Consider the following 72,089-nt stretch of genomic DNA (forward strand, 5'->3'; position numbering starts at 1 on the left):
GGGAGAGAGAGAGCTCAGGACAAGACCCAGTCCCCTTCATTAATAAGGAGTGAATACCCAGGCCAACAGGCTGCTGTGGCCGTGCTCGCTCTCTCACCAAGCACTTTGCCAACCACATGGTTCCACTCACAGTACACTCTCTCAGGACTAGATTTACAGTCAAGTACATAACTGATGCACAATGCCTTAACTGCATCACCCTGCTGCCATCTTATAACTCAGCCAACTCAGAGAAATAATATACATTTGGTGGTCTGTAAATTCCAACATGATGGACTGACTATATCTGTGGTGAAGCAACAGCCACTAACAGACAGGTAAATAGTGTTCTCGTGAGGTAGACTGGACAGATTGGAAGCCAGGGAATCTTTAACTGAGTTTGCACTGAGACCTACTCCACTGGGAAACACATAAATTATAGGGACCGCAGCTCAGGGCCTGACGCTGCACAGGGGCTGTGTGTGTGCGTGTGTGTGACATATAGCAGGTCCACTGTGGCCCATAGTGAGTAATGGAAGTAATGAAAGTCAGTAAATCAGTGACAGGTTCTGAAGCAGTAAGTGTTTAGGACTGTTATAGAGCCTTACTAAAGTAACTGGTTCATGCACCCACATAAGACTGTTCTGCAGCGCTTGCTTGCCAACACCACACACTTATGCAGGACTTTTATTTTGTGAGGTGATGAAGAAACTAAGCAGCAGACCAACATTTTAGAAAAGTCTGTATAATAATAGTCAAACTGAAATTCCAAGGTGAACAGGGACCAACACCCTGACGAACCAGCAAAGTTTAAATTCAATTTTTTATTCAACATACTGACTAACAGGGCTCTTTACAGAGGAGAGATCAGAAATGTGTCAGTGTGATATTCTCCTCACCAAACAGAACCATTCTGGACTCGTTAAAAACTTCCAGCTTTAGTCCATAACAAACAAACAAACAAACAGGTTTATAGAAAACATATGACATAAATTAATGTATTTCATAACTATATGACAGAGAAATCAAACACTGTTTCCCATAGTTTATTGCTTTTAAAAGCTTCCTAGTGAAATCATCTTTACCTCAGAATGCATGAGACAAACACTATAGCCTCTCCCAACATGATGCTCATTTCATAGCAGATGGTAAACATCTTCAAAACAATGTACACTATATAGGTTGAGATCATATAAAAACATATTACAAAACTTGACAAAAATAAAGAATCACCACCACAATAAGGTTATACATGTGAGTGTGTGTTATTTCAGATTGAGTAGTATAGAGCTAAGGTTCAAGGACAAGAAGGTGAGTGTAGGGTCACTTGTTCTGTGCATCTCCTGCAGCAGCAGATGAAGAGAGCAGCGCTCAAACAGCTGCCTGTTCTTCCTGTGAAAACCAGAAAACAGAGGGTATGTTACACTGGGTCTATGAATGATAGTATACCTAGCACCACACGTGTTACAAATGCACCGGATCTTGTAATAATCGGTCCTATATTACTAGATATTCTTTGGTCCTATATTACTAGGTCCTATATTACTAGATATTCTTTGGTCCTATATTACTAGGTCCTATATTACTAGACATTCTTTGGTCCTATATTACTAGGTCCTATATTACTAGATATTCTTCGGTCCTATATTACTAGGTCCTATATTACTAGATATTCTTTGGTCCTATATTACTAGGTCCTATATTACTAGATATTCTTTGGTCCTATATTACTAGGTCCTATATTACTAGATATTCTTTGGTCCTATATTACTAGATATTCTTTGGTCCTATATTACTTGGTCCTATATTACTAGATATTCTTTGGTCCTATATTACTAGGTCCTATATTACTAGACATTCTTTGGTCCTATATTACTAGGTCCTATATTACTAGATATTCTTTGGTCCTATATTACTACATATTCTTTGGTCCTATATTACTACATATTCTTTGGTCCTATATTACTAGGTCCTATATTACTAGATATTCTTTGGTCCTATATTATTAGATATTCTTTGGTCCTATATTACTAGGTCCTATATTACTAGATATTCTTTGGTCCTATATTATTAGATATTCTTTGGTCCTATATTACTAGATATTCTTTGGTCCTATATTACTAGGTCTTATATTAATAGATATTCTTTGGTCCTATATTACTAGGTCCTATATTACTAGATATTCTTTGGTCCTATATTATTAGATATTCTTTGGTCCTATATTACTAGATATTCTTTGGTCCTATATTACTAGGTCCTATATTACTAGATATTCTTTGGTCCTATATTATTAGATATTCTTTGGTCCTATATTACTAGATATTCTTTGGTCCTATATTACTAGGTCCTATATTACTAGATAGTCTTTGGTCCTATATTACTAGTTATTCTTTGGTCCTATATTACTAGGTCCTATATTACTAGATATTCTTTGGTCCTATATTACTAGATATTCTTTGGTCCTATATTACTAGGTCCTATATTACTAGATATTATTTGGTCCTATACAGGGATAAATAGAGGGTTCTGCTGGAAGGTGCTGTGGGTCACCTCTCATCTACAGCCTGACAATATTCATCACAACCGATCAGTTTGTCTCACCTGATCTTGGAGAGTTTCTGTAGGATGATGGAGAGTTTCTCCAGAAGAGGAAGTTCTAGTCTGGGGTTCTTCACAAGGAGAGCTGCTGTACGGAAGAACTCTTCAGTGCTGCAAGCAGACAGGAACTCAGACAGATACCCTGCAGAGAGGGAAACACTTAGATAGGTATACAGATGGACGGACAGACAGTTGCTCTGAAGAACCTTACGGTAACTGTTAACTGAAGATGATGTGGGTGATGAAACAACGGAAGCCATTTATTTTATATGGAGGGAGTGACGTAGGCGGGGGACCGGTGGGCGATGCGAGCATGGGCGAGAGAGGGTGAACAGGGCAGGACCTAAGTTGGGGAAAGCTGAACTTTATGCAAATACTCTGATATCGCGGCACGATTGACCAATCGAAGCTCACTATAGCTTCCAGCCTCTACTGGATTGGCTATTGATGCATAGCACTATCTAGCATGCTTGCTAGCACCCACAAGAGGGTGAAGCTAGCGTGGCTATTCAAATGATTGATGATAGTTAACAGGCACTGTTACACACAGGCAGACAGACAGTTCCACTGAAGAACCCTACACAGTCCTGTGTACACCTGTTAACCTGCTCAGTCATCCCATCATCGGGCCTATGATGGGTCATCCCTGATCATCGGGTATAACCAGCCTCTGCTGCGAGCAGAATGGATCAGGAACCCAGCTGAAGTGTTCCAGTCGTAAGAAACAGAAGCTAATCAATTCCACCCAGCCAACGAGAGTAAATCTACATGATTTCAGATCAAGCAGAGTCCATATTGTCAGTGTTAACTCTGTCTTACAGGGAGGCATAGATCTCAGCATGTGTCTCTCAGATAAGTCAAATCAGAGCCAGTCTGGCAGTATGGTAAAAGTCTGGACAGACTACAATCACAACATTAAGTGTACAGTCGTGGCCAAAAGTTTTGAGAATGACACAAATATTAATTTCCACAAAGTTTGCTGCTTCAGTGTCTTCAGATATTTTTGTCAGATGTTACTATGGAATACTGAAGTATAATTACAAGCATTTCATAAGTGTCAGAGGCTTTTATTGACAATTACATGAAGTTGATGCAAAGAGTCAATATTTGCAGTGTTGACCCTTCTTTTTCAAGACCTCTGCAATCTGCCCTGGCATGCTGTCAATTAACTTCTGGGCCACATCCTGACTGATGGCAGCCCATTCTTGCATAATCAATGCTTGGAGTTTGTCAGAATTTGTGGGTTTTTGTTTGTCCACCCGCCTCTTGAGGATTGACCACAAGTTCTCAATGGGATTAAGGTCTGGGGAGTTTCCTGGCCATGGACCCAAAATATCTATGTTTTGTTCCCCGAGCCACATAGTTATCACTTTTGCCTTATGGCAAGGTTCTCCATCATGCTGGAAAAGGCATTATTCGTCACCAAACTGTTCCTGGATGGTTGGGAGAAGTTGCTCTCGGAGGATGTGTTGGTACCATTCTTTATTCATGGCTGTGTTCTTAGGCAAAATTGTGAGTGAGCCCACTCCCTTGGCTGAGAAGCAACCCCACACATGAATGGTCTCAGGATGTTGTACTGTTGGCATGACACAGGACTGATGGTAGCGCTCACCTTGTCTTCTTCGGACAAGCTTTATTCCGGATGCCACAAACAATCGGAAACGGGATTCATCAGAGAAAATGACTTTACCTCAGTCCTCAGCAGTCCAATCCCTGTACCTTTTGCAGAATATCAGTCTCTCCCTGACGTTTTTCCTGGAGAGAAGTGGCTTCTTTGCTGCCCTTCTTGACACCAGGCTATCCTCCAAAAGTCTTCGCCTCACTGTGCGTGCAGATGCACTCACACCTGCCTGCTGCCATTCCTGAGCAAGCTCTGTACTGGTGGTGCCCCGATCCCGCAGCTGAATCAATTTTAGGAGACGTCCTGGTGCTTGCTGGACTTTCTTGGGCGCCCTGAAGCCTTCACAACAATTGAACCGCTCTCCTTGAAGTTCTTGATGATCCAATAAATGGTTGATTTAGGTGCAATCTTACTGGCAGCAATATCCTTGCCTGTGAAGCCCTTTTGGTGCAAAGCAATGATGACGGCACGTGTTTCCGTGCAGGTAACCATGGTTGACAGAGGAAGAACAACGATTCCAAGCAACACCCTCCTTTTGAAGCTTCCAGTCTGTTATTCGAACTCAATCAGCATGACAGAGTGATCTCCAGCCTTGTCCTCGTCAACACTCACACCTGTGTTAACGAGAGAATCACTGACATGTTTTTGGAAATGTTTTTTGGGGATTCAGTTCATTTGCATGGCAAATAGGGATTTTGCAATTCATCTGATCACTCTTAATAACATTCTGGAGTATATGCAAATAGCCATCATACAAACTGAGGCAGCAGACTTTGTGAAAATGTATATTTGTGTCATTCTCAAAACTTTTGGCCATGACTGTAGAATGTGACAGTCATTGATCCAACATGACACAGTACTTCTCATAACCATCAGAGAACTGCCCCAAAATTCCTACACATTTCTATTTTTACAATCAACACATTTTCAATTTTACTAGTTCAGTTGACTCAGAACACATACTCGCGCAAAAAAACACGTACAAAAATGACCTGGGGGATTCAATTCAAACATTTATTTTCCCTGTGATAGGTTCAATAGGGAATAAAAGAGTAGAGTAATTTGGGGGGTAATTGTGCGTGAAAAAGCAATCTGCTTTAGAGACAGCCTCATGGTGTTACTGTAGCTACTGTACTTTAGCAGACTTGCAGAGACCCAGGAAGTCCATCCCTGTTACAGTAGCAGAGAGCTAGACACCTCCATCTGCTTTAGAGACAGCCTCATGGTGTTACTGTAGCTACTGTACTTTAGCAGCCTTGCAGAGACCCAGGAAGTCCATCCCTGTTACAGTAGCAGAGAGCTAGACACCTCCATCTAGTCCCACGCCTCTCCTCTCTTCTGGCTCTTTCAGCCTTACTGTATGGTGGACGGGGAGAGAAACTTCAAACACTATGGGTCAGTGGTAGAATAGTCCGTGTCCTGGCTGATTTAGGGGGGAGGGGGTTCTCTTTATGGTCCCCCCTGGTTCTCCCCCTGTCTCTATAGGACACATGGACTGGATTACTGTAATATAGCCTGAGAGAGTTATATGGGGGCTTTGCCTTGGGCACAGACACTAGGACAGGACACACTGGGGAGAGGGTGACCTGCAGGTGTGAACCAGACCTCTGTGTGTGTGTGTGTGTGTGTGTGTGTGTGTGTGTGTGTGTGTGTGTGTGTGTGACAGACACTATGCAGGCGTACTGTATTAAGGCGTCCGCATGCTTCCCATCCAAAACAGTTTGAGCACATACGACATTTTGTGACGTTTTTGTTAGTTTTGTCTTCGACTGTTTGTGTCACAAAATGTTTTCTTGAGGCAACTGTAGGGGTTCTTCAATGAAGTGTTTGTTGTCATTCAACGAGAGACAACTTGTTTTCATGCAAACATTTTTACTTACCACTTTTTTCGGATTATTTAAGCGAAAGTCTTAAGGGAGTATGCGAGGCACAGACGTTCACTTTGCCTAGCCAAGTTCTGCTAGGACCAACCCGAACCTAGTATGCAGGCGCCTTAACAGGGCAGCTACAGAGGGGAAATTGAGTTGACCTTCTGGTGTGAACTGCATGAAGGAACCCAGCCATACCGTACTGTACAGGGGTCGAGGAGGCTGCATTACAGGCAGACATTGAGCAAGCCTGCAGTAGTACAAGACAGGGGAGGTGTGTGTCAGGCGGTGACCCAGGCGGTTCAGTGGTGACCTTCAGGTGTGAACCCCAAATCTCCGTCATGGCCTCACTCACACTCACCTCATTACTCCCCTGTAAACCACTCTAATCACCTGCTCTCCCTCTCTCCCATAAATCATAGTGGGCTGCTGAGATCTCCACCTGCCACACTAGACTTTAGAGGACCAAGGGCTTAGCTCTGCTCAGGGTCTCTCTCACACACACACACACACACACACACACACACACACACACACACACACACACACACACACACACACACACACACACACACACACACACACACACACACACACACACACACACACACACACACACACACACTTTGTTCACTATCAGCCAATGACACAAATTAGTCAAACATAAAGCACATAGTAGGAGCATACTGTACTGTTATGGAGAGAGTATATTGTGGTGGGAAGTCTCCATACTCATGGGTCTTTGAGCTGCACTGGCTGAGGGTGGCAGGTATCTTAGTGGTTAGAGCGTTGGGTCAGTAACCAAAGGGTTGTTAGCTCGAATCCCCGAGCAGAGCAGGTGAAATCTCTCGATCTGCCCTTGAGCAAGGCACTTAACCAGGGTCGGCGTCAATGGCTGTGACCCCACTCTCCGAGGGTGTCTCAGGGGGAGTGGGATATGCATTTCACACCACACACAGGTTACCTTTGATTAATAGTGAGAGAAGTAGTGTATCTATACTTACGTGACTCTGCGCTGAGCTGCAGTAGGATGTCTACGGGAGTCTGCAGCCCCCCCTTCCCTCCTCGGAGCAGGGCTAGGAGGACAGACACTCCCCCATACTGAAGAAACAGCCCCCGGACATCCACACACACCAGGTCACTGTGGAGGGAGTCCAACACCTGGGCTAGGATGTCAGCTGGAGGGAAAAGAGGAGTTAGGTCACACAGACAACCTGGACACTGCTACCAACAGTTATCCCATCCCAGCTGGAGGCTCACCTAGACATGGGAGATCAGTGAACAGGTCTGTCTAAAGCCCCAGGGATAAATCACACTGACAAACTGCTGTTCTGCCCTGCATGTCTGCTTGCTCCTCTCTCCCCTAGTCAGAGCCGTACAGACAGGAGTAGTGGATAATGAACAACCCAGTATAAGCAGACAAAGTGAGAGTGGCTAGGAGAGACATCCTGGTTACTGAGAAGACATCTTTATGGGGCCTGTGTCACTGATGATCTCCAGATACACAGCACTGTAGTCTGTAACTGGCCTAGCCAGGGGGCTGGAGGGGTACACCAGAACCCCCCTGACCCAAAGCCTGCCTGCCTCCCTCTCTCTCTGGTCCAAACCCATTAAGGCGCTGAGTTTCCAGAAAGCTTTGTTTTCTTTACACGACCCAGACCCACAGCATGAACAGCTAAGTGTCTCATTCTAACACCGTCTGTCTGTCTGTCTGTCTGCAGACAGGTTTTTATTAGTTCAGATGTTTTTCTGTAGACGGTTGAAAGCTTTTTGGAGCCTGATACCTCAGTCTGACATGGTACCTATTAAAGAAATATTCTTCCTATATGAACAAACCAGTTTCATGTCCATCCAGAGACAGAGCTGAGCCAACCTGGCAGAAAGCTTGACCTTTGGGGGTTTAGGCCTGGGTTGCTGTTAAGAACTTGCTTACAAATGTATTTGTGAAAAGCACAAAACAAATAACATTTGATTGGTTGGATGATTGACTGATAGCTGCATGTCTCTCTATAGAGCACAGTACTACTGTATGAGTTACACACTCACTAGAAAGAGACAATTATAAACCTGTATTCATACCCAATGGAAAACCACACTGCCCTCTGCAGGGGACTTCACATAACTACACCAAAAAATAAATGGCAGACATATCAAAGAATTTCCCTTGGATTTAGGAAGAATATAGAATTATTGGATAAGTGTTCACATTAGACATTGTGTGTTTATGTAGTGTAGCAGTGTTTTACCCTGGGTGACGGTCCTGAGGATGATGAGGGAGGAGAGGAGACGAGTGTGGGGACAGAGACTCCTGTACAGAGAGGGAGGTAGAGGAGGGCCCCTGGTCTTCAGAGGGCCGTTGGGGTCCTGCTGCTGGGCCGGAACCCGGGACACCTCCTCCCCCAGACGCCGCAAAGTGGACGACAGAGCCACCGGCTACACACAGACACACACACGTACTCAGTTAGTCAGTGGGAGTCCAGCGTTGTGATAATGTTTCTGACCTTGTGGTTCACCTTCAACATGTTGCTGTAATACTACAGCATGAGATTCCAGTTTAAACATCAAACAGTTGCCCTGACACTGCCAGACAAACAAACACACTCCCCGCGGTTCACTTCTGAGACGCGTTGGATCCGGGATGGCATCTATGCTTGTTGGTGACTCGCTGGGCTGGGAGTTTTCATTGAGAACCAGACAGAGATTCTATCCAGTTGGGTCTGAGCCTCTCTCTGTCAGTGCGATGTCTGTTCTCCAGACACACACACAGCATGTTCTACATACGACTAATAAAACCTGATAATAAAACCTGATAACTTCTAATGTACCCCACACTAATTAACCACATACTGGCCAGGCCAGCACAGGACACAGTCTGACACAAGGGATTCAATAACATAATGTTTGCAGCATGAAAACAAAATTCTACTTTCTTCTCACAGCTGGGAAGAGAATGCATTCTCAGTTTGTGTTGTGTAGTGTTGTTGTGTGGTGTTGTGTATTACCTGTGTGCTGTTGTCTATCTCACACAGGCTCCAATATATAAACTTGATCAGGGTCAGGGTACCAGAGGGGTCTGGTGATGCAGAGGACTGCTGCAGCTGCTCAACCAACAGAGGCAAAACCTAGAGACAGGAGGTCAACAACAACACAATATAAACAACACAATATAAAATACAAAACACAGGATCAACACAAAGCCTGGGACATCATAACAAGATAAACACATAGCGTAATAAGCCAAAACAACCCCCTGGACGAGTCCAGTCCTCCCACCTTAGAGCACCTGTTGTGGAGAGAGACCACTGGTGACAGTTGCTGCTGACCTTGGGCTGTTCTGCTGTCTCCTGCTACTGGAGGAAACATCTGTCCGTCTAGAATCCAGTCCAATAGCAAAGCCAGCAGCCTGAGAGGGGCGGGACTTACACTACCCTGCAGAATGAGACAACCAGTAACCAGTATGGTTAGAATCTGGCCATACTAAATGGTGGGTTTTCCAAACAACCTCATTGACAAGAAATTGGAAGCAACCACCACCACTGTTGATTGGAATAATTACGGTACCATTCTATGAGTCTTCATCAGGGAGTATGTGTGGGGTTAGGGCTGCATTAGTTATAACCACAGTTAACACAGTAAAAACACTAGTAGTCAGTACCCACCGTTCCCAGCAGAAATTACATATACCATACACACCTTGGCTAGCTTGGAGGTGGCTTTTTTCTCGGGTTTAGAAGGTTTGGACTCAATAGCCTTCTGACAAACGTTCTCTCTCCCTTTCTGTGCCATGGAGAATTCATACTTCCTCTAGAGAGAGAAAATCACATGAATAATAACAGACAGTATGAATAGGAGTTGAGGGTCTGAATAACACAGGTCTATTTTGCTTGTTGTGTGTCTTCCTACCTGAAGGTTCTCTAGCCGAGCCTGGACCTTCCTGAACTGGTTCTCCAGACGCTTGTTCTGCTCACTCAGCTCATTCAGCTGAACACAATACAATCATACAACACAAACAGTTAGTAAACACTTTTATTCAGAGCAACTCACTACACAACGTTGTAACTAAGTGATCAATCAGAACCAGCGCCCTCCTGTGGTCAGTTGAGAGTCATACAGTGCCTTCAGAAAGTATTCACAACATCTTGAGTCAATAAGTATTCAACCTCTTTGTTATGGCAAGTCTAAATGAGTCCAGTAGTAAATATTTGCTTAACAAGCCACATAAGTGGCATGGACTCACTCTGTGTGCAATAAGTGTTTTTTTTATTTATTTAACTAGGCAAGTCAGTTAAGAACAAATTCTTATTGACAATGTCAGCCTATGCCGGCCAAAAAAGGACAATGCTAGGCCAATTGTGCGCCAAATCACGACCGGTTGTGACACGGTCCAGGATCGAACCAGGGTCTGTAGCGACGCCTCTAGCACTGAGATGCAGCGCCTTAGACCGCTGCGCCACTCGGGAGCAACATGATTGTTGAATCACTACCTCATCTCTGTACCCCACACATACAATTATATGTAAGGTCCCTCAGTTCGAGCAGTGAACTTCAAACACAGATTCAACCACAAAGACCAGGGAGGTTTTCCAATGCCTCGCAAAGAAGGGCACCTATTGGTAGATGGGTAAAAAAAGCATGGTGAAGTTATTAATTACACTTTGGATGGTGTATCAATACACCTAGTCGAAGATGCAGGCATCCTTCCTAACTCACTTGGCGAAGAGGAAGGAAACCGCTCAGGGATTTCACCATGAGGCCAATGGTGACTTTTAAAACAGTTAAATAGTTTAATGGCTGTGATAGAAAAGAACTGAGGATGGATTAACAACATTGTAGTTACTCCACAATACTAACCTAAATGACAGAGTGAAAAAAAGGAAGCCTGTACAGAATAAAAAAATTCCAAAACATGCATCCTGTTTGCAACAAGGCACTAAATTATTACTGAAAAAAGTGCGGCACAGCAATTAACTTCTGTCCTGAATACAAAGGGTTATGTTTGGGGCAAATCCAATACAACACATTACGGAGTATCACTCTCCATATTTTCAAGCATAGCGGTGGCTGCATCATGTTATGGGTATGCTTGTAATCGTTAAGGACTGTGGAGTTTTTCAGGATAAAAAAAATGTACTGAATGGAACTAAGCACAGGCAAAATCCTAGCAGAAAACCTGGTTCAGTCTGCTTTCTACCAGACACTGGGAGACGAATTCACCTTTCAGCAGGACAATAACCAAAGGCCACATCTATACTGGAGTATATATATATATATATATATATAAATAAGTTTACATACACTTAGGTTGGAGTCATTAAAATTTGTTTTTCAACCACTCCACAAATTTCTTCTTAACAAACTATAGTTTTGGCAAGTGGGTTAGGACATCTACTTTCTGCATGATACAAGTAATGTTTACAACAATTGTTTACAGACAGATTATTTCACTTATAATTCACTGTATCACAATTCCAGTGGGTCAGAAGTTTACATACACTAAGTTGACTGTGCCTTTAAACAGCTTGGAAAATTCCAGAAAATTATGTCATGGCTTTAGAAGCTTCTGATAGGCTAATTGACATAATTTGAGTCAATTGGAGGTGTACCTGTGGATGTATTTCAAGGCCTACCTTCAAACTCAGTGCCTCTTTGCTTGACATCATGGGAAAATCAACAGAAATCAGCCAAGACCTCAGAAAATAAATTGTAGACCTCCACGAGTCTGGTTCATCCTTGGGAGCAATTTCCAAATTCCTGAAGATACCACATTCATCTGTACAAACAACAGTACGCAAGTATAAACACCATGGGACCACGCAGCCGTCATACCGCTCAGGAAGGAGACGCATTCTGTCTCCTAGAGATGAACGTGAATGTACTTTGGTGCGAAAAGTGCAAATCAATCCCAGAACAACAGCAAAGGACCTTGTGAAGATGCTGGAGGAAACCGGTACAAAAGTATCTATAGCCACAGTAAAACGAGTCCTATATTGACATAACCTGAAAGCCCGTTCAGCAAGGAAGAAGCCACTGCTCCAAAGCAGCCATAAAAAAGCCAGACTACGGTTTGCAACTGCACATGGGGACAAAGATCGTACTTTTTGGAGAAATGTCCTCTGGTCTGATGAAACACAATTAGAACTGTTTGGCCATAATGACCATCATTATGTTTGGAGGAAAAAGGGGGAGGCTTGCATGCCGAAGAACACCATCCCAACCGTGAAGCACGGGGGTAGCAGCATCATGTTGTGGGGGTGCTTTGCAGCAGGAGGGACTGGTGCACTTCACAAAATAGATGGCATCATGAGGGAGGAAAGTTATGTGGATTTATATAAATATACATACATATACAGTGCCTTCGGAAAGTATTCAGACCCCTTGACTTTTTCCACATTTTGTTACGTTACAGCCTGTTTATTTTCCTCATCAATCTACACACAATACCCCATAATGACAAAGCAAAAAAAGGTTTTTAGAAAAATACATAAAAATTACATTTACATTAGTATTCAGACCCTTTACTCAGTACTTTCTAGAAGCACCTTTGGCAGTGATTACATCATTGAGTCTTCTTGGGTATGACGCTACAAGCTTGGCACACCTGTATTTGGGGAGTTTCTCCCATTCTTCTCTGTCAGGTTGGATGGGAACCATCGCTGCACCGCTATTTTCAGGTTTCTCCAGAGATGTTCGATCGTGTTCAATGCAGGAGTGGCTTCGGGACAAGTCTCTGAATGTCCTTGAGAGGCCCAGCCAGAGCACAGACTTGAACCTAATTTTTTTATACATTTGCAAAAATTTCTAAAATCCTGTTTTTGCTTTGTTATTATGGGGTATTGTGTGTAGATTGATGAGGGGGAAAAAACTATTTAATCAATAAGAATAAGGCTGCAATGTAACAAAATGTGGTAAGAGTCAAGGGGTCTGAAAACTTTCCGAATGACACATGATCTTAGGTAAAAAGCAGCCAGCTGAAGCAGATGCTTGCCTGTTTCTTCATGTTGTCGTTGAGTTCCTTGATGGAGTTGAAGCTGGACTTTAACCTCTTGTTCTCCCTGGTTCTCTCGCTCAGCTGCTCCTGTAGCTGACTCACCTCCTCACTGTGGCTCTGACGGAATACACACATTTTCAGAACCGCTCACACAATGCACTTTAAAAAAACCTGTGAAGAAGAGATCATATTCATCCTTGAGGGATTGCTGAAGATGTGTGTTTACCTCCTCTTGCTGTAGCAGTCTGTTCTCTCTGTCCTGGAGCTGGGCCGACCACTGCTGCTGGCTCAAACGTTCTGCCTGTAGTTGTTGGTAGATGTGCAGCATCTCCTGGTAGACCTGTCCCATCACTGAGGGGCAGGAGGGGGAGAGGACAGGGGAGGACTGCTGCTGCCTCACCCCTCTCCCCCCTTTCTCCCCCCTCATCTCCTCTTCTCTGGCCAGGTCTACGGTGGACTCAGTCTCTCGGGAGCCCAGGGTACGGGCCAGGCTGGAGGGCAGGGTCACATCTGAAACAGAAAAACTCACACTGTTTTTTTTGTCAAGTGTTTTCAGTTTGAAGAAAGCAGTATTGGTATGATTATTAATATGAATATAATACCTTTATTCTCAACATAAAAACAATGCATTATCTAGCTACATCTGTTGAGACATGCTGAATATAAGAAGACCCCAAACACACCTGTCTCTGTGTAGTGGATCTGTGTGTCCAGGAGAGGGCTGAAAGTATAGTTCTCACTCAGGTCCTCCTCACTGTCACCCCGACTACAGTCACTGTACAACCTGGGTAAGCAGACAGTTACACATCAGTGGCATATGGTAGCTTGGCCCCATCAATTATAACACAAGGTGTTGGTCTGAAAGAAATGCCTGGAGAAAGACTGACCTGTCTGGAGGGTTGGTGACAGCCTGGAACAGCTCCTGTAAAGCTCTGTTGTAACCTCTCATCTCTCTGGTGGTGGTGCGTCTAGACCTGGGGGACTTCACAACTCTCTGCTGCCCACCATGGTAGTGTCTTCCACTCAGCGCAGGTGCTTTCTGCTCTGTAGAGACCTGTCAAAAGGCAATAGTGAGCTATAGCATGTTCAGTCACTGCAACGTACGTGCACAACCTAGTACTAGTAATAACAAGCCAACTAACGTTAGCTAACTATTTAGCTAGCTAACTAAGTCGATAACGTTAACTAGCTAGAGTTAGCTGGTTTGCTTGGTCTCTTGGTAACGACTCCGAGTGATCCAGCTAGCTAGAAAACAAAGTTAGAGATCTGGAACACTCGGGGTCGTTACCAAGGGAACAATCAAACGTGCTAGCTAAGGTTATCTACCTGGCTAACTAGTTACTGTAAGCTAGCTAAATATTTAGCTAGTTTGCTTGTTAGCTATATACACGTTACTAACCCGTTTTCTTTCCAGATATTTCATTTTCAGCCTCTCAACCGTAACGTCCAACTCGCTCTCTGACGATTCGTTGTTCATCTTGAGGTTTCACACAGATCTATTGTTTTTCAACAAACTCCAAAAGCACAGTCAACTTGTTGTCAGTTTGAATTACGTGCATTTTTCATAAACCGGAAATGAAAAACCTGCAAATCTGCCGTCATCCTGAGGGCGGCGCCATTACACAATACATACATATACACATACCTCCTCTGACATTGTCCTGCTTACAGTGTGAGGGACCGTCACTGCTGTTGTAGCCTTCTGTGCTCAGTGCTGGGATGAATCTATCAACCTGTTCAAGAACCTGTTCCACATTCTGTAAAATAATACACTCACATGCATACATTATTAAGATACTGTTAAGACCAGCTATTCCTGAGAATGATGTAAAATTGTATTAGTTCCTCACCCAGATGGTATTTAAATGCATGTAGGTTCAAGGTGAGATATGATTCATACTGTATGAATCATAACATAACTCATCTTTAGACTGATATAGATACGTAAATACCATCTGGGTGTGGAGGGAATCATAGTCTGAGGTAACAGAACCATCAGAGTGGAGGCACGTTCTGTTGGGGAGGCATCATCTGATGGAACTCTTCCATAACACCATGACTCCCCTCTTTCTGGCATTGTATTCTTTTCATGAGAACACACTGTATCAAATTAACATTTTGAAACCTTGTCATTGTGTTGTTTATTTCAAAAACAAATCTCCTTACATTTGCCTCACAAACATTGCCCTCTGTACTTACAGTAAGAAAAGCATACATACACTATTCGAAGTTTATGAGTGGGAGTAAAAAAATCTGTATTCTAGCACCTCCTGTCTTAATGACACACTCATTAGCCTGCTGTGCCTCTGGATCAGAGATCTGTGCTATGGGTGGAGGACAATGGTGGAGCAACTTTCTCAGTTCTCTTTAATCAGCTATAGAGATCTCTGTATTAAGACACAGAATATAAAGTACCCATATGGCATATAAGACAAAAGTTGCACTGTAGAAGTGGAATATATAGCTTATTAACAACACTGATTGAGTATCATAATAACTTTAATCACTACTTTTGTAGCATCAACAAAAACAATGATCACAACAAATATTGTTTGGAGAATAAGTCAAAACTTGATATGTTATATTTCAGATATGTCTACAAGCTTGGGGAGGTTGATAGTTAAAGAACAGACAGAAACACCATGATCAGCTATTCTAAGACCTTGCAATGGCCGAGGCTGATGGTTTAAGTCCAGAGTTTCATCCTACAGTTTAACCAGCTTCAATGTCATTAAACACCATTCCGACTATGACAGTAACCCAATCAAACATCAAGGAGATGATGACCTCATGGCTCTTATGGATCTGAGGTCCTCTTAACTTTCCTCCAAAGCTCAGCAATGTGCCAGTCCCATTAGACTGACCTGGCTGGAGTGTCCATTAGTCTTGGCAGAGTATTACAGGTCATTTCCTCCAGGTAAAGTCTCTCGTGTTTATTCTGTTGATAGTCTCTGATCTCAGGCAGTCAGATGCTATCCGGGTCCAACATAACTCTGAACTGAATGGCGTGCACATGCGTGTGTGTGTGTGTGTGCGTGCGTGCATGTAACATTACAACAACCTAACATCGTTATTAACCTATAGAAGTACGAGATAGCCATCCCTGTGACCGGGTATGGTAACTCTTGAAATTCCTTCTGTCACTAAAGATTTACAGTGCTTTCAGAAAGTATTCACACCCCTTGACTTTTTCCACATTTTGTTGTATTACAAAGTGGGATTAAAATGGATTTCATTGTAATTTTTTGTCAACGATTTACCCGAAATACTCTGTAATGTCAGTGGATAAAAAAAAAATACATTTGTAAAAACTTTATAAAAAATAAAACACTAATATATCTTGATTAGATAAGTATTCAAACCCCTTAGTTAATACATGTTAGAATCACCTTTGGCAATGATTACAGCTGGGAGTCTTTCTGGGTCTCTTAAGAGCTTTCCACTCCTGGATTGTACAATATTTGCATGTTATTCTTTTTTCAATTCTTCATGCTCTCTCAAGTTGCATGTTAGTCATTGCTAGACAGCCATTTTTAAGTCTTGCCATAGATTTTCAAGCAGATTTAAGTCAAAACTGTAACTAGGCCACTCAGGAACATTTAATGTTGTCTTGGTAAGCAACTTCAGGACATCCAGTGCCTTCAGAAAGTATTCACACACCCTGACTTTATCCACATTTTGTTGTGTTACAGCCTGAATTTAGAATTGATTAATATTAGATTTTGTGTGCGTGGCCTGTACACAATACTGTCAAAGTTGAATTATGTTTTTCGAAATGTTTACAATTTAATAACATTTTTAAAGCTAAACTGTTGAGTCAAAAAGTATATAACCTCTTAATTATGGCAAGCCAAAATAAGTTCAGGAGAAAAAATATACTTAACAAGTCCCATAATAAGTTGCACTCTGTGTACAATAAAGCATTTATTGTGATTTTTGAATGACTACCTCATCTCTGTACTCCACACATACAATTATCTATAATGTCCCTCAGTTGAGCAGTGAATTTCAAACACAGATTCAACCACAAAGAACAGGGTAGTTTTCCAATGCCTTGCAAAGAAGATTACCTATTGGTAGATGTGTAAAAAAAAGCAGACATCGAATATCCCTTTGAGAATTACTAATTACACTTTGGATGGTGTATCTGTCACAGATCCCTCCGGAACTTTCATTACGCACACCTGTCCCCTATTCCCCAGATACAGGCATCCTCCAAACTCCAATGCCAGAGAGGAAGGAAACTGCTCAGGGAGTTCACCATGAGGCCAATGGTTACTTTAAAAAAGTTTGAGTTTATTGGTTTTATTGGAGAAAACTGAGGAAGGATCAACAACATTGTAGTTACTCCACAATACTAACCTAATTTTCAGAGTGAGGCACTAAAGGAAAACGGCAAAAAATGTGAAAACAAAGAGTTATGTTTGGGGAAAATCCAATACATCATTGAGTACCACTCCTTATATTTTCAAGCATGGTGGTGGCTGCATCTTGTAATGGGTATGCTTGTCATCAGCAAGACTAGGGAGTTTTTTTTAGGATGAAAAGAAAAAGAAATAGAGCCAAGTACAGGCAAAATCCTAGAGGAAAACCTGGTTGACTCTGCTTTCCAAGAGACACTAGGAGACAAATTCAGCTTTCAGCAGGACAATAACCTAAAACACAAGGCCAAATATACACTGGAGTTGCTTACCAAGACGCCATTGAATGTTCCTGAGTGGCCTAGTTATAGTTTTGACTTAAATCGACTTGAAAATATATGACTAGACTTGAAAATGACTGTCTAGCAATGATCAACAACCAACTTGACAGAGCTTGAATACTTTTTTTAAGAACGTGCAAATATTGTACAATCCAGGTGTGCAAAGCTCTCTGAGACTTACCCAGAAAGAGTCACTGATGTAATTGCTGCCAAAGTTGATTCTAACATGTATTGACTCAGGGGGTTGATACTTAGTTTGTCATTATGGTTTTGCACATAGAAATGTGAGTTATAGACTGTCATTCTCATTGAACGCAAATGTAAGAAGCGGTAGATCTGTTCTGTGTTCTATTTCTATGCTTCCCGTTCTTAAGTATCGTTTTTGCGTCTTTTACTTTTTATGTACACCAGCTTCAAACAGTTGAAAATACAATATTTTGGTTATTGTAAAGATTTTTCACAGCGGTTTAGATGGTGCAATGATTCTCTACGCTATAAATTGCTTGTTTTGTCACAAACTAAAATTAGGCGAAGTATTAGAATTTTAGCAACCAGGAAATGGCGGAGTGATTTCTGAATATTTCACCTTTAAACTCTGTAACTGTTTAAAAGTCAGCATTGACCTTGTGGTGAAATCGCGGTTTCCTTCCTCTCCGGCAACTGAGTTATGAAGGACGCCTGTATCTTTGTAGTGACTGGGTGTATTGATACACCCTCCAAACTGTAATTAATAACTTCACCATGCTCAAATGGATATTCAATGTCATTTTCTACCAATAGGTGCCCTTCTTTGCGAGACATTGGAAAACCTCCCTGGTCTTTGTGGTTGAATCTGTGTTTGATATTCACTGTTCGACTTAGGGACCCTACAGATAATTGTATGTTTGAGGTACCTTTGTCTAAATGGGACTCCCCCCTGCCTAAATAAAGGTTAAATAAAATACAAATGTGTGTCCTCTCTGCCTGTGTCAGAGGCGAAGCCTACACCTGACCAGTCTCTGGAAGGCCTTCTTAAAGTCTTCGTTGAAGATAGTGTAGATGAGAGGGTTGATAAGGGAGTTGAGGTACCCCAGCCAGGTGAGGAAGTCAGCCAGCTCCATGGAGGTGCTGCAGGAGCCACACGTGTTGACGATCACCTCCTTCAGGAAGAAAGGCATCCAGCAGACCACGAAGGCCCCCAGTATCAGTCCTAACGTAGACGCAGCACGTCGCTCCCTGGTCCCTGAGATACGCTGCCGTCTCAACGAACACTCACGCTCCCGCCTCGACTCGCTCTGGGGACTTTTTACGGCAATGCGCACGCGGTCGCCCTCCGTGGAGGGGTCTGAGTAGGACTTTTCCGGGGGGTTCTGGGGGTCTCCGTCAGTGGGGCAGGAGGGGAGGGTGGTTCCGTTGACCATGGAGGAGTGTTGGCTGGCTCTGCTGGCCCCCCTGCGGAGGTACAGAGTCTGAGCTGCTCTGTATATCTTATAGTAGAGGATGAGGATGAGGAGCAGGGGAATATAGAAGGCTCCCAAAGTGGAGTAGAGGGTAAAGGCGATATGGTGGTGCGTTATCAGACACTGGTCCTCCTCTGGCCCCCCACCATGGTTCCTCCACAGCAGAGGGGGAAGGGATATGAGGACGGACAGGAACCAGACTACGGCGACAGTGATGCCAGCTCGGATGCCGGTGCGTTTGCGTGAGTACTCCACTGCGTCAGTGATGGCCCAGTAGCGGTCCAGAGCGATGGCTGCCAGGTGGAGGATGGAACAAGTGCAGCAGGTGATGTCAACACTCAGCCAAACATTACACACAGCCTCTCCCATCACCCAGCTTTCCCTGAGGATTCAGACAGAATATTGATAGTGATTATGCTTGTGACTTCACTTTATTATTATTTTGATCACAAACTGTATACTTTGATAACATGTCTTTTAAGTCTATATGGGCATCTGAAAAGCTGTAAGACACTTTATGCTGAAAGACAAATCAATCAATTGTGCAATCATTTATTGAATCTTTGTAGCTACCTCTGTATGTAGAGGATGCTGAAGGGCATGACCAAGATGGCCACCAGCAGGTCCGTCACCGCCAGAGAGCAGATCAGATAGTTGGCCGGGTGATGTAACTTTCTGGTTACGATGATGGCTGTGATCACCAGGGAGTTGATAACCATTGTCATGACAGCGAGCAGGGACAGGGTGAGGCTGAGGATGATTTTACTTGGTGGGGTTATAGAACCCCCATCCCCCTCCTCACCCCCCCCACCCAGGGAGAAGACCCCCTCTGTACCGTTAGACAAGTCCATCCTAGAGAGGAGAGGAGACAAGAGGAAGATAAGGGTCTGCACCAAGGCTAGCAGTATAGATGACCGATGCGCAAGAGTTTAAAAGGTACTCACACTCAAACCATGTAGGACTTCAGAGAGACCAGGCAGATGATGAATGAAACGTAATCCTCCATAGCTGTATAATCTGTGTGTACCTTTGTGATGTGTGTTCATTGGTGTGCCCTCTCCAGCAGTAACCTCAGTGTCAGTAGCTTCTTTCTGGTATCTCTGGACTCAACCAATATCTCACACAGACACCTGGAAAAAGAAAGGGAGGAAAGGAGGGGGAGAGAGAGAACGAGAGAGAAAGAGAGAGAGAGGGAGGGAGAAACAGTCAGTGGAAAAATAATCACCAATGAGAGTCCAGCCGCTGATTTCATAACACCCACCCATCCATCCATCCATCCACCCACCCACACACACACAGACACACACACACACACACCCCTGATGCGATCTCTGATCAAAGCCGTGACCATCATCACATGCACACACGCACACGCACACAAGCATACACAAGGTGCAATCACGGATCAAAGGCGGTACAATCTGCACAAAAGCAGACGCTCATCTGTGTGTGTGTGGTGTGTGTGTGTGTGTGTGTGTGTGTGTGTGTGTGTGTGTGTGTGTGTGTATATACTTGTATCTCTGTACTCTAGCTACCACTTATTTTGAGTTGATCAGTTAAGAATTGAAAGGGAATTCAGCAGCTTTCATATGACCCTAAAGACACTCATCATGCTCATTTCCTTGTTCCATATGATGTACTGTACTTTATTGTCCATTTACATGGAAATTCACTTTGTGAAGGCAGCATACAAATACACAAAAACAATACACTTTAATACATTCAATATGGAAAACACTGGAAACATAATAATTAATGCACATATACACTAAGTGTACAAAACATTAGGAACACCTTCCTAATATTGAGTTGCACCCCGTTTTGCCCTCAGAACAGCGTCAATTCGTCGGGGCATGGACTCTACAAGGTGTCGAAAGTGTTCCTCAGGGATGCTGGCCCATGTTGACTCCAATGCTTCCCACAGTTGTGTCAAGTTGGCTGAATGTCCTTTGGGTGGTGGAGCATTCTTCATAAACACTGAAAACTGTTGAGCGTGAAAAACCCACTAGCGTTGCAGTTCTTGACACACTCAAACCGGTGCACCTGGTACCTACTACCATACCCTGTTCAAAGGCACTTCAATATTTTGTCTTGTCCATTCACCCTCTGATGTCTCAATTGTCTCAAGGCTTAAAAATCCTTCTTTAATTGTCTCCTCCTCTTCATCTACACTGATTGAAGTGGATTTAACAGGTAATATCAATAAGGGATCATAGCTTTCACTTGGATACACATGGTCAGTCTGTTATGGAAAGAGCAGCTGTTCCTAATGTTTTGTACACTCAGTGTAATTATCCAGTCTCTGCGGTCTACTGTCTGACCATGTACTGAGCCTACATCTGTTCTATGTTGTATATATTGTATATACTCCTCTTTTGACCTCACCCTCTCACCTTCCCCCCCTACTCACAAGGCAGGCAATACGCTTGACCTCATCTTTACTAGATGCTGTTCTTCCACTAATCTCATTGCAACTCCCCTCCAAATCTCCGACCACTACCTTGTATCCTTTTCCCCTCTTGCTCTCATCCAACACTTCTCACTCTGCCCCTACTCGGATGGTATTGCGCCGTCCCAACCTTCGCTCTCTCTCTCCCGCTACTCTCTCCTCTTCCATCCTATCATCTCTTCCCTCTGCTCAAACCTTCTCCAACCTATCTCCTGATTCTGCCTCCTCAACCCTCCTCTCCTCCCTTTCTGCATCCTTTGATTTTCTCTGTCCCCTATCCTCCAGGCCGGCTCGGTCCTCCCCTCCTGCTCCGTGGCTCGACGACTCACTACGAGCTCACAGAACAAGGCTCCGGGCAGCCGAGCGGAAATGGAGGAAAACTCGCCTCCCTGCGGACCTGGCATCCTTTCACTCACTCCTCTCTACATTCTCCTCTTCTGTCTCTGCTGCTAAAGCCACTTTCTACCACTCTAAATTCCAAGCATCTGCCTCTAACCCTAGGAAGCTCTTTGCTACCTTCTCCTCCCTCCTGAATCCTCCTCCCCCTCCCCCCCCCCTCCTCCCTCTCTGCGGATGACTTCGTCAACCATTTTGAAAAGAAGGTTGACGATATCCGATCCTCGTTTGCTAAGTCAAACGACACCGCTGGTCCTGCTCACACTGCCCTACCCTGTGCTTTGACCTCTTTCTCCCCTCTCTCACCAGATGAAATCTCGCGTCTTGTGACGGCCGGCCGCCCAACAACCTGCCCACTTGACCCTATCCCCTCCTCTCTTCTCCAAACCATTTCCGGAGACCTTCTCCCCTTCCTCACCTCGCTCATCAACTCATCCTTGACCGCTGGCTACGTCCCTTCCGTCTTCAAGAGAGCGAGAGTTGCACCCCTTCTGAAAAAACCTACACTCGATCCCTCCGATGTCAACAACTACAGACCAGTATCCCTTCTTTCTTTTCTCTCCAAAACTCTTGAACGTGCCGTCCTTGGCCAGCTCTCCTGCTATCTCTCTCAGAATGACCTTCTTGATCCTAATCAGTCAGGTTTCAAGACTGGGCATTCAACTGAGACTGCTCTTCTCTGTGTCACGGAGGCTCTCCGCACTGCTAAAGCTAACTCTCTCTCCTCTGCTCTCATCCTTCTAGACCTATCTGCTGCCTTTGATACTGTGAACCATCAGATCCTCCTCTCCACCCTCTCCGAGTTGGGCATCTCCGGCGCGGCCCACGCTTGGATTGCGTCCTACCTGACAGGTCGCTCCTACCAGGTGGCGTGGCGAGAATCTGTCTCCGCACCATGCGCTCTCACCACTGGTGTCCCCCAGGGCTCTGTTCTAGGCCCTCTCCTATTCTCGCTATACACCAAGTCACTTGGCTCTGTCATATCCTCACATGGTCTCTCCTATCATTGCTATGCAGACGACACACAATTAATCTTCTCCTTTCCCCCTTCTGATAACCAGGCGGCGAATCGCATCTCTGCATGTCTGTCAGACATATCAGTGTGGATGACGGATCACCAGCTCAAGCTGAACCTCGGCAAGACGGAGCTGCTCTTCCTCCCGGGGAAGGACTGCCCGTTCCATGATCTCGCCATCACGGTTGACAACTCCCTTGTGTCCTCCTCCCAGAGTGCTAAGAACCTTGGCGTGATCCTGGACAACACCCTGTCGTTCTCCACTAACATCAAGGCGGTGACCCGATCCTGTAGGTTCATGCTCTACAACATTCGCAGAGTACGACCCTGCCTCACACAGGAAGCGGCGCAGGTCCTAATCCAGGCACTTGTCATCTCCCGTCTGGATTACTGCAACTCGCTGTTGGCTGGGCTCCCTGCCTGTGCCATTAAACCCCTACAACTCATCCAGAACGCCGCAGCCCGTCTGGTGTTCAACCTTCCCAAGTTCTCTCACGTCACCCCGCTCCTCCGCTCTCTCCACTGGCTTCCAGTTGAAGCTCGCATCCGCTACAAGACCATGGTGATTGCCTACGGAGCTGTGAAGGGAACGGCACCTCCATACCTTCAGGCTCTGATCAGGCCCTACACCCAAACAAGGGCACTGCGTTCATCCACCACTGGCCTGCTGGCCCCCCTACCTCTGAGGAAGCACAGTTCCCGCTCAGCCCAGTCAAAACTGTTCGCTGCTCTGGCACCCCAATGGTGGAACAAGCTCCCTCACGACGCCAGGACAGCGGAGTCAATCACCACCTTCCGGAGACACCTGAAACCCCACCTCTTTAAGGAATACCTAGGATAGGATAAAGTAATCCTTCTAACCCCCCCCCCCCCCCCTTAAAAGATTTAGATGCACTATTGTAAAGTGGTTGTTCCACTGGATATCATAAGGTGAATGCACCATTTTGTAAGTCGCTCTGGATAAGAGCGTCTGCTAAATGACTTAAATGTAATGTAATGTAATGTATATTTCTACAGTCAGCTGTGAGAAGTTGTCATAGAACAGTTGTCATAGCAACTCTGACTTTCTTTTTGTGAAGGACGGACTGAAGAAAAGCACAACTCAAGTCAGATAAACTCACACATCATTAAATGCATGCACATGCACGCACACAAACAGCTGCATAGATCTCTCTCCTGTCTGTCAGCATATCAGCTGTCTGTGAATTTGTTCCTCTAGAGTTGACTCAATATATAGAATACTTCTACTCATTTAAAGTCAAGGAACAACATGCACTGTAATCTAGTAATGCACTGTATTTACGTATGAAGTGTTTCTCACCAGAGTGGTTCATTTAAACCTGTCAGCTTCAGTCTGTCAGTGTGTGTGTGTGTCTGTGTGTGTTGATTGACAGTCTTCAGTGAGGCAATCTTCCAGCAGCAGCAAAGGAAGAACCTGCGCCTCCTGCTGCAATAAAGTCTTTCCCTTACAGCAATCAGTGGAGCACTGCTCAGTCAGAGAGCGATACATGTTTGTGCATGAGGTTTACAAAGCAGGAAATTATAGGGACCGATACCTGGTGCTGTGTAATTGGAATGCACCCATTTAAACGTCAATCTGTGGATTGAAGCACTAGGACTGGTAGAGTCACTGACATGTCCCTATGGAGATGCAAAGCTGAGGGGGACTATTTTAACAGACTGCAGATTGAACTGGGATTTAAACAGACCTGTTTCAGCCAAGGCTTGGAGAATGCACTAGTGCATCAATCTTTCAAAAATGTTTCCCCTCCCTCTCCCTGCAACCTCCATCTGTCCATCCAACCACTAAAAACTGGAGTAGACATAAAGCATCTGTCTGTCTGTCTGTCTGTCTGTCTGTCTGTCTGTCTGTCTGTCTGTCTGTCTGTCTGAGGATGAAATCTTATGTAAGGGACAACCAACAGGCAACAAGAGACAATTGAGTCGGATGCAAATATTAGGGGTTTTATTTTCTGAAACTTGACGTTGATTACAAAGTAAGAGAAATCAAAACCATAGTGCATAAAGAGAACTTAAAGGTCTGTAAATGAATACAAGTTAAACTGTTCTACCACCTCAAACATAGATACATATTTAACTGAGGTCTACATAGTAGAACAGGCACCACTCCACAGGTTAACTCAGGCCATAAGGTAAGCACACAGAATATAAAAGGGAATGGCAGGTAGGCTTTAAAGATACATATAAATGATCAAGCATCTATTCCAATTTTCTGTTGGATAAACATGATTTTAAGCATTAATATGATCATTAACATGATTAGTCATGCTGAGACCAAGGTCTTTTTACAGATGAGCCCTGTATAAACATCAATATACAAATCAATATTCAATAAAGGTGTCTATTTGATATTTGAAATGAAGACTATGTTTCTAATTATGGTCATTATTTCATCGGACATTAAATGTTTGGTGCAAATGAAAGTGAAGAGGATAGGGATATTTAGCTGTGTTACGTGGCCATCACACTATAGCTGCCTCTTCTTTTTTGTTTATCAAAAAAAGTGAAACTAAGTGCATTCAGCAGCTTCCCATGACCGTGAAGAAACTCATCATGCTGATTACCTTGTCCGATACGATGTACCTTATTGTCCGTTTACATGGAAATTCATTTTGTGAAGCCAGCATACAAATACACAAAAAACAGTACACTATAATACATTCAATATGAAAAACACCGGAAAGATAATAATTACTTCACACATAATTATCCAGTCTCTGCAGTCTACTGTCTGACCATGTACTGAGCCTACATCTGTTCTATGTTGTGTATTTCTACAGTCAGCTGTGAGAAACCATTTCAGGGTGCGATAGGTGTGATGCCATTACAGTACATTCCTTCTCTCATTCTGCAGGAAGGAATAAGAACAGTTGTCATAGAAACTCTGACATTCTATTTGTGAAGGATTGATAGAAGAAAAGCAGAACTCAAGTCAGATAAACTCACATATCATTAAATACACACAAACACACAGTGAAACATTGCTAAAACGGTGGATCGTTCCGAAACCTGCTGAGGGGAGGACAGCTCAAAATAATGTCTGGAATGGATTAAATGAAATGCTATCAAACACATGGTTTCCATTCCATTTATTCCTTTCCAGCCATTACTATGAGCCTGTCCTCCCCAATTAAGGTGCCACCAACCTCCTATGACAGTATTATAGTAATGCTCTGTTTTTATTACGTACAGTACCAGCCAAAAGTTTGGACACACCTACTCATTCAAGGGTTTTTCTAAACATTTTACTATTTTCTACATTGTAGAATAATAGTGAAGACATCAAAACTATGAAATAACATATATGGAATCATGTAGTAAGCAAAAAAAAAGTGTTAAATCTAAATATATTTTAGATTTTAGATTCTTCAAAGTAGCCACCCTTTGCCATGATGACAGCATTGCACACCAGCTTCATGAGGAATGTTTTGCCAACAGTCTTGAAGGAGTTTCCACATATGCTGAGCACTTGTTGGCTGCTATTCCTTCACTCTGCGGTTCAACTCATCCCAAACCATCTCAATTGGGTTGGGGTCAGGTGATTGTAGAGGCCAGGTCATCTGATGCAGCACTCCATCACTCTCTTTCTTGGTCAAATATCCCGTACACAGCCTGGAGGTGTGTTGGGTCATTGTCCTGTTGAAAAACAAATGATAGCGCAAACCAGATGGGATGGCGTATCGCTGCAGAGTGCTGTGGTAGCAATGCTGGTTAAGTGTTCCTTTTTCTAAATAAATCACAGTGTCACCAGCAAAGCACCCCCACACCATCACACCTCCTCCTCCATGCTTCACGATGGGAACCACACATGCGGAGATCATCTGTTCACCTACTCTGCGTCTCACAAAGACACTGCGGTTGGAACCAAACATCTCAATTTTGGACTCATCAGACCAAAGGACAGATTTTCATGGTTCTAATGTCCATTGCTCGTATTTCTTGTCCCAAGCAAGTATGTTCTCTTATTGGTGTCCTTTAGTAGTGTTTTTTTGCAGCAATTCAACCATGAAGGCCTGATTCACGCAGTCTCCTCTGAACAGTTGATATCGAAATGTGTCTGTTACTTGAACTCTATGAAGCATTTATTTGGGCTGAGGTGCAGTGAACTCTAATGAACTTATCCTCCCAGTCCCCCAGTAACACCGCAGTCAGCAGCAAAAACATCACCAACAAACTATCATGGTCCAAACACACCAAGACAGTTGTGAAGAGAGCACGACAACATCTTTACCCCCTCAGGAGACTGAAAAGATTTGGCATGGGTCCCCAGATCCTCAAATTCTACAGCTTCACCATCGAGAGCATCCTGACCGGTTACATCACCGCCTGGTATGGCAACTGCTCAACATCTGACTGTAAGGTGCTACAGAGGGTAGTGCGTACGGCCCAGTACATCACTGGGGCCAAGCTTCCTGACATCCAGGACCTATATACTAGGCGGTGTCAAAGGAAGACCCAACAAATTGTCAAAGAATCCAGTCACCCAAGTCATAGACTGTTCTCTCTGCTACCGCACGGGCAAGCGGTACCGGAGCGCCAAGTCTAAGACCAAAAGGCTCCTTAACAGCTTCTACCCCCAAGCCAGAAGACTGCTGAACAACGAATCAAATGGCCACCCAGACTATTTGTTTTTACACTGCTGCTACTCGCTGTTTATCATCTATGCATAGTCACTTTACAAATTACCTCGACTAACCTATAGCCCCACATATTGACTCGGTACCGGTACCCCCTGTATATAGCCTCATTATTGTTCAGTAATTTTCTTGTTACTTTTTTTCTTGTGTTATTTTTATTTATTTTTTCACTCTAGTTTATTTAGTAAATATTTTCTTAACTCTATTTCTTGAACTGCATTGTTGGGCATGTAAGTAAGCATTTCACGTTAAGGTCTACACCTGTTGTATTTGGCATGTGACAAATACAATTTGATTGGAAAGGGCCAATCCTCTATTGAAACAAGAACAAAGCAAACCCCGCCTACCCGCCACTGTTTTGGTAAAAAAGCTGAGGGATGGGCCTGGAGAAATGTAACCGCTCTCAAATTCACAGACAGAGCTATAGATGCAAAAACTGACCATCCAATATATACTAAATGTTTTTTAAACCATGTTTCGAGGCTATACTACTTTGGTTTACAAACATTGGAGTAAAACAAGCTTATATTTTGGGTTATGGTGGGATATGACAGTTGAACTAAGTTTATTGGCATTTCTCTAAGTTATATTCTTCAAGAATCAATGGGTATATATCAGTAATTTAAGTACATCCAAAAATGGATGTCGCAACTGCAGAATGCTGCTTTAGGGGGAAAGGGCCCTGGAAGAGATCAGTATTCACACCACGTTGCTCTCTGCCACGGGACCCTGGGAGTCATTTAGACCAAAACATTTCAACAGTAACTTAATAGTGAGACCATAGAGGTGCAGAGGAGGTTTTTGGGTAATATCATTAATTGCAGGATCAAAGCTATACACAAACGAGGCAGGAAACATCTCTCTCTCTTTCGGGTGTATCAAAGACCCTGCTGACCCTTCATGGCATTGATCAACAACGGCTCCCTAATCATGCTGTTTAGTCATGGTTGTATCTCTCTCTATTTCTCTCTGTCTGTCTCTCTCTCTTTGAGAGACAACAGGGTTTGACTGAGACACTGACTTTTCAAAACTCAATATCCTCACTGCCTCTAGGTTTGAGGCTTGCTCTTCTGAACTCTTTAGTCTTTACTATTAAAATATTCCTGCCATTGCCTGAATCTATGATGGATGAATAGTACAAAGTCTGTTTCAGATTCCCCTCCCTCACTCTCTTCCTTTTTCCCTCCCTCTATCCTGCTTCCTCAGCCTCAGTTACAACAGAAAAGACTACAGATGAACTGTTCTCATCACCAGAGGCAGGGAGGAGATGAAGTCAAGTCACAGTTTGTCAAAACAACATGGTGCCAATCTGTCCTATTCAGTTGGGATGGAAGCCTGGTTCCCCAGAGTCTCACCTTCCCCAGAGCTCTCCTCTCAAAGGGAAGACTAGTCTGGGATGTGAGCTGAGGAGCTGTGGAGAGAGTCAATGGGAGGATGGCTCTGAAGCAAAGATTTGCCACACTTTCACCAAGGATTTTCACACAGAGCATGGAAACACACACATACACAAGAAATAAGTGCTCTTCCCACCACCCCAGATTCACTCTTCTCTCCCTCAGTGTTTGTTTTCTTGACAGGCTGAGTGCTGAGGTATCAGTGCATGACTGTCTGCCTGACTTTAATGAGAAAACAGTTGTCAGATAATGTCTGACTCTGAACTGTGCAGCTGCTTAACACTCTTACAGTACTCCCAACATATCTAATTGGTGGCTTGGTAAACCATATTTTCAGAATACACTAAGACTTTTCTGTAATTTCAACAGTAAAACACTGTAGAATGCATGGTAAAAAAAACTTCTGTGTTTTACAGAATTAATGCTACAGATTGAAGTGCATTATGGGTAAAATGCAGAAACATACTGTTAATAACTGTAATTGGAAGCCTCTTGCAAAAATTACTCTAACATACTGTATTTCTTTACAGTAATAGCTTATGACTACTGCGACTACGCATGCTGTCGGGTGAGACGCATGAAGCTGGTAGGGGTCTACCGTCGTCCCTCGGCTTACCTTTGTGCACTCAGGGAGTTAACTACTTTGTCTTCTTTTATTAAATCAGAAGACATTATTCTGGGTGACCTAAATTCTGATTGAGAAATGCAGGCTTCAGACAATCTTAAAGACATGTGTGATGATCTAAATCGAACCCAGCTGGTGACTAAGCCTACGCGGCCCAACCCTTGAGATCCTTCAAAGTCAACTCTGATCTTATTTTAATGAATACATCAGAGTTCTACTGATGTCTTTGCCCAAGACATTAAAGACCATTTCCCAGTTGTTTGTGTTGGAGATGTGAGAATACAAAAATCAAAGCCTCGTGTAATCACCTAGAGGAACTTTAAACGCTTACGTGGACAGGCTTTTTTACATTATCTTTATTTTAGTGACATTGATTGCATTTCCGCTATCCCTGAACCTGATTTAGCTTTGAGCCTTTTTGCAGATGTCTTCAATACTATTGTGGATAATCATGCTTCCTTAAAACAAAATAAGGGTTAAAAGGTAGATCAAATGCCTGGTACACTCCAGAATTGTCAGAAGTCACTCATCAAAGAGATGATGCTTGGGTCAAGTCCAGAAACACAGGCTTAGTCCCAGACTGGCAAGCTTTTAAGCAACTGAAGAGTCACTGTGTAAGACAAATCAGAAAGGCTAAATCTGATTACTATATAACCGCTCTGCGAACCTGGCAATATTTTTGAAAACTATCAAATTGTAATGAACACCATGGGAGACAGAGAGCTGGTTTCAAGCACAGGGCGCAGCAGGTGTTTATTGTAAAGGACCACAGGGGGAGGCAGGTAGCTGGGTCCAGGGGCAGGCAGAAGGTCATACACAGGGGGTCCAAAAAGGCAACAGTACCGGCAGGGAAAAGGCTAGTAATGTAGGCCGGGAGATCAGGCAATAGGTAGACAACAGGAAATATACAGGCAGGGAATAGGCAAAAGATGTCATTAGTGAGGCAGGCAAAATCTATCATACACGGGAGGAGTAAATTACAGGAACCACAGCACTCAGCAAGACGTGTGTCACAAAACAAACAATACCTCACAGTGATGGGGTGCAAAGAACTGAACTAAATAGTGTGTGATAATGACATACAGGTGTGTGAACAGGTGATTAGAATTCAGGTGATAGGGATCTGGAGAGTGAGCTGCGTTCAGGGGATCTAGGTGTTTGAGAGTGTGGGCTGGAACGTGAGCTGCTTTCAGGGGATCTACGTGTTCGAGGGTGTGAGTTGGAAGCAGATGTTTCACAAATCCCTGAAGGGTTCTACTTCCTCCTCTCTGCCACACCAAATTAATTCAGACACTGGCCTCATTATGAGAAAAAAAATGCCATCATTGATGCATTTAATCACCATTTTATTTCAATGGGCTATCTTTTTTAAATAACTTCTAAGCCTATTCACAATGATATTGGGCTGGATGCTGATAGGGGAAACTTGCTGAATTATCAGAAATTATAGTCAAAGCTTTTCTTTTAGGCTATTTACAGAAAAATAAGTCCTGGATGCTTTGTTAGCAATAGACAACAAGAAATCCACAGGGGCCAACCAATTTGATCCCGGTCTGCTTAAGTGTGCAGTGCCCATCATTGTTGGCTCAATAACCCACAGTTTGTATTTAACATTATCAGGAAATATTCAAAAAGTATGGAAATCAGCTAATGAGCGGTCACTCCATAAGGGCGAGGATAGTAGTGATCTTAATAATTGGCGACTTTTTTCAAGGCTCCCTTGTCAAGCAAGGATTTTTGAATCATTAGTAAATGTACAACTTTGCTCTTTTTTAATCAGAGAAATGTATTTTGAATGTAAACCAATCAGGGTTTAGGCCTGGGCATTGCACTATTACAGCAACCACTATAGTTGTTAACGATCTTGTCAATGCTTTAGAAACTAAAATGAAATGTGCTGCTTTGTTTGTGGACCTGTCAAAAGCTTTTGAAACTGTTGATCATGCTATTTTATTGAATTTGTTGTCCTCGATAGGCCTGAGCTCTGACACCTGTTCATGGTTTCATGATTATTTTAGTGACAGAACTCAGGCCATCGTGATTGATGGGGTTAAGTCTGAATGTCTTGAAGTACATAAAGGTGTACCACAGGGGTCGATTTTGGGACCAGTACTCTTCACTATTTATATAAACACCACTGGTCAATCTGTTAACTGTAAACTTCATCTATATGCGAATGATAGTATTAGGGATGCTATTGCCCCGACTGTTGATCTGGCTGTGTAAAAACTAGTCAGATTTTATAGCCATGCAGGAATCCCTTGCTGATTTTAAAACTTGTGCTTAATATAGGCAAAATGAAATGCATGTTATTTTCAAACTCTCGTAAGAATGTTTCAGATGAACTACATGTTCACTCATTAGATGGTTCTCCAATCGAACGTGTTCCCACATATAAAACTTAGGCATTTTGATTGATATGGATTTGACATTTAAAAAACATATAGAGGAGCTGGTTAAAGAGCTCTGTTAAATTAGCTATTTCTACAGAAACAGATTGTGCCTTTCTCTAAGCAGTAGGAAGCAGATTATTCAGTCAACCTTTTTATTTGTTCTTGATTATGGTGATATTATTCATCAAAGTGCAGCTGCTCCTACTCTTAAACCTTTGGATGCCATCTACCATAGTGCAGTTTTGATACTCATCACTGCATCCTGTATCAAAAGGTTGGATGGACCGCTAAAAACTCGTAGATCTCTACATTACTCCCTTTTTGTTTACAAGGCCCTACGTCATAAACTTCCATCTTATCTAACTTTGATGTTGAAGTATAGACACCTGACTTGCCTAACCCGTTCACAGGAATAGCTACCTCTAGAGGTCCCTAGGGTCTACACCGAGCTAGGTAAATCTGCTTTTAGTTTTAATGCGTTGTATTGATGAAACAAAATTCTAAATACATTTAAGATTGCTGTTCGGGCAATTTCAAATATTGATTTCGAAGAAACTTTGGTTTAACAGTACATTACTGTAAAGAAGTGCTTTCTTTACAGCAATGTACTGTTAAACCAAAGTTTATTTGGAATTTACAGTAACATACTGTACTTTTTTTTTACAGTAACTTATTGGTTACTAGTAAGTTACCGCAAAAACAAGTTACGTGTTTTACTATGTAATTTAATTCCACCACACAGATTACAGTACGGCAGGTAGCTTAGTGGTTAGAGTGTTGGGCCAGTAACCGAAAGGTTGTGGGATTGAACCCCTGAGCTGACAAGGTGAAAATCTGTGCCCCGGGCGCCAAAGATGTGGATGTCGATTAAGGAAGCCCCCGCACCCCTCTGATTCAGAGGTTGGGTTAAATGCAGAAGACACATTTGTTGTACAACTGATTTTTTAGAGCCAAAAACATTGGCCATTAGTGGGTGCATGGTATTGTTGTTTCTGTCTCATTAACATATTTTGAAGCGTGCATTGTAAGAGGCTACATTTGTTGCACCCGTGAGTGAGAGTTTAACTGATATGTGATAGTAGTGCTCCAACAATTACATGTGTAAAGGGGACAGATTGGAGTGGCAGCAAGACTGACGGACTGTATGAATAGACTGACATATTTTTCGGATTATTTTTGATTGATTGCTTTTGCTTTTGTTTGATTGGATGACTATTTGGTTTGCCTAATTTGAATTGATTGATTACTTATTGTTTGAATTGTTTATTATTTGGAATGTTTAATTATGGATAGAATTTTTTATTGAACATTTTCAACTAATGATTTTAGGAAAAAACCAATTGACCTTTAAATGGTTGAGTATTTGCCATGACTTGACTGTTTGGCACAGTAGTCACTGTATACAGTGCATTCGGAAAGTATTCAGACCCCTTCACCTTTTGACATTTTGTTATGTTACAGCCTTATTAAAACATTTATTCAATTGTTTTTTTCCCCCTCAAACTACACACAATACCCCATAATGACAAAGCAAAAACAGGTTTTAGACATTTTTGCTAATTTATATATTTAAAAAAAAAATCACATTTATATAAGTATTCAGACCCTTTACTCTGTACTTTGTTAAAGCACCTTTGGCAGCAATTACCGCCTCAAGTCTTGTTGGGTATGAAGCTACAATCTTAGCACACCTGTATTTGGGGAGTTTCTCCCATTCTTCTCATTTGGCAGTCCAACGGACAAATCTGCATACAATGACATTCCAGACGATTCTGTGCTTCCAACTTTGTGGCAACAGTTTGAGTAAGGCCCTCTCCTGTTTCAGCATGACAATTTTTTATTTATTTATTTATTTATTTATTTCACCTTTATTTAACCAGGTAGGCAAGTTGAGAACAAGTTCTCATTTACAATTGCGACCTGGCCAAGATAAAGCAAAGCAGTTCGACAACATACAAAAACACAGAGTTACACATGGAGTAAAACAACATACAATCAATGATACGGTAGACAAAAATAAGACTATATACAATGTGAGCAAATGATGTGAGATAAGGGAGGTAAAGGCAAAAAAAGGCCATGGTGGCAAAGTAAATAAAGTATAGCAAGTAAAACACTGGAATGGTAGAATTATAATTTGAAGAAAGTTCAAAGTTAAAATATAAATAATATGGTGCAAAGGAGCAAAAATAATAAATAAAATAAATAAATACAGTAGGGGAAGAGGTAGTAGTTTGGGCTAAATTATAGATGGGCTATGTACAGGTGCAGTGATCTGAGAGCTGCTCTGATAGCTGGTGCTTAAAGCTAGTGAGGGAGATAAGTGTTTCCAGTTTCAGAGATTTTTGTAGTTCGTTCCAGTCATTGGCAGCAGAGAACTGGAAGGAGAGACGACCAAAGGAGGAGTTGGCTTTAGGGGTGACCAGAGAGATATACCTGCTGGAGCGCGTGCTACAGGTGGGTGCTGCTATGGTGACCAGTGAGCGGAGATATGGGGGGACTTTACCTAGCAGGGTCTTGTAGATGACCTGGAGCCAATGTGTTTGGCGACGATTATGAAGCGAAGGCCAGCCAACGAGAGCGTACAGGTCGCAGTGGTGGGTAGTATATGGGGCTTTGGTGACAAAACGGATGGCACTGTGATAGACTGCATCCAGCTTGTTGAGTAGGGTATTGGAGGCTATTTTGTAAATGACACCGCCGAAGTCGAGGATTGGTAGGATGGTCAGTTTTACGAGGGTATGTTTGGCAGCATGAGTGAAGGATGCTTTGTTGCGAAATAGGAAGCCAATTCTAGATTTAACTTTGGATTGGAGATGATTGATGTGAGTCTGGAAGGAGAGTTTACAGTCTAACCAGACACCTAGGTATTTGTAGTTATCCACAAATTCTAAGTCAGAACCGTCCAGAGAAGTGATGCTGGACAGGCGGGCAGGTGCAGGCAGCGATCGGTTGAAGAGCATTGAAGCTCGTCTGGAGGGTTGTTAACACAGTGTCCAAAGAAGGGCCAGAAGTATACAGAATGGTGTCGTCTGCGTAGAGGTGGATCAGAGATTCACCAGCAGCAAGAGCGACATCATTGATGTATACAGAGAAAAGAGTTGGCCCAAGAATTGAACCCTGTGGTACCCCCATAGAGACTGCCAGAGGTCCGGACAGCAGGCCCTCGGATTTGACACACTGACCTCTATCAACTCTACAATGCCCCCGTGTACAAAGCGAGGTCCATAAAGAAATGGTTTGTCATGATCGGTATGGAAGAACTTAACTGGCCTGCACAGAGCCCTGACCTGAACCCCATCGAACACCTTTGGAATAAATTGGAACACCGATTGCAAGCCAGGCCTAATCACCATACATCAGTGCCGACCTTACTAATGCTCTTGTGGCTGAATGGAAGCAAGTCCCCACAGCAATGTTCCAACATTTAGTGGAAAGCCTTCCCAGAAGAGTAGAGGCTGTTATAGCACAAAGGGGGGGACCAATTCCATATTAATGTCCATGATTTTGCAATGAGATATTTGACGAGCAGGTGTCCACATACTTTTGGTAGTGTAGTGTATGTATACAGATGTGTATATATTTGATACGCTGTAATATAAAAACACATTACTTAGCAGCCAAACTGCTTGCACCAATCCCATGCAATTACAGTAGAATACTAAAATTCAAACCCCGCCTCCCCTCAAGGAATGTCATACATTCATTCATGCATTCATTACAATTACAGTAAAAATATATCAGTAAGAGTATTGGTACACTGATTACGGTAACATGCTGTACTGTAAATATACAGCATTATACTGGCAGCAGAGTTGTCAGCAAATTACTGTAATTATATAATACAGTGTTGCTGTAATGATTACAGTACAGAAGTACAGAACATGCCACGCTGATCCTCAACACTGGGGCCCCTCAGGGGTGCGTGCTTAGTCCTCTCCTGTACTCCCTGAGTGAAGGATGCTTTGGAGTGTGTTGGAGTGGCCAAGCACCACTCCAACACCATCATTAAGTTTGCTGACGACACAACAGTGGTAGGCCTGATCACCACCGAGACAGGCTATAGGGAGGAGGTCAGAGACCAGGGTTGAGGGTATCAAGTTCCTTGGTGTACACATCACCAACAAACTATCATGGTCCAAACACACCAAGACAGTTGTGAAGAGGGCACGACAACATCTTTACCCCCTCAGGAGACTGAAAAGATTTGGCATGGGTCCTCAGATCCTCAAATTCTACAGCTGCACCTTCGAGAGCATCCTGACCGGTTACATCACCGCCTGGTATGGCAACTGCTCGACATCTGACTGTAAGGTGCTACAGAGGGTCGTGCGTACGGCCCAGTACATCACTGGGGCCAAGCTTCCTGACATCCAGGACCTACTGTATATACTAGGCAGTGTCAGAGGAAGGCCCTAAATATTGTCAAAGACTCCAGTCACCCAAGTCATAGACTGTTCTCTCTGCTACCGCACGGCAAGCGGTACCGGAGCGCCAAGTCTAATACCAAAAGGCTCCTTAACAGCTTCTACCCCCAAGCTATAAGACTCCTGAACAGCTAATCAAATGGCCATCTGGACTATTTACATTGACCCCTCCCCCTTTGCTTTTACACTGCTGCTAATCGCTGTTTGTTATCTATCCATAGTCACTTTACAAATTACCTCAACTAACCTGTACCCCCGCAAATTGACTAGGTACCCACTGTATATAGCCTAGTTATTGTTATGTACATTTCTTGTGTTACTTTTTGATTGATTAGATATTTTTACTTTAGTTTATTTAGTCAATATTTTATGAACTCTATTTCTTGAACTGTATTGTTGGTTAAGGGCTTGTAAAAAAGTATTTCACAGTAAGGTCTACATACACCTGTTGTTTCGGCACATGTGACAAATAAAATTGGATTTGATTTGATTATTAGTCAAGGACTGAAATACATGCTGTACATTTAAAACGTCACACATAGCCTACATATCAGTATGTACACACAATATCTAGGTCTAATATATAATTCAGTGCAAATTACAATACAATATATATTAAATGGCTGTGTCTCTTCACAGTCCCCTTTGTGCAGTAAGGTGTTATTTTATCTATTTTTTTATTACTGGTTTTATTGCTAACTCAAGTTATTGCTAACTTGAGCTACATGGAGTTCCATGTAGTCATGCCGATATTTAATACTGTGCGCTTCCCAGTCTCTGGACCTGGGGACTGTGAAGAGACCTCTGGTTGCATGTCTTGTGTTGTACTGATGAGTGTCTGAACTGTGTGCCAACAGCTTGAACAGACAGTTCCGTACCTTCATCACATCAATACCTCGCACAAAGACCAATAATGATGCAGTCAATCTCTCCTCAACTTTGAGCCAGGAGAGACTGACGTGAATGTTACTGACACTCCCTCCGTGTACATCTAAGTGTGATATGTCCTTCTTTGCCGCACATGACCACACAGCTGGGCAGTAGTCCAGGTGCAACAAAACTAGGGCCTTTAGGAACTGTCTGGTCGACTGAGGTGTCAAGAAGGCAGAGCAACACCCTACCATGGACAGACCTCTTCCCATTTTTGCAACCATTGAGTCTATATGTATAATGCTGTATTGTTTAATGCAGTACTGTTTTTCTTAATGTAAATGTTTTTACAGCATCCCTGCTGTTAAGTAAAATCACATTATTTAGCTGGCAACTCTGCTGCCAGTACAATGCTGTAAATTTACAGGGGAAGGTTTTACAGTGTAGCTTCCCCAACACTGGGTTTGGTTTACTTCCCTAGCACTACACAGCTGATTCAAATAACCAACTCATCATCAAGCAAAATGTGCACCCAGGTGGGGCCCCAGGACCGTGTTTGGGAAACCCTGCATTACAGGACTGCTCTGAATGCTTGCTCTCATTGGAGAACGGGTCAAATAAGTAATTAAAACAGAAACACACAGCCAGGCTATAAGAATGGGAGGATAGTGGATGAAGGGAAAAGAGGAGGAGGGGAAGGGAGGATGAGAGGGGGTTGAAGATTTCCTCTCCCTGCTAGTTAACCAGTGACAATCTAAATAGCCGCCCGCACAGGAACTCTATTTAAATCACTATGGAACAGATGCAGAAGCCCTATCTTCATTAAATGCATAATGCACGGGACCGTGAGACAAGACCAGGGACGATCATTTTCAGGGGAAACTGTCGTCAGAAGGTTACTATCTTGGGTTCATTAAAATAATAATTTCTCAATTCCAAGACAATTAAAAAGAGTCATTTCAGTAGGCTAAAACATAATGCTGTGAATGGAAGGAAATGCTTCCAAGGCCACCTGCAGCAGCAAGCCATTCATTTGGATTCCCGCACATTCAACTTATGTGTTCGGTTGCAAAAATTCACACCTCACGGAAAGTGAAATTATTTATAATTTGCAATATTACAACGACCGGCCGTGAATAAACTCGCAGCATTTCCTCACCTGTGTTCTCAACGGCGATAAAGCTGTTAGTTGTGGGTTGATCTTCTGAATGGTGTCCTCCCGCTCATGTACGGGTGTTTCGTTCCCTGACCGGGGTTTGGGTGTTTGAGCGGGGCGGAGGAGGTAGCGAGCAGGTGATATATATCATATAGATCTACTCTACACTGCGACCCTCTTTGGTTACTGACGCACTCGCGCCATCCACGAATGCGCAATTGGGAGCCCGCACGCGCACGGGTGGTCCTCCAACATTTAATATCGTGCACCAGCAGCGCTCAATAGCCAGGGAATTGAGCTATAGGCAGTGCTTTTTTGAGCTCTTGGCATGAATGTTTTTTTCTCACACTTTTTGCTATGTAAAAATTCTAAGAAAAGTGATCAAAGTTCATTCGAGTTGCCTATTCATTAATTCTCCTGCCCCCACAAAAAAACGTAATGTGAAAAAGTAGCTTTTCAGCCCGGGCCTAATATTCTAAGAGTTGATTCGGGGTGGGCTGGGCAGGACTTATGATTTGCGCAACATTGTAACCTACGTTTGAGACCAACGGGTGGCGGTGGCTGTGTGAGAAGCGTGCCAGTATCTCTCACGTAACTAGAATGAGATTAACTTAATATGATATCTTCACCCTCTCTGCTCTGATAGACATGAGCCTGCAACTCTCATCATGTATTTCCTAATAGAATCGCGCGAAAGGAACTGCAGCACCCTTGATGAATGTATATACATTTGCCAAAGTTATATAATTACCACGGTCTGTTCAGAAACAAATGAAATAATTCAGAATAGCCTACTACACCATGGGAAGGCCTATAATTTAGCCACAGAGGATATATAGCTTTTTTTTAATAGGCTAGCTGTGGATTGTATCCCAATAAGAAGGAATAGCCTGCAGTCGGGAACGCGAGGCACATCTGTCAGCGAAAAAATAGCATGCAGACAAAACAGGCCTTTAGCCAATTTTCAAATACAATCGAGGGAAAACACAGGTTGGAAAGCAAATGGCTCCTGCTGAAGAGAGAAGACTCTATGCTGTAGGTTACCAAAATATTTGATCAACTTCCAAATATTGTGTTATAAAGTCAAACAAAAGAGAGGTAGACTTTTTGTACGCGCATCCGCCATCATCAGCAAGTGAGCTGCGCATCATTGGGTGATTCAGTGAAACTGAAAAGCATTTTTAGGACTATAATTTCCTCCTCATATTGTAGCCTACAATATGTCTCCACACCTAGGACTAGGCTATTGATGCATTAAAGACAAGGTCGTTTTTATTGATCTCAGTTTGTCAGTATCAAAGTAGCCTGCCATTTCGATCATTTATTTGTGCGGTATTAAAAATGATTCTGCGCTCACTTTTTGTTCTGGCACCTCCCGATTTAGAAATGAAGCACTGGCTACAAATTGGTAGCCTATCTGCGCGGAACCGGTTTGAAGCTAGCCACAATAAGGGTTATTGCTGTTTTTCTTCAAAATAAAAGTCCCTCATTGAAAGCGATTCAAACGGATACAAATAGTGGAATCATGCCATATTTGGACTAGATAATGCTAAACAAGGTCGGAATGTTATATAAATTCAACAAAATACAAATTAGTTAATTGCAGTTGAAATCTCACTGTGAATATATTAGACTTTAGTATTGCATGGGGGCCATACTTAGAGTGCAATCAAAATTGTTCAGACCCCTTTACCTTTTCCACATTTTGTTACATTACAGCCTTATTCTAAAATATATATTTTTTATCTCATCAATATACACACAATACCCCATATTTGACTAAGTGAAAACAGGTTTTTAGAAATGTTTGCAAATGTATGAAAGAAACAACATAAATACCTTATTTACATAAGTATTCAGACCCTTTGCTATGAGACTCGAAATTGAGCTCAGGTGCATCCTGTTTCCATTGATGATCCTTGATGTTTCTACAACTTGATTGGAGTCCACCTGTGGTAAATTACATTGATTGGACATGATTTGGAAAGGCACACACCTGTCTATATAAGGTCCCACAGTTGACAGTGCATGTCTGAGCAAAAACCAAGCCATGAGGACAAAGGAATTGTCTGTAGAGTTCCGTGACAGGATTGTTTCAATGCACAGATCTGGGGAAGGGTACCTACACATTTCTGCAGCATTGAAGGTCCCCAAGAACACAGTGGCCTCCATCATTCTTAAAAGGAAGAAATTTGGAGCCACCAAGATTCGTTCTAGAGCTGACGGCCTGGCCAAACTGAGCAATCGGGGGAGGAGGGCCTTGGTCAGGGAGGTGACCAAGAATCCGATGGTCACTCTGACAGAGTTCGTCTGTGGAGATGGGAGAACCTTCCAGAAGGACAGCACTCCACCAATCAGGCCTTCATGGTAGAGTGGGAAAACGGAAGCCACCTCTCATAAAAGGCACATGACAGCCCACTTCGAGTTTGCAAAAAGGCACCTAAAGGACTCTCTGACCATGAGAAACAAGATTCTCTGGTCTAATGAAACCAAGATTGAACTCTTTGGCCTGAATGCCAAGCGTTACATCTGGAGGAAACCAGGCACCGCTCATCACCTGGCCAATACCAACAGATTTAAAATCTCAATGAGCCCTTCCTGGTTAAATAAAGGTTAAATACAAATAAATAAAACACTAGGGTGAAGCATGGTGGTGGCAGCAACATGCTGTGGGGATCCCCATCCATCCTGACAGAGCTTGAGAGGATCTGCAGAGAAGAATGGGAGAACCTCCCAAAATACAAGTGTGCCAAGCTTGTAGCGTCATACCCAAGAAGACTCAAGGCTGTAATTGCTGCCCAAGGTGCTGTTTTTGCTTTGTCATTATGGGGTATTGTGTGTAGATTGATGAGCAAAAAAAAAAATGTAATTCATTTTAGAGTAAGTCTGTAATGTAACAAAATGTGGAAAAAGTGAAGATGTCTGAATACTTTCCGAATGCACTGTATATGCAATGTACAGCCTTAACTATGGATCTTGGGTCCATGAAATGGGGTATCGGCCTACTCAGTGACACCCACAGAAAACGACTGTGAAGAGTTTTCACAGATATTAGCATCATAGCACTTATTGCGAGACTTTGAAAATGGTTTGAAATGAGCCACATTAAGCTCACCAGTCAACCAACTATGTATTTAACATTCATATTGCAATGTACAGCCTTACCTATAGATCTTAGGTCCATGAAATGGGGTATCAGCCTACCCAGTGACACCAAAAGATTACAAACTTTTAAAAATATTTATGTTTTAGCTCACATTAGGGAACTTTAACTGAGGTAAATCACCTCGCTAAACAGCCTATTGTGCGTATTGAACATTCATAAAGCAATGTACAGCCTTACCTATGGATATTGGGTCCATGAAATGGGGTATCAGCCTACTCAGTGACATCCACAGATTAGAACTATTAAAGGGATACTTCGGGATTATGGCAATGAGGCCCTTTATCTACTTCCCCAGAGTCAGATGAACTCGTGGATACCATTTTTATGTCTCTGCGTGTGGTTTGAAGGAAGTTGCTAACTAGTGCTGGCGTAATGGAATCCATTATCCATGTATATAAAGGGCCTCATTGCCAAAATCCCGAAGTATCCCATTAAGAGTTTTCACAAACAATATCATCATAGCACTTATTGGTGGACTTTGAAACCGGTGTGAAATGAACCACATTAAGCTCACCAGTAAACCTACTATGTATTGAACATTCATATTGCAATGTACTGCCTTACCTTATATCCCAGCAATAATGCCATGCATTAAAGGTGCAATATGCAGAAAACACTCTGCCATCTCCTGGTTGTTAAAATTCTATTAGTTCACCTAATTTAAGTATATGTGACAAAACAATCAATGTATAGTGTAGAGAATCATTGTACCATCTAAACTGCAGTCAAATATATTTTCAATAACCACAAATATGGACACATAAGAACCGGAAACATAGAAATAGTGCACATAGAAAATATCTACTGCTTATTAGACTTGCTTTCAATGAGAATGACAGATCTACAATTCACATTTCTATGTTAATTTGGTCCTGTCGCCCAAAAAGTTACATATTTCAACTTTAACTTGCCATTGGCTCAACCTTTGGCTCAACTTACCCCATGACCATTGGTTCAACTTACCCCAAGGCAAACATTTTGACTACATTAGCCCACATGGCTACAAGGATGCACTTTCATGCTTGGTTTAGGGCCTCATATTGAAGCTTACTCATATTACTCATAGCTTACTTATATTGACCCCAACTGATGTGTAGAACAATCTCCAAATTCTGTAAAAAAAATAAAAAAAATAAATCTACCTTGGTTTAGATACAAGCATCATGAAACCACTAACATAATACATTCATTTGACTTGGTAAAATTTTTATTTTTTTACCTACCACCTTTTCCATATGGTGTCTTCCTTCACAGACTCCATGAAATTATGACCTCTTCCTAAATATTTGGTCAAATTATATATTTAGTTGATGGTTTCCTAGAAACAAGGGTGGCTATGTTACATGCACATGTTCATGAGAGTCTCTGTTTTTCATAGATAGCTTTTAATAGTTTGTAGCTCAAAATTCAAAAGCCACTCGCACATCTGAGCTATCTATTTTGCAGGTGCATGGTAACAGTTGAATAAAATGAGAAAAAAGAAGGAACCCTCACACTGCTCTTGATAGTATCACTGCTCTTTAATAAGCTTTACGTATCGGCCTCAAGGGCTTGGTCAGAGCTTTCATGAAGGCCGTGAGGCCGATACATAAAGCTTATTAAAGAGCAGTGATACTATCAAGAGCAGTGTGCGGGCTCTACTGCTACTCTCTGTTGTTATCATCTATGCATACCGTAAATTCCGGACTATAAGCCGCAACTTTTTTCCCACGCTTTGAACATCGCGGCTTAAACAATGACGCGGCTAATATATGGAATTTTCCCGCTTTCAAATTTTTTTTCTCCAAAAAAACACATTCTGTGACGTGCTCAGTTTTTTGGCGGCATGAAGCTTTCATTAGACCAATGAAGTTGCCGATCGGGTTCAGGTCAAACAACTTTTTTGTTTGCTGTTTAGATTAAATCGAGCGCTCTCAAACTTCCCATCATTCTGATCATGGTAGTCATTTTGTCACCCTCATCATGGCAAAGACACGGAGAAATGCATATGATGCAGCTTTCAAGTTGAAGGCGATTGATCTGGCTGTTGGAAAAGGAAATAGAGCTGCTGCACGGGAGCTTGGTCTTAATGAGTCGATGATAAGACGTTGGAAACAGCAGCGTGAGGAATTGACTCGGTGCAAAAAGACAACTAAAGCTTACTGCAAATTTTTTTTTTTTTGTTACAAGCCGTGTTTTGTTAAAGCCTATTTATTTTTGTTACAAGCCGTGTTTCGTTAATGCCTGTGTAAAGTTCATTTGTTTCAATGTACCGGTAGGCACCTGCGGCTTATAGACATGTGCGGCTTATTTATGTTCAAAATAATGTTTGTTTTTTTAAATTCAGTGGGTGCGGCTTATATTCAGGTGCGCTTAATAGTCCGGAAATTACGGTAGTCACTTTAATAACTCTACCTAGATGTACATATTACCTCAATTACCTCGAATTACCGGTGACTCCACACATTGACTCTGTACCAGTACCCCCCTGTATATAGTCTCGCTATTGTAATTTTACTGCTGCTCTTTAATTACTTGTTGCTTATTTCTTATCTGTTATTTTTATTCTTTTTTTTAAACTGCATTGTTGGTTAGGGGCTCGTAAGTAAGCATTTCACTGTAAGGTCTACACCTGTTGTATTCGGCACATTTGACTAATACGATTTGATTTGAGTCCCACTTTTTTCTCAATAGTTTGTAGCTCAAACCATTCGGAAAAGACCTGTCCCTGGCCCCCTTCGGGATCCTCCCTTGTCTCACAACACCACTCTAGCTCAGCCCCCGTTAATCACACAGACTAATGGTTCATATTTAAGGCTGCAGAAGAAATGGAAGAATCCAATAGTACGACCCAGACTTCTGCAGCTCAACACACAGTGTTTAAAAGGTGCTAGAAGTCCAAAACGCACTGGCGTTACGGTGGGACTCATAGGGTTAATGTGGCTCACGTTTCAAAGTCCTGCAATGTGTACTATGACATTAATATTTGTGAAAACTCTTCACAGTTGTGTTATTTGTGTGTTACTGAGTAGGCTGATACCGCATTTCATGGACCCAAGAGCCATACTGTAGGTAAGGCTGTCATTACAATATGAATGTCAACACACACAATAGGCTGTATAGTGAGGTGATTTCCCACAGTTAAAGTTCCATAATCTGAGCTTTGACGCTAATATTTGTGTAAACTCTTCAGAACTGTAATCTGTTGGTGTCACCAGGTAAGCTGATACCACAATTCACAGAACCAATAATGCATATAAGTATGCCCCCAATGCAATTCTAATAAATCCACACCGCAATTTCAACTAATTGTTGTTATATAACAACATCCCAATCTTGTTTAGCATTATCTTGTCCAAATATGGCATGATTCCATTTTAACTATGTTAATTACTTGTGATGGAGGACTTTTATTTTGAAAGCAAACTGCAAATTCCACTATTGTGGCTACCTGAACACAGGTCTGTGAAGAACAGTGCATCTGTGCTCATTCAACAACTAGGCACTGTAATTTACATTTGTCATAGCTCTTGTCCAGAGCAATTCACAGTAGTGAATGCATACATTGTCATACTGGTCCCCCATGGGAATTGAACCCAGAACCCTAGTGTTGCAAGCACCATGTTCTACCAACTGAGCCACACAGAATGACCTGCATGAAGCATAGACCATATATATATATAAAAATTAGGTAACCATCATCATAATGTCACTTTTAGTGGCACATGGTTCTACAAGACCACCATTACAGATAATAGCCTACCAATATGGAAGTACTTGTTTTCTATGGTATCTGTGTTAAGTGGAAATGTTAGGGGAGATGAAAATGAAGGAAACATGAAGACTGTTGTAGTTAACCTCTAACTAACCTCTGGCAGAACCTGTGCAATAATTATTATTGCCATCAAAATGCAAAGCTGAGATAACAGAGAGAAATTTGGCAACATGTCAAAGTCAACAAAACGAATGGAAACTGCCATTCATACAGATTTACCAGTCAGATCTACAATCAGATATGCTCCAAAACACTTACACGCACGCAAGTGTACACCCACATAGGAGGTTTAGGCCCAGTGCCCGTCTCTGTGGGTGGTAGAGAACATTCCCGCCACACACACACGGACACACACACAAACACATCCCAAACAAGTGCACTGCAAATTGTAAAACGTCAGGTGCTAGCTGTTGATTTCAGAACAATGTTTATCCAGTGATGATATCAGCTCCTGTGCTATTAGAAGGACATGAGACTGGGGTGAGGGGGGGACTGGGTGAACGATGATGAGGGGGGAGGCAGGGAGATGTTTAGTCTGTGTTGGTCACTGAATCAAGGGCCAGCTGAAGCCACATTTTGTCCTGTCTTGGCTCTGGATGGGCATTGTTGGTTTAAACACTGTTTGAACGGGCAGAGTTGGTTTTAACACTGCTTGGTTGGGTGGTGTGTGGATTTCGATGGGCTGTGTTAAGGGTAAATGAAAGAACATCACAGATTTATAATCATGTCCTCATGTGCTCTGTCACAGGCACAGCCCACTGGCCTCTACACTGACCATCACACCATAGACCTTGCAGGGGAAGGGCCATTGTCTTCTGACAGGTGCATGGTGTCACCCTGTCTCTCCTACACAATGCCAGTCCTTCCACTGAAATTACAGACAATCGCGCTCAGAGATCATGGAGGTGGATGAAGAAAAGACACGTCTTAAATTGTCTGAACATTATCAACACTAACATGCTAACACTCCCTTGCTAGGTTTGGATACAGAAATTCCCCTCTTAAAATATAATATCCATGGTTCAATGTAGTTACATCTTTCCCTCCTAAATATCAAATTTGATTTTCTCTCCATAACTCCCAATTGAATAAGAAGTGGGTGTAATAGCAAAGTAGGGCATAGAGAGTGCAGAAGTCTAGAAGTCTACCAAAATCTGGGCTCCTTCTACAATGACTCATTACTTTTTGATGAGAAATAAGGATGGATTATACAGTTGACTCAATTCCCTTTCAACAAACCCTGCAAAAGTTTCCTGGAATTGTAATAAAATTCAGATTCTTGCCAGTGAGCTTCAGTCAGTTCTTCAGAATGTACAGGTGTTCTGAGGTGTTCTGTTCTGTATTTTGTAATAGTCTGGAGATAAAACTATATGAGTCAGAAAGATGGCATCCCTGGCCAGATATTGACGGTACTGAAGGAGTATAATTAATACGGTGCACTGTCTCTGCTAGTCCAATCCACTCTTTACAGCATGCAAGTAACAAGCTCTAGTTATCAGAGTGCTATTCTGAGTTGTTTTGTTTAGGATACAGTGCATTCAGAAAGTATTCAGACTCTTTGACTTTTTCCACATTTTGTTATGTTACAGCCTTATTCTAAAATTGATTAAATTGTTTTTTTTCCCTCATCAATCTACACACAATACATCAACCTCACCAATCTACACTCAAGGCTCCCGAGTGGCGCAGTGGTCTAAGGCACTGCATCTCAGTGCTAAAGGTGTCACTACAGACCTTGGTTTGATCCCGGGCTGTATCCCAACTGGCTGTGATCAGGAGTCCAATAGGACAGAGCACAATTAGCCCAGTGTCCTCCGGGTTATGGGTGGGTTTGGCTGGAGTAGGCTGTCATTGTAAAATAAGAACTTGTACTTAACTGACTTGCCTAGTTAAATAAAAAATAAAAATACCCCATAATGACAAAGCAAAAATAAGTTTCCAAATATATATATATATAAAATAATGAAATATCACATTTACGTAAGTATTCAGACCCTGAATTTTGTTGAAGCACCTTTGGCAGTGATTACAGCCTTGAGTCTTCTTGAGTATGATGCTTCAAGCTTGGCACACCTGTATTTGGGGAGTTTCTTCCATTCTTATCTGCAGATCTTCTCAAGCTCTGTCAGGTTGGATGGGGAGCGTTGCTGCGCAGCTATTTTCAGGTCTCTCCAGAGATGTTAGATTGGGTTCAAGTCTGGGCATTCAGAGACTTGTCCCTAAGCCACTCCTGCTTTGTCTTGGCTGTGTGCTTAGGGCGGTTGTCCTGTTGGAAGGTGAACCTTCGCCCCAGTCAGGTCCTGAGCGCTCTGGAGCAGGTTTTCATCAACGATCTCTCTGTACATTGCTTCGTTCATCTTTCCCTTGATTCTGACTATTCTCCCAGTACCTGCCGCTGAAAAACATCCCCACAGCATGATGCTGCCACCACCATGTTTCACCGTAGGGATGTTGCCTAGGTTTTCTCCAGACGTGATGCTTGACATTCAGGCCAAAGAGTTCAATCTTGGTATCATCAGACTAGACTTGTTTCTCATAGTCTGGGAGTCCTTTAGGTGCCTTTTGGCAAACTCCAATTGGGCTGTCATGTGCCTTTTACTGAGGAGAGTCTACCATGAAGGCCTAATAGGTGGAGTGCTGGAGAGATGGTTGTCTTTCTGGAAGGTTCTCCCATCTCCACAGACGAACTCTGGAGCTCTGTCAGAGTGACCATCGGATTCTTGGTCACCTTCCTGACCAAGGCCCTTCTCCCCCAATTGCTCAGTTTGGCTGGGCGGCCAGCTCTAGGAAGAGTCTTGGTGGTTCCAAACTTCTTCCATTTAAGAATGATGGAGGCCACTGTGTTCTTGGGGACCTTCAATGCTGCAGAAATCTTTTAGTACCCTTCCCTAGATCTGTGCCTTGACACAATCCTGTCTCGGAGGTCTGCAGACAATTCCGTCGACCTCATGGCTTGGTTTTTTGCTCTGACATCCACTGTCAACTGTGGGACCTTTATATAGACAGGTGTGTGCCTTTCCAAATCATGTCCAATCAATTGGATTTACCACAGGTGGACTCCAATCAAGTTGTAGAAACATCTCAAGGATGATCAATGGAAACAGGTTACACCTGAGCTCAATAACGAGTCTCATAGCAAAGGGTCTGAATACTTATGTAAATAAGGTATTTCTGTTTTTTAAAAAGGGAAAAAAATGGGCAGAAATTCCTAAAACCTGTTTTCGCTTTGTCATTATGGGGTATTTGTGTGTTGGTGATGATAAAAAAAAACATTTAAGCAATTTTAGAATAAGGCTTTAACGTAACAAAATGTGGAAAAATTCAAGGGGTCTGAATACTTTCCGAATGCACTGTATGCTGTGGACAGGACCGCATTCCAGTTGTGCTTCTGGTCTCTTATGAATTAATAAAAGGATGATGAGGACTTGCTGAGCATAACTACACTATTTGAAAAAAGGGTTCTTCAGGTGTCCCTATAGGAGCACCCTTTTTGGTTCCAAGTAAAATCCTTTTTACTTACAGGTATAACCTTTTTGGGTTCCATGTAGAACCCTTTGTGTGAGTGTGTGTGCGTGCGTGTGTGTGTGTGTGTGTGCGCGTGTGTACGTGCGTTCCTGCGTGTGTGCATGTGTATCCAGCCAACTACCTAGGTAATGATGGCAATCTGCATGGTGATGATGAGTGCCACCCGGGGGCCGTTCTCCCCTCAGCAGCCTTCTGTGGAATTAAACTGCTACCATATTCCATCCCTTTCATCCTTGTCAGTTACTCTGTGTCACGGTTGTCGTAGGTTGAAGAAGCGGACCAAAGCGCAGCGTGTGTATCGTTCCACATTTTTTTATTGAACTGTGAAACTATGCATACATACAACTAAACTGAATAACAAAAACAACAAACCATGACGCAGAGGTGAAACATACACTAACTCAAAGACAATCTCCCACAAACCCAGGTGGAAAAAAACCCTACTTAAGTATGATCTACAATTAGAGACAACGAGGACCAGCTGCCTCTAATTGGAGATCATCCCAAACAAAACCAACATAGAAATACAAAACTAGAACATGAACATAGAAATACAAAACATAGAAAAACACCCCTTGTCACGCCCTGACCTACTCTACCATAGAAAATAACATCTTACTATGGTCAGGACGTGACACTCTGTGACTGTTAGAGCAGCATGGTGCTTAGAGTAACCTTATCTACAGCACTAACTGATCAGATCAAACAGGGCCTTATTTCAAATAAATAATAAAGATGTTCTGTGATGAGTAACCTCGTCCCCAGGCTCAATTACTAGAGAGCCGTCTGTTGATGAAATTATGTGATGGGGTGGATAAAGTGGAGGAAGATTTTTTATTTTATTTCACCTTTATTTAACCAGGTAGGCAAGTTGAGAACAAGTTCTCATTTACAACTGCGACCTGGCCAAGATAAAGCAAAGCAGTTCAACACATATAACAACACAGAGTTACACATGGAGTAACACAAACATACAGTCAATAATACAGTAGAAAAATAAGTCTATATACAATGTGAGCAAATGAGGTGAGATAAGGGAGGTAAAGGCAATAAATAGGCCATGGTGGCGAAGTAAATACAATATAGCAAGTAAAACACTGGAATGGTAGATTTGACAGTAGATGAGTGTGCAAAGTATAAATACTGGGGTGCAAAGGCGTAAAATAAATAAATATAGTAGGGGAAGGGGTAGTTGTTTGGGCTATTTATAGATGGGCTATGTACAGGTGCAGTGATCTGTGAGCTGCTCTGACAGCTGGTGCTTAAAGCTAGTGAGGGAGATAAGTGTTTCCAGTTTCAGAGATTTTTGTAGTTCGTTCCAGTTATTGGCAGCAGAGAACTGGAAGGAGAGGCAGCCAAAGAAGGAATTGGCTTTGGGGGTGACAAGTGAGATATACCTGCTGGAACGCGCGCTACGGGTGGGTGCAGCTATGGTGACCAGCGAGCAGAGATAAGGCGGGACTTTACCTAGCAGGGTCTTGTAGATGACCTGGAGCCAGTGGGTTTGGCGACGAGTATGAAGCGAGGGCCAGCCAACGAGAGCGTACAGGTCGCAGTGGTGGGTAGTATATGGGACTATGGTGACAAAACAGATGGCACGGAAAACGGAAGACTGCCTCCAATTTGTTGAGTAGGGTGTTGGCGGCTATTTTGTAAATTACATCGCCAAAGTCGAGGATCAGTAAGATGGTCAGTTTTACGAGGTGAAAAAAGGTGGGGTGAAAAAAGAAAACATTGTGGCATTCCAAAAAAAACATTTAATAAAGTAGTAGTTATGTGATAAACAGTTTTAGTACATTCTCAAAGAACCCACACAATAGCCCATTGATTATGTTTTTTATTGTCAGATACTGTACACCGGATAGGTGCAGTGAAATGTGTTGTTTTACAGGATTAGGCATAGAGGTACGGCAACCATGGAGAAGATTAGGGTAATGTGACTTGCTCAAGGTGTTCCTGTCACTCTCATCAGATGAGTCCTCATACGACCCAAGTGTCTTCTTATCTTTTGTCAGAAGTAACCCTGAAAGTTGAGAAAATATACCTCTACTTTGGAGTAAAGAACAGAAAAAGTCCTGTGTTTAAATGTCGTACGATACCTCACCTTAACTGCACTATACCATTGTGAATAAGGTAGTAATAGTAATATTGTTTTGAACATGATGAAATATTCATAGATGGAGACACACTGTCACCAAGCAAACCCTCCCCAGTCGGTCTCAGTGGCCATGGGAGGTATGTTTTCTTATAACCCTGTGAGACCCACAGTAGGAAAAACGCAACGGTTCCCACTGTATATTGCATCCTGTACAGGTCCTAAACTAAAAAACAATGTCAAACACTACATACTCCCTAGACCCACATGAATCTCTTAGTAGTATTTATTGTGTGTCAGTAGGATTCTTGTGGCATCAGTAGCTTCTGAAACATAAGGAACCTGTCCACTCGTGTGAACCACGCTAGTCCCCTACACAAGCGTATGTTGTAAGCCATCCATGCAAGTACATGACTTGAGATATAATTTCCTGTCTTCCCCAAGATTAAATTATGTAGAAAAAAATGAATAGAGAAAATAATATTGTGAGCCAGAGCTTGAGGTAGTTTTTTAAGTGTTGCAAAAAAAGCCAGAAAGGACAAACAAATCAAAACAAATCAAATTGTATTGGTCATGTACACATGTTTAGCAGATGTTATTGTGGGTGTAGTGAAATGCTTGTGCTTCTAGCTCCGACAGTGCAGTAATATCTAACAGGTAATATCTAACAGTTTCACAACATATACCCAAAATACACGTAAATCTAAGTAAGGAATGGATTAAGAATATATATACATATTCAGTATGTCAGAGCGGCATTGGACTAAGATACATTGGCATAGTATAGAGTACAGTATATACAGTTGAAGTCGGAAGTTTACATACACCTCAGCCAAATACATTTAAACTCAGTTTTTCACAATTCCTGACTTTTAATCCTAGTAAAGATTCCCTGTCTTAGGTCAGTTAGGATCATCACTTTATTTTAAGAATGTGAAATGTCAGAATAATAGTAGAGAGAATTATTTATTTCAACTTTTATTTCTTTCATCACATTCCCAGTGGGTCAGAAGTTTACATACACTCAATTAGTATTTGGTAGCATTGCCTTTAAATTGTTTAACTTGGGTCAAACGTTTCGGGTAGCCTTCCACAAGCTTCCCACAATAAGTTGGGTGAATGTTGGTCCATTCCTCCTGACAGAGCTGGTGTAACTGAGTCAGGTTTGTAGGCCTCCTTGCTCGCACACGCTTTTTCAGTTCTGCCCACAAGTTTTCTATGGGATTGAGGTCAGGGCTTTGTGATGGCCACTCCAATACCTTGACTTTGTTGTCCTTAAGCCATTTTGCCACAACTTTGGAAGTATGCTTGGGGTCATTGTCCATTTGGAAGACCCATTTGCGACCAAGCTTTAACTTCCTGACTGATGTCTTGAGATGTTGCTTCAATATATACACATACTTTTCCTCCCTCATGATGCCATCTATTTTGTGAAGTGCACCAGTCCCTTCTGCAGCAAAGACACCCCCACAACATGATGCTGCCACCCCCATGCTTCACGTTTTTTTCCTCAAAACCTAACAAGGGTCATTATGGCCAAACAGTTATATTTTTGTTTCATCAGACCATAAGACATTTCTCCAAAAAGTACGATCTTTGTCCCCATGTGCAGTTGCAAACGGTAGTCTGGATTTCTATGGCGGGTTTGGAGCAGTGGCTTCTTCCTTGCTGAGCGACCTTTCAGGTTATGTCGATATAGGACTCGTTTTACTGTGGATATAGATACTTTTGTACCTGTTTCCTCCAGCATCTTCACATGGTCCTTTGCAGTTGTTCTGGGATTGTTTTGCACTTTTCGCACCAAAGTATCTCTAGGAGACAGAACGCGTCTCCTTCCTGAGCGGTATGATGGCTGCGTGGTCCCATGGTGTTTATACTTGTGTACTATTGTTTGTACCGATGAACCTGGTACTTTCAGATGTTTGGAAATTGCTCCCAAGGATGAACCAGACTTGTGGAGGTCTCCAATTTTTTTTCTGAGGTCTTCGCTGATTTCTTTTCATTTTCCCATGATATCAAACAAAGAGGCACTGAGTTTGAAGATAGGCCTTGAAATACATCCACAGGTACACCTCCAATTGACTCAAATGATGTCAATTAGACTATCAGAAGCTTCTAAAGCCATGACATAATTTTCTGGAATCTTCCAAGCTGTTTAAAAGCACAGTCAATTTAGTGTGTGTAAACATCTGACCCACTGGAATTGTGATACAGTTAATTATAAGTTAAATAATCTGTCTGTAACCAATTGTTGGAAAAAGTTATTGTGTCATGCACAAAGTAGATGTCCTAACCGACTTGCCAAAACTGTAGTTTGTTAACAAGAAATTTGTGGAGTGGTTGAAAAACTAGTTTTAATGACTCCAACCTAAGTGTATGTAAACTTCTGACTTCAACTGTACATATGAGATGGGTGATGGAATATTTACAAACAATTAAAGTGACTAAGTTACCATAGAATAGTATAGAGTACAGTTTACACATGAGATGAGTAATGCAAGATACGGAGTCATTATTAGAGTGGCTAGTGTTTCATTTCCTTAAAGTGGCCAGTGATTCCTAATCTATGTCTATAGGCAGCAGCCTCTGATGTGCTAGTGATGGCTGTTTAGCAGTCTGATGGCCTTGAGATAGAAGCTGTTTTTCAAATATTACTAAATGTAAGTTAGATGTTCCCCATTCATAGAAATCACTCAAAATAGTTTATCCTTTTTTTTTATAGCAAAATACTAATATTTGGATCGGTCAAGTTGATCAATTTAGCTATTTCAGACAAAATATAACTTCATTTCAGATTTACAGTTGTCAAAAATGTTCCATCACGTCAATGCTTTTCATCCATTTTGATATGATTTCTATAGAATTTCAGTTCTTTTACTACAAAATGTTACTACAATCAAAGCCCAATGTGGCATTTTTGCAACAATTCCAGAATTTTTTTCTACAAACTTAAAAATATATTTATTTTTATTGTCATAATTAGAGGCCTATTAAAAGTATTTCTGAAGAGTAATTAAAAAAAATCCTAATTTGGATCTATGCTTGGGTCTCAATAGGAATGACCCTTACGAGGGCAAACTCATGGAACTGATCTGGACTCATCTGAACCTGTATAAGCAGAGGTAGAGCCTAATAGTGATGTTTACTGATAATGAAATATCCATAAATGTTTTTAAACTGCAGAAGTCTTGGTGATGTTGTAAAGGTGTGTTGATGTCTCTGTGGTTGAGGACACATCATCATGACACAGAGAGAGACACACAATAATATTATGATGAGATAAATAGACACTACCTTTGCAATCCACGCTGCAGTAGCTAAATAGAATAATAGCTTGGCTCAGTTTGCGCTCCAAACACACACACACACACACACACACACACACACACACACACACACACACACACACACACACACACACACACACACACACACACACACACACACACACACACACACACACACACACACACACACACACACAGTGCGCAGGAACACCCAGACCCACCCATTTCTGTCAAAAGGGAAATGAGTCAGAGAGAAGGCCAACGCCAGTGAACCCAGCCAGCCAAGCCATTACACCACTTCTCTCACATAGCCAGACTCAGCCCCCGGCAACAAGGACAGACCGACATTGACCAGACAGAGCCAGATGATGGGGGTGAACGATAATGAGGAAAGAAGTTGCACAAAGAAGCTGCACAATGTGACAGAATCTTTCACCAGCAACTCATTAGATTGATTTGCTGGATACCGTGTTTCATTGTTAGCAAAGCCACATGAATTTGAAGCCTTAAGTCAGGTACATGAATGTGAACACTGTGTGTGTGTGAGAGACTGTGGTGGGTGTCTGTATTGTTTACTCACATCCTTGAAGTTCCAGCCAAACTCCCATCTGCATTTGGCTTAGATTCTCATCGTAACAAATTCATTAAATGATTTATTGCTGCCTTTCATTGAATTACCTGAGGTGAACCATTTTCCAAAACATTTGCAAGGGGTACATTCAAGAGGCACAAAATGGCACAAATCATTAAGAAATAAAGGAGTTCAGTTGCTGCAGCAGTAGCCTACTTCTCCTATGTTCTGCTCTCCTTCCCGCCTCGCCATCTCTCCTTACCTCTCCTCTCCCCTCCCCTCCCTGGACAGAGCAGAGCAGACCAGCAGCAGAAGCAGATGTGGAGGCTGGTAACAACAGGATAATGACTCAGATATTCTGCTACTGGAGTGAAATAATTGCTGGTAGGTTTATCCCTGGGGGGGCATAGCACCTGGTCACTTCCTATTGCCTTTTTCCTCAACCTCACGTCTGACTACACTAACATCACTCTGTGGATGGTAAGAATGGAACCTCACCCTCACGTCTGACTACACTAACATCACTCTGTGGATGGTAAGAATGGAACCTCACCCTCACGTCTGACTACACTAACATCACTCTGTGGATGGTAAGAATGGAACCTCACCCTCACGTCTGACTACACTAACATCACTCTGTGGATGGTAAGAATGGAACCTCACCCTCCTGTCTGACTACACTAACAACACTCTGTGGATGGTAAGAATGGAACCTGACTTCTTTGTCCTCCATCATGTAAGTTTGGAATGCCACCATTAGTCTTTTTTCAAAGAGCGTGTTTCATCTGCTCAGCTACAGTACCAGTCAAAGGTTTGGACACACCTACTCATTCAAGGGTTTTTCGTTATTTTACTATTTTCTACATTGTAGAATAATAGTGAAGACATCAAAGCTATGAAATAACACACATGGAATCACGTAGTAACCAAAAAAGTGTTAAACAAATGAAAATATATTTTATATTTTACATTCTTCAAAGTAGCCACCCTTTGCCTTCATGACAGCTTTGCACACTTGGCATTCTCACAACCAGCTTCTCCTGGAATGCTTTTCCAACAGTCTTAAAGGAGTTCCCACATAAGCTGAGCAGTTGTTGGCTACTTTTCCTTCACTCTGCGGTCCAACTCATCCCAAACTATATCAATTGGATTGAGGTCGGGTGATTGTGGAGGCCAGGTAATCTGATGCAGTACTCCATCACTCTCCTTCTTGGTTACATAGCCCTTACACAGCCTGGAGGTGTGTTGGGTCATTGTCCTGTTGAAAAACAAATGATAGAGACTGTGTGGGGGTGGCGTATCGCTGGGTGGGATGGCGTATCGCTGCAGAATGCTGTGGTAGTCATGCTGGTTAAGTGTGCCTTGAGTTATAAATAAATCACACAGTGTCACCAGCAAAGCACCCCCACACCATCACACCTCCTCCTCACGGATGATCTCGGAGAACATCCATTCACCTACTCTATGTCTCACAAAGACACTGGGGTTGGAACCAAAAATCTCAAATTTGGACTCATCAGACCAAAGGACAGATTTCCACCAGTCTGATGTCCATTGCTCATGTTTCTTGGCCCAAGCAAGTCTCTTCTTATTATTGGTGTCCTTTAGTAGTGGTTTCTTTGCAGCAATCTGACCATGAAGGCCTGATTCACACAGTCTCCTCTGAACAGTTGATGTTGAGATGTGTCTGTTACTTGAACTCTGTGAAGCAATTATTTAGGCTTCAATTTCTGAGGCTGGTAACTCTAATGAACTTATCCTCTGGGTCTTCCTTTCCTGTGGTGGTCCTCATGAGAGCCAGTTTCAGCATAGCTCTTGATGGGTTTTTTTCGACTGCACTTGAAGAAACGTTAAAATTTTCCGGATTGACTGACCTTCATGTCTTAAAGTAATGATGGACTGTATTTCTCTTTGCTTATCTGAGCTGTTCTTGCCATAATATGGACTGGGTCTTTTACCAAATAGGGCTATCTTCTGTATACCTCACGTACCTTGTCACAACACAACTGATTGGCTCAAATGCATTAAGAAGGAAAGAAATTCCACAAATTAACTTTTAACAAGGCACACCTGTTAACTGAAATGCATTCCAGGTGACTACCTCATGAAGCTGGTTGAGAGAATGCCAAGAGTGTGCAAAGCTGTCATCAAGGCAAAGGGTGGCTACTATGAAGAATCTCAAATATAAAATATATTTTGATTTGTTTGACACTTTTTTGGTTACTACATAATTCCATGTGTGTTATTTCATAGTTTTGATATCTTTCTACATATCAATGTAGAAAATAGTAAAAATAAAATAAAAACCCTTGAATGAGCAGGTGTGTCCAAATTTTTGACTGGTACGGAATATGAATGACAAATGTAGATATTTAAGACTTGTAGAGTTCAACACATTTACAGAGACGGGCTGGAATAAGAGATAGATACAGAGCCATTACAGGAGCTAAAACAGACAGACAGACAGACAGACAGACAGACAGACAGACAGACAGACAGACAGACAGACAGACAGACAGACAGACAGACAGACAGACAGACAGACAGACAGACAGACAGACAGACAGACAGACAGACAGACAGACAGACAGACAGACAGACAGACAGACAGACAGACAGACAGACAGACAGACAGACACTGGGGAGTCTAAAGCGATGAAGTCAGACTGATATTTTAGAAAATAAACACCATTGATTTTCTGTCCACTCCCAAGGAGGGCCACAGCTGGGCTGTGACCTGACCTCTATCAGTGGACAGAGATACCGTGTGCATGTGTGTGGCGGGAATGTTCTCTACCACCCACGGAGACGAGCACAGGGCCAATAGTTGTGTTTTTGAGTATTAGGCCAATAGTTGATGTGAATCATGTTTGATGGTCAGCAGGCAGTCTGGATGTGACATGGGGATTATGCAAGTTCTCCCCTCATCTCCCCTCTCCCCTCCCTTCCCCTCCCCAACTCCTATACCTAATCTGTGTTAGTCATTAGTGTGGTGTTAGCAGGAAGTCTAGTGGACACAGGAAACTCATGGGTGATATTATACACTTAACATCTCGGCAGTCACAGAAATCTGCAAAAAGTATTTCTCCAATGTCACACAAGAAGACGCACAGAATTCTTTTCTCACAGCTAATCAAAACTTTAAAACTCTCCACATTCATTATGCTATGATCTCAGTGGGGGACCAAACAATCCTGGTGTGTGTGTGTGCACGTGACCCCAGCAATCATGCGTCTTTGTTTTACACTGGGGGCTTGAGAAAATAAGGAACAAAGACTTTGCTCACACTAAAAATCTGTGCTAATTTATTAGAGGCTGGCTGTTGCAACCAGATATAGGTTGTAGCAGACTGTTACCTGTATGAACTGTGGTCTGCTGGGACTCTGAGAGGGACTGGCCGGGTTATAGTGCTACTGATTACGTCAGTCCATGGAAAACAAAGCTCAAAAAGCCTTCTTCTACTGATTACATCAGTAAAAGGAAAACAAAGTGTCACGCCCTGACCAGGTGAACTCGGGTATTTTGGGTCAGGGTGTGTCATGTTGGGTATTTTTCCTTGGTTTGTTTTCTATGTTGGTGTTATAGCCTTGTGTTAGCTCTAGGTGTTTATTTCTATGTTGGGTTCTGTCGATTCCCAATCAGAGACAGCTGTCGCTAGTTGTCTCTGATTGGGATCACATTTAAGTTCCTTTTTCCCCCACGCTGTTTGTGGGGTGTTGTCTCCTTGTTTTTAGCAGTTAACGTATCGGCATTTTCTTGGTTTTGTGTACGTGTTTATTTCAGTGTAAAGAATAAACATGTGTTCGCTCCCAGCTGCGTTTTGGTCCGCTTCCTCATCACCCGACGTCAATCGTTACAGAACACACCACCTAACCAGGACCAAGCAGCGGGAGGAAAAGGAGCGCGAGAGATGGGCTCGCGAGGGGAAGGAGTTCTGGACCTGGGAGGAGATCATGTCAGGGAAAGGACCCTAGCGAAAGGATTCCCAGGTCGAGGAGGTATTGCCAGCCGGTGGACGGAGTCGCAGGCGGCGGTCGAGGAGGCCCGGAAGACACCCCCAATAAAAAAATTTTGGGGGGGCTAATGGGGTGGTCCGGAAGGGCAGAGGAAGAGCCCAGACCACTGCTCTCGTGGGGGATGACGGCGGAGGAGGAGACGGAGATGAGGCGGTTGATTGAGGACCTGCTGAGGGAAGATCTGGAGGAGGAGCCATGGGATGCGGAGTTGCGCGCTGTGTCGCCAGTGCGCCCGCACAGCCCGGTGCGTCCGGTGGACATGCCCAGCACATGCCGTGCTAGGATGGGAATCCAGCCAGGACGAGTGGCTAAACCGGCTCCACGCTTCAGTTCACCAGTGGGTGTTCACAGTCCTGTCTGGCCCGTTCCTGTTCCCCGCACCAAGCCCATGGTGCGTGTCCACAGTCCTGTCCGGCCCGTCCCTGCTCCCCGCACCAAGCCATGGGAAGCGGAGTTGCGCGCTGTGTTGCCAGTGCGCCCGCACAGCCCGGTGCGTCTGGTGGACATGCCCAGCACATGCCGTGCTAGGATGGGCATCCAGCCAGGACGAGTGGCTAAACCGGCTCCACGCTTCAGTTCACCAGTGCGTGTTCACAGTCCTGTCTGGCCCGTTCCTGTTCCCCGCACCAAGCCCACAGTGCGTGTCCACAGTCCTGTCCGGCCCGTCCCTGCTCCCCGCACCAGGTCAGTGGTGCGTGTCCCCAGTCCTGTCCGGCCCGTCCCTGCTCCCCGCACCAAGTCAGTGGTGCGTGTCCCCAGTCCGGCCCGGCCCGTTCCTGCTCCCCGCACCAAGCCAGTGGTGCGTGTTCCCAGTCCGGCCCGGCCCGTCCCTGCTCCCCGCACCAGGTCAGTGGTGCGTGTCCCCAGTCCTGTCCGGGCCGTCCCTGCTCCCCGCACCAAGCCAGTGGTGCGTGTTCCCAGTCCGGCCCGGCCCGTCCCTGCTCCCCGCACCAAGTCAGTGGTGCGTGTCCCCAGTCCGGCCCCGGCCCGTCCCTGCTCCCCGCACCAAGCCCACGGTGTGTGTCCACAGTCCTGTCCGGCCCGTCCCGGCTCCCCGCACCAAGTCAGTGGTGCGTGTCCCCAGTCCGGCCCGGCCCGTCCCTGCTCCCCGCACCAAGCCCACGGTGCGTGTCCACAGTCCTGTCCGGCCCGTCCCTGCTCCCCGCACCAAGTCAGCGGTGCGTGTCCCCAGTCCGGCCCGGCCCGTTCCTGCTCCCCGCACCAAGCCAGTGGTGCGTGTTCCCAGTCCGGCCCGGCCCGTCCCTGTTCCCCGCACCAGGTCAGTGGTGCGTGTCCCCAGTCCTGTCCGGCCCATCCCTGTTTCCCGCACCAAGCCCACGGTGCGTGTCCACAGTCCTGTCCGGCCCGTTCCTGTTCCCCGCACCAAGCCCACGGTGCATGTCCATAGTCCGGCCCGGCCCGTTCCTGTTCCCCGCACCAAGCCCACGGTGCGTGTCCACAGTCCTGTCCGGCCCGTCCCTGCTCCCCGCACCAAGCCCACGGTGCGTGTCCACAGTCCTGTCCGGCCCGTCCCTGCTCCCCGCACCAAGTCAGTGGTGCGTGTCCCCAGTCCGGCCCGGCCCGTTCCTGCTCCCCGCACCAAGCCAGTGGTGCGTGTTCCCAGTCCGGCCCGGCCCGTTCCTGCTGCCCGCACCAAGCCAGTGGTGTGTGTTCCCAGTCCGGCACGGCCCGTGTCCGGTCCACCGGTGCCCAATCCTGTTCCGGTCGACGGCTCCGCTCCAGAGCCTGAGCATGCCGCTCCACAGTGGTCCAGTCCGGGCCAGAGGGGTAGGGCTAAGGTGGAGGCGGGGGAAAGAACACGCCCGGGGCCAGAGCCTCCACCGAGGGTGAGGCGCCCACCCGGGTCCCCCCCCTAATAGACTTAAGTTTGGTGCGCCGGGAGTACGCACCGTTGGGGGGGGGGGGGGTACTGTCACGCCCTGACCAGGTGAACTCGGGTATTTTGGGTCAGGGTGTGTCATGTTGGGTATTTTTCCTTGGTTTGTTTTCTATGTTGGCGTTATAGTCTTGTGTTAGCTCTAGGTGTTTATTTCTATGTTGGGTTCTGTCGATTCCCAATCAGAGACAGCTGTCGCTAGTTGTCTCTGATTGGGATCACATTTAAGTTCCTTTTTCCCCACGCTGTTTGTGGGGTGTTGTCTCTTTGTTTTTGAGCAGTTAACGTATCGGCATTTTCTTGATTTTGTGTACGTGTTTATTTCAGTGTAAAGAATAAACATGTGTTCGCACCCAGCTGCGTTATGGTCCGCTTCCTCATCACCCGACGTCGATCGTTACACAAAGTTAAAAAAGATTTCTGAATTGTGGAATTCAGTTCAAACAGGGTGGATGCATGTTAATGAACTGGAGTAGCAGCGGCTATAACCAGAGAGGAAGAGGCGAAGCAAGAGGGTTTACTCCGCCCAAAATCTGTCCATGAAAATAGAACCACGAAGTGGAGAATTTTTGTATGGAGGTCAATGAGTGTCGAATTTGGTCAACAAAAAATGTAATGGCTAATTTTCTACATGATGCTTATTTGATCGAATAGATGTTTCCTAATGGTTAGGCTGTTACCAATGCACTGATATTTTTATTTCACCTTTATTTAACCAGGTAGGCAAGTTCTCATTTACAATTGTGACCTGGCCAAGATAAAGCAAAGCAGTTCAACACATACAACAACACAGAGCTACACATGGAGTTCAACAAACATACAGTTAATAATACAGTAGAAAAGTAAGTCTATATACAATGTGAGCAAATGAGGTGAGATAAGGTAGGTAAAGGCAAAAAAAGGCCATGGTGGCGAAGTAAATACAATATAGCAAGTAAAACACTGGAATGGTAGATTTGGTAGATTTGCAGTGGAAGAAAGTGCAAGTAGAAATATAAATAATGGGGTACAAAGGAGCAAAATAAATAAATACAGTAGGGGAAGAGGTAGTTGTTTGGGCTAAATTATAGATGGGCTATGTACAGTGCAGTGATCTGTGAGCTGCTCTGACAGCTGGTGCTTAAAACTAGTGAGGGAGATAAGTGTTTCCAGTTTCAGAGATTTTTGGAGTTCGTTCCAGTCATTGGCAGCAGAGAACTGGAAGGAGAGGCGGCCGAAGGAGGAATTAGCTTTGGGGGTGACCAGAGAGATATACCTGCTGGAGCGCGTGCTGCAGGTGGGTGCTGCTATGGTGACCAGCGAGCGGAGATAAGGGGGGACTTTACCTAGCAGGGTCTTGTAGATGACCTGGAGCCAGTGGGTTTGGCGACGAGTATGAAGCGAGGGCCAGCCAACGAGAGCGTACAGGTCGCAGTGGTGGGTAGTATATGCGGCTTTGGTGACAAAACGGATGGCACTGTGATAACAAACTGGATGCAGTCTGAGTAGGGTATTGGAGGCTATTTTGTAAATGACATTGCCGAAGTCGAGGAGCGGTAGGATGGTCAGTTTTACAAGGGTATGTTTGGCAGCATGAGTGAAGGATGCTTTGTTGCGAAATAGGAAGCCAATTCGAGATTTAACTTTGGATTGGAGATGTTTGATGTGAGTCTGGAAGGAGAGTTTACAGTCTAACCAGACACCTATATTTGTAGTTGTCTACATATTCTAAGTCAGAACCGTCCAGAGTAGTGATGCTGGACGGGCAGGCAGGTGCAGTCAGCGATCGGTTGAAGAGCATGCATTTAGTTTTACTTGTATTTAAGAGCAGTTGGAGGCCACGGAAGGAGAGTTGTATGGCATTGAAGCTCGTCTGGAGGGTTGTTAACACAGTGTCCAAAGAAGGGCCAGAAGTATACAGAATGGTGTCGTCTGCGTAGAGGTGGATCAGAGACTCACCAGCTGCAAGAGTGACATCATTGATGTATACAGAGAAGAGAGTCGGCCTAAGAATTGAACCCTGTGGCACCCCCATAGAGACTGCCAGAGGTCCGGACATACGTGGACGCACGTGGCAATTTGGCAAAAAAAAAAAAAAAAAATGGTGCCTGTTGTTCATACGAGTAACTGACTTCTCATTGGCTTGAATGTTCCCACCTGATCTCGCCTCCTCAAGCCTGCCTTCCGTCTTTGAGGACATGTATTTCCATTGTTAGAGCTGATCATCGAAATAATAGATCATCTTTGCTACAGTGAGGGAAAAAAGTATTTGATTCCCTGCTGATTTTGTACGTTTGCCCACTGACAAAGAAATGATCAGTCTATAATTTTAATGGTAGATTTATTTGAACAGTGAGAGACAGAATAACAACAAAAAAATCCAGAAAAATGCATGTCAAAAATGTTATAAATTGATTTGCATTTTAATGAGGGAAATAAGTATTTGACCCCCTCTCAATCAGAAAGATTTCTGGCTCCCAGGTGTCTTTTATGCAGGTAACGAGCTGAGATTAGGAGTACACTCTTAAAGGGAGTGCTCCTAATCTCAGCTTGTTACCTGTATAAAAGACACCTGTCCACAGAAGCAATCAATCAGATTCCAAACTCTCCACCATGGCCAAGAACAAAAAGTTCTCCAAGGATGTCAGGGACAAGATTGTAGACCTACACAAGGCTGGAATGGGCTACAAGACCATAGCCAAGCAGCTTGGTGAGAAGGTGACAACAGTTGGTGCGATTATTCGCAAATGGAAGAAACACAAAAGAACTGTCCCTCTCCCTCGGCCTGGGGCTCCATGCAAGATCTCACCTTGTGGAGTTGCAATGATCATGAGAACGGTGAGGAATCAGCCCAGAACTACACAGGAGGATCTTGTCAATGATCTCAAGGCAGCTGGGACCATAGTCACCAAGAAAACAAACACAACGCCGTGAAGGACTGAAATCCTGCAGCGCCCGCAAGGTCCCCCTGCTCAAGAAAGCACCGTCTGAAGTTTGCCAATGAACATCTGAACGATTCAGAGGACAACTGGGTGAAAGTGTTGTGGTCAGATGAGACCAAAATAGAGCTCTTTTGGCATCAACTCAACTCGCCGTGTTTGGAGGAGGAATGCTGCCTATGACCCCAAGAATACCATCCCCATCGTCAAACATGGAGGTGGAAACATTATGCTTTGGGGGTGTTTTTCTGCTAAGGGGACAGGAAAACTTCACCGCATCAAAGGGACGATGGACGGGGCCATGTACCGTCAAATCTTGGGTGAGAACCTCCTTCCCTCAGCCAGGGCATTGAAAATGGGTCGTGGATGGGTATTCCAGCATGACAATGACCCAAAACACACGGCCAAGGCAACAAAGGAGTGGCTCAAGAAGAAGCACATTAAGGTCCTGGAGTGGCCTAGCCAGTCTCCAGACCTTAATCCCATAGAAAATCTGTGGAGGGAGCTGAAGGTTCGAGTTGCCAAACGTCAGCCTCGAAACCTTAATGACTTGGAGAAGATCTGCAAAGAGGAGTGGGATAAAATCCCTCCTGAGATGTGTGCAAACCTGGTGGCCAACTACAAGAAACATCAGTTTGTTTTGCAGAGGGGTCAAATACTTATTTCCCTCATTAAAAAGCAAATCATTTTATAACATTTTTGACATGCGTGTTTCTGGATTTTTTTGTTGTTATTCTGTCTCTCACTGTTCAAATAAACCTACCATTAAAAATATAGACTGATCATTTCTTTGTCATTGGGCAAACGTACAAAATCAGCAGGGGATCAAATACTTTTTCCCCTCTGTCAGGGATTTCGTCGTCGTCAGACGATATGGCGAAATCATCGTCGGAAAAGGAGGACCAATATGCAGCAGAACTGGTTTTGTTCATTTTGAACATTTATTAACTCAAAATGATTACCAAAAACAACAAAACAAACTCACGATATACTGACAGTCTTCTCAGGCTCATACATGCTAGACAAAGAACAATCTCCCACAAATGACAAACACAAACACACCCTAATATATGGGACTCTCAATCAAAGGCAAAGAGAAAACACCTGCCTTCAATTGAGAGTCCCAACCCCAATTAATCAACCATAGAAACACACTCACTAGACTCCACATAGAAATATATAAACATAGACCATAAACCAAAAACCCGGGAATACTAAATCAAACGCCCTTTTACCAAAACACCACCCCGAACCACATAAAACAAATACCCTCTGCCACGTCCTGACCAAACTACAATGACAATTAACCATTATACTGGCCAGGACGTGACAGTACCCCCCCCCCGGAAGCACCTCAAGAAAAACAAAAACCCCAAACAACAACAAAAATCCCCATAAAGTAAAGGGAGGGAAGGGTGGCTGCCGTCACCGACGGCACTTGTGCTACACCCCCCCTCCCCAACCCACCTATGCAGGTGGTGGTTCAGGCTCCGGCCTATTGTCTTCCAGAGTGCCGACCCCGATCAGCCTCTAACCGTAGGCAGACTCTCCTTGCTCTGGATCCTGGGCAGACCTCCTCCTCTCCACCCTGTATACAGACTCATTAATTGAACAGTTAATCATTTTAAGTTCTGGATTGTCAGGCTTACTCAGTTCAGGGTTGCTGCTCGACTCCCTTGGTTCTTCGTAGTCTGGCAGCTCCGGGCAGTCTGGCCGGCTCTGGCGGCTCCGGGCAGTCTGGGCGGCTCTGGCGACTCCTGACTGACGGGCGGCTCTGGCGACTCCTGACTGACGGGCGGCTCTGGCGACTCCTGACTGACGGGCGGCTCTGGCGACTCCTGACTGACGGGCGGCTCTGGCGACTCCTGACTGACGGGCGGCTCTGGCGACTCCTGACTGACGGGCGGCTCTGGCGACTCCTGACTGACGGGCGGCTCTGGCGACTCCTGACTGACGGGCGGCTCTGGCGACTCCTGACTGACGGGCGGCTCTGGCGACTCTTGACTGACGGGCGGCTCTGGCGACTCTTGACTGACGGGCGGCTCTGGCGACTCTTGACTGACGGGCGGCTCTGGCGACGTCGGACTGGGATGACGCACTTGAAGCCTGGTGCGTGGTGCTGGTACTGGGCGTACCAGACTGGGAACACGCACCTCCAGGCTAGTGCGGGGAGCGGGAACAGGACGAGTCGGACTGGGCTGACTCACTTCCGGGTCCGCACGAGAGACAGGAACTGGAAACACCGGGCTGTGGAGGCGCACAGGCGGTCTTGATCTTACCTCCTGCACAACCCGTCCTGGCTGGATGGAACTAGTAGCCCTGTACAAGCGGGGTGCTCGTACAGGGCGGACTGGGCTGTGCAGGGGCCTGATGGTTGCCGTGCGTAGAGCGGGAGTTAGGTAACCTGGTCCTAGGAGGCGTACTGGCGACCAGATGCGCTGCGCAGGCATCCTCCTACCAGGCTGGATGCCCACTCTAGCACGGCACCTGCGAGGGGCTGGAATAACGCGCACCGGACTGTGCGTGCGTATGGGTGAGAGTGCGCTCTTCAGCGAAACATGGCGCCCTCCACCTCATACGCTCCTCCATATAACCACGGGTAGCTGGCTTCTGGCTCTTCCTTGGCCTAGCCAAACTACCCGTGTGCCCCCCCCCGAAAGATTTCTTGGGGGTGCCTCTCGTGCTTCAACGCCAGTCGTGTTCCTCGGAAACGTTCCCGGTCCTTACCAGCCATTCTCCATGGGCCCTCTCCGGCCATAACTTGCTCCCATGTCCATCTCTCCCGTTTGTCCAATTCAAAATCCCTCTGCTCCTTCCTCTGCTGCTTGGTCCTGGTTTGGTGGGAGATTCTGTCAGGGATTTCATTGTCGTCAGACGATATGGCGAAATCATCGTCGGAAAAGGAGGACCAATATGCAGCAGAACTGGTTTTGTTCATTTTGAACATTTATTAACTCAAAATGATTACCAAAAACAACAAAACAAACTCACAATATACTGACAGTCTTCTCAGGCTCATACATGCTAGACAAAGAACAATCTCCCACAAATGACAAAGACAAATACACCCTAATATATGGGACTCTCAATCAAAGGCAAAGAGAAAACACCTGCCTTCAATTGAGAGTCCCAACCCCAATTAATCAACCATAGAAACACTCACTAGACTCCACATAGAAATATATAAACATAGACCATAAACCAAAAACCCGGAAATACTAAATCAAACGCCCTTTTACCAAAACACCACCCCGAACCACATAAAACAAATACCCTCTGCCACGTCCTGACCAAACTACAATGACAATTAACCCTTATACTGGCCAGGACGTGACACCCTCACTGTATAACCTTATTAGCTGGGTCCTGTCCCATTGGGCACAGACATCTGTTTTGATTGATTTGTAAACTAATGTAACGGCTGTCATGAGAGAGAGTAGACCAAGGTGCAAATCAAATCAAATTTATTTTTATATAGCCCTTCGTACATCAGCTGATATCTCAAAGTGCTGTACAGAAACCCAGCCTAAAACCCCAAACAGCAAGCAAAGCATGTGAAAGAAGCACGGTGGCTAGGAAAAACTCCCTAGGAAAAACTCCCTAGAAAGGCCAAAAACCTAGGAAGAAACCTAGAGAGGAACCAGGCTATGAGGGGTGGCCAGTCCTCTTCTGGCTGTGCAGGGTGGATATTATAACAGAACATGGTCAAAATGTTAAAATGTTAAAATGTTCATAAATGACCAGCATGGTCAAATAATAATAATCATAGTAGTTGTCGAGGGTGCAACAAGCACGTCCGGTTAACAGGTCAGGGTTCCATAGCCGCAGGCAGAACAGTTGAAACTGGAGCAGCAGCACGGCCAGGTGGACTGGGGACAGCAAGGAGTCATCATACCAAGTAGTCCTGAGGCATGGTCCTAGGGCTCAGGTCCTCCGAGAGAAAGACAGAAAGAGAGAAGAGAGAATTAGAGAGCATATTTAAATTCACACAGGACACCGGATAAGACAAGAGAAATACTCCAGATGTAACAGACTGACCCTAGCCCCCCGACACAAACTACTGCAGCATAAATACTGGAGGCTGAGACAGGAGGGATCAGAAGACACTGTGGCCCCATCCGATGATACCCCCGGACAGGGCCAAACAGGCAGGATATAACCCCACCCACTTTGCCAAAGCACAGCCCCCACACCACTAGAGGGATGTCTCCAACCACCAACTTACCGTCCTAAGACAAGGCCGAGTATAGCCCACAGCGATCTCCGCCATGGCACAACCCAAGGGGGGGGGCGCCAACCCAGACAGGAAGACCACGTCAGTGACTCAAACCACTCAAGTGACGCACCCCTCCCATGGACGGCATGGAAGAACACCAGTAAGCCAGTGACTCAGCCCCTGTAAAAGGGTTAGAGGCAGAGAATCCCAGTGGAAAGAGGGGAACCGGCAAGGCAGAGACAGCAAGGGCGGTTCGTTGCTCCAGCCTTTCCGTTCACCTTCACACTCCTGGGCCAGACTATACTTAACCATAGGACCTACTGAAGAGATAAGTCTTCAGTAAAGACTTAAAGGCTGAGACTGAGTCTGCGTCTCTCACATTGGTAGGCAGACCATTCCATAAAAATGGAGCTCTATAGGAGAAAGCCCTACCTCCAGCCGTTTGCTTAGAAATTCTAGGGACAATTAGGATGCCTGCGTCTTGTGACCGTAGCGTACGTGTAGGTATGTACGGCAGGACCAAATCGGAAAGATAGGTAGGAGCAAGCCCATGTAATGCTTTGTAGGTTAGCAGTAAAACCTTGAAATCAGCCCTTGCCTTAACAGGAAGCCAGTGTAGGGAGGCTAGCACTGGAGTAATATGATCAAATTTTTTGGTTCTAGTCAGGATTCTAGCAGCCGTATTTAGCACTAACTGAAGTTTATTTAGTGCTTTATCCGGGTAGCCGGAAAGTAGAGCATTGCAGTAGTCCAGCCTAGAAGTAACAAAAGCATGGATTAATCTTTCTGCGTCATTTTTGGACAGAAAGTTTCTGATTTTTGCAATGTTACGTAGATGGAAAAAAGCTGTCCTTGAAACAGTCTTGATATGTTCTTCAAAAGAGAGATCAGGGTCCAGAGTAACGCCGAGGTCCTTCACAGTTTTATTTGAGACGACTGTACAACCATCCAGATTAATTGTCAGATTCAACAGAAGATCTCTTTGTTTCTTGGGACCTAGAACAAGCATCTCTGTTTTGTCCGAGTTTAAAAGTAGAAAGTTTGCAGCCATCCACTTCTTTATGTCTGAAACACAGGCTTCTAGCGAGGGCAATTTTGGGGCTTCACCATGTTTCATTGAAATGTACAGCTGTGTGTCGTCCGCATAGCAGTGAAATTTAACATTATGTTTTCGAATGACTTCCCCAAGAGGTAAAATATATAGTGAAAACAATAGTGGTCCTAAAACAGAACCTTGAGGAACACCGAAATTTACAATTGATTTGTCAGAGGACAAACCATTCACAGAGACAAACTGATATCTTTCCGACAGATAGGATCTAAACCAGGCCAGAACTTGTCCATGTAGACCAATTTGGGTTTCCAATCTCTCCAAAAGAATGTGGTGATCGATGGTATCAAAAGCGGCACGAAGATCTAGGAGCACGAGGACAGATGCAGAGCCTCGGTCTGACGTCATTAAAAGGTCATTTACCACCTTCACAAGTGCAGTCTCAGTGCTATGATGGGGTCTAAAACCAGACTGAAGCGTTTCGTATACATTGTTTGTCTTCAGGAAGGCAGTGAGTTGCTGTGCAACAGCTTTTTCTAAAAAAATTTAGAGGAATGGAAGATTCGATATAGGCCGATAGTTTTTTATAATTTCTGGATCAAGATTCGGCTTTTTCAAGAGAGGCTTTATTACTGCCACTTTTAGTGAGCTTGGTACACATCCGGTGGATAGAGAGCCGTTTATTATGTTCAACATAGGAGGGCCAAGCACAGGAAGCAGCTCTTTCAGTAGTTTAGTTGGAATAGGGTCCAGTATGCAGCTTGAGGGTTTGGAGGCCATGATTATTTTCATCATTGTGTCAAGAGATATAGTACTAAAACACTTTAGTATCTCCCTTGATCCTAGGTCCTGGCAGAGTTGTGTAGACTCAGGACAATGGAGCTTTGGAGGAATACCCAGATTTAAAGAGGAGTCTGTAATTTGCTTTCTAATGATCATGATCTTTTCCTCAAAGAAGTTCATACATTTATTACTGCTGAAGTGAAAGCCATCCTCCATTTGCGAAGGCTGCTTTTTAGTTAGCTTTGCGACAGTATCAAAAAGAAATTTCGGATTGTTCTTATTTTCCTCAATTAAGTTGGAAAAATAGGATGATCGAGCAGCAGTGAGGGCTCTTCGATACTGCACGGTACTGTCTTTCCATGCTAGTCGGAAGACTTCCAGTTTGGTGTGGCGCCATTTCCGTTCCAATTTTCTGGAAGCTTGCTTCAGAGCTCGTGTATTTTCTGTATACCAGGGAGCTAGTTTCTTATGACAGATGTTTCTAGTTTTTAGGGGTGCAACTGCATCTAGGGTATTGCGCAAGGTTAAATTGAGTTCCTCGGTTTGGTGGTTAACTGATTTTTGTCCTCTGACGTCCTTGGGTAGGCAGAGGCAGTCTGGAAGGGCATCAAGGAATCTTTGGGTTGTCTGAGAATTTATAGCACGACTTTTAATGCTCCTTGGTTGGGGTCTGAGCAGATTATTTGTTGCAATTGCAAATGTAATAAAATGGTGGTCCGATAGTCCAGGATTATGAGGAAAAACATTAAGATCCACAACATTTATTCCATGGGACAAAACTAGGTCCAGAGTATGACTGTGGCAGTGAGTAGGTCCAGAGACATGTTGGACAAAACCCACTGAGTCGATGATGGCTCCGAAAGCCTTTTGGAGTGGGTCTGTGGACTTTTCCATGTGAATGTTAAAGTCACCAAAAATTAGAATATTATCTGCTATGACTACAAGATCCGATAGGAATTCAGGGAACTCAGTGAGGAACACTGCATATGGCCCAGGAGGCCTGTAAACAGTAGCTATAAAAAGTGAGTGAGTAGGCTGCATAGATTTCATGACTAGAAGCTCAAAAGACGAAAACGTCATTGTTTTTTTTGGTAAATTGAAATGTGCTATCGTAAATGTTAGCAACACCTCCGCCTTTGCCGGATGCACGGGGGGGGGGGGGGTATGGTCACTAGTGTAACCAGGGGGTGAGGCCTCATTTAACACAGTCAATTCATCAGGCTTAAGCCATGTTTCAGTCAGGCCAATCACATCAAGATTATTATCAGTGATTAGTTCATTGACTATAACTGCCTTGGAAGTGAGGGATCTAACATTAAGTAACCCAATTTTGAGATGTGAGGTATCACAATCTCCTTCAATAATGGCAGGAATGGAGGAGGTCTTTATACTAGTGAGATTGCTAAAGCGAACACCGCCATTTTTAATTTTGCCCAACCTAGATCGAGGCACAGACACGGTCTCAATGGGGAAAGCTGAGCTGACTACGCTGACTGTGCTAGTGGCAGACTCCACTAAGCTGGCAGGCTGGCTAACAGCCTGCTGCCTGGCCTGCACCCTATTTCATTGTGGAGCTAGAGGAGTTAGAGCCCTGTCTATGTTCGTAGATAAGATGAGAGCACCCCTCCAGCTAGGATGGAGTCCGTCACTCCTCAACAGGCCAGCCTTGGTCCTGTTTGTGGGTGAGTCCCAGAAAGAGGGCCAATTATCTACAAATTCTATCTTTTGGGAGGGGCAGAAAACAGTTTTCAATCAGTGATTGAGTTGTGAGACTCTGCTGTAGAGCTCATCACTCCCCCTAACTGGGAGGGGGCCAGAGACAATTAATCGATGCCGACACATCTTTCTAGCTGATTTACACGCTGAAGCTACGTTGCGCTTGGTGACCTCTGACTGTTTCATCCTAACATCGTTGGTGCCGACGTGGATAACAATATCTCTATACTCTCTACACTCACCAGTTTTAGCTTTAGCCAGCACCGTCTTTAGATTAGCCTTAACGTCGGTAGCCCTGCCCCCTGGTAAACAGTGTATGATCGCTGGATGATTAGTTTTAAGTCTAATACTGCGGGTAATGGAGTCACCAATGACTAGGGTTTTCAATTTGTCAGAGCTAATGGTGGGAGCCGTCGGCGTCTCAGACCCCACAACGGGAGGAGTAGAGACCAGAGAAGTCTCGGCCTCCGACTCCGACTCGCTTAATGGGGAGAACCGGTTGAAAGTTTCTGTCGG

At 43.8% G+C, this 72,089-nt stretch overlaps 2 protein-coding genes across 2 annotated transcripts; both read right to left on the reverse strand.

The window, feature by feature from the left end:
• Nucleotides 1-1,009: 1,009 nt before the first annotated feature.
• On the reverse strand, nucleotides 1,010-14,620 carry ccdc138 (coiled-coil domain containing 138). Its single transcript, XM_014173899.2, has 13 exons — nucleotides 14,454-14,620; nucleotides 13,942-14,108; nucleotides 13,738-13,838; nucleotides 13,281-13,564; nucleotides 13,052-13,171; nucleotides 9,970-10,047; nucleotides 9,760-9,870; nucleotides 9,340-9,495; nucleotides 9,069-9,188; nucleotides 8,313-8,499; nucleotides 7,071-7,244; nucleotides 2,581-2,719; nucleotides 1,010-1,371 (listed from the first exon to the last, which is right to left on the reverse strand). The coding sequence occupies exons 1-13, from the start codon at nucleotides 14,529-14,531 to the stop codon at nucleotides 1,245-1,247; spliced, it is 1,842 nt and encodes a 613-aa protein (XP_014029374.1). The 5' UTR covers nucleotides 14,532-14,620; the 3' UTR covers nucleotides 1,010-1,244.
• A 915-nt stretch (nucleotides 14,621-15,535) lies between these two features.
• Nucleotides 15,536-19,955, reverse strand: LOC106586409 (5-hydroxytryptamine receptor 1F-like). Its single transcript, XM_014173643.3, has 2 exons — nucleotides 19,769-19,955; nucleotides 15,536-19,577 (listed from the first exon to the last, which is right to left on the reverse strand). The coding sequence occupies exons 1-2, from the start codon at nucleotides 19,918-19,920 to the stop codon at nucleotides 18,725-18,727; spliced, it is 1,005 nt and encodes a 334-aa protein (XP_014029118.3). The 5' UTR covers nucleotides 19,921-19,955; the 3' UTR covers nucleotides 15,536-18,724.
• Between the last annotated feature and the right edge of the window lie 52,134 nt (nucleotides 19,956-72,089).

This window comes from Salmo salar, chromosome 25 (genome assembly GCF_965601325.2).
Source record: "Salmo salar chromosome 25, fSalSal1, whole genome shotgun sequence".
Taxonomy (NCBI): domain Eukaryota; kingdom Metazoa; phylum Chordata; class Actinopteri; order Salmoniformes; family Salmonidae; genus Salmo; species Salmo salar.

Bases quoted from the DNA above. Each gene is read 5' to 3' on its own strand.
- LOC106586409 (XM_014173643.3), bottom strand. From the start codon at position 19,920: ATGACAATGGTTATCAACTCCCTGGTGATCACAGCCATCATCGTAACC. The intron at 19,578-19,768 runs GTAGCTACAAAG...CTGAATCCTCAG, and splicing joins AGCATCCTCTACATACAGAG to GGAAAGCTGGGTGATGGGAG.
- ccdc138 (XM_014173899.2), bottom strand. From the start codon at position 14,531: ATGAACAACGAATCGTCAGAGAGCGAGTTGGACGTTACGGTTGAGAGG. The intron at 13,565-13,737 runs GTGTGTTTGGGG...TTTCTGTTTCAG, and splicing joins GATCCACTACACAGAGACAG to ATGTGACCCTGCCCTCCAGC. The intron at 7,245-8,312 runs GTAAAACACTGC...TTTTCCCTCCAG, and splicing joins CCTCAGGACCGTCACCCAGG to CTGACATCCTAGCCCAGGTG.